We start from the raw sequence: 72089 nt of genomic DNA on the forward strand, positions 1-72089 counted from the left end.
CCCAGGTGCTCGTATGCCCATAATCTCTGCCCAACTGCTCAGCCTATGCTCGAGGATGGATGCATATAACCGTGCCAATGTGTGTCCTACCATGATAGTACGGTAATTCCCCGGCACTGTGGGGTCACCTGTCTTGAAGATAGGTACAATAGTAGATAATCTCCAAGACTCAGGGAGACCCTCACACATGACACGGTTGAATAGCCGTGCAAGCATCTCTGCCAACAAATCCCCAGCATGTATAATGTGCTCTGCTACCAAACCCTCATGATCCTGTGCCCGTCTGGTCTTCATCCTGTCAATGGCCTCCTTTACCATCTCAGTGGTAAAGAAGGTGCTCGTAGCCGGACATGGCTGTGGTGGGTCTGGTAATGGTGGTTGTCCAGGTACAGTGTATAAAGATGTTGCATACTGTCCCCATATCTCTATAGAAGTAATCACTGGTGGGGGAGACTTCTCATGGAATAGACGCCAAGCCTCTCCTGAATCTCTACTAAGGAAGAGCTGATATAAATCTTGCTCCATCTGGACCAAGAAAGCTCGCTTCTTCCGCCGCACTAGTCGTCGTGTAGCAATGCGAGACTATCTATAGGTGATCACTCCCAATGTAAGGTCCCGCTGTATCTGAGCTCTCCTCTGTCGACACTCCTCATCATACCAGTTGTTCTGAGGCATGTGCCCAGAACGACGTCTCTGCTCAGGCTGAGTGTGTGGATATGCCTTTGTCGCTGCCCCATGTAATGTCACTGTCAGCATAGATGTGATCTCCTCCACTGTGTATACTGGCTCTGATGTGCATAAAAGCCTACGTATCTCCTCTACATAGACTGAGTCAGTCTCTGGTGTAAAAGTATAGCGTATATGTCCACCACCCCGTGAGGCCTGAGATGTATTGTACTCAAAGGAGACTGATAATGTTAAAAGCGCATGATCTACTGCTATCCCAACTGGCCTGGGCCCCACTGTGAAATCCTGAATGTGAGAGATAAAGCTCGGATGTGTCAGAACATAGTCTACAGTGCTGGACCCATGTCTATGTGGAAAACAAGTAAAACCTGTAGACAATGGGAAAGTCGTTAAGCCATTCAGTATGGCTAAACTGTGAGTAGTCGTCATCTCTCTCAGGTATCTCCCATACTCTGTATGCTCTCTGTCGTGTGAGCATCTCTCAAGTCCCAATTCCTCTGGCTCTAGCTCTCTAAGCATCTCCTCTGATGTGTCATAGAAGACTGTCTGTGAGCTGCCTGTACGGGCATTGAAATCCCCCAGGAGTATGATGTCTCCATCTCTGGAGAACTCCCAGATATCATCATCAAGTACAGAGTAAGGAGACTGTCCTCTGGGTGAAGCATATACTGAAGTGCTGGGAGGAAAATAGCATATGGCGATGTACAAGAAACGTCCAATCTCTGCCCTCAGCCTCACCCACAAGTATCTGGCCTGATCATCTCTCCGAACTATGTGCAATAGTGGTTGGAGCTCCTCTCTGAAAAGAACTGCTACACCACCTGATCCTCTAGTCCCATGTGCAGTTCTGGTGCATGTCCTACAAGCTGTCTCCCATCTGTATCCTGATATGTGCGGCATCAACTGTCCTGGAGCCTGATGAGTCTCTGAGTAGAAAACAATGTCTCTGTCTCTGAAGCTATCCTCAAAGGCCCCCACATCAAGTCTATACGAACCATTACAGTTCCAAACTGCCATCCTGAGAGTGGTCCCATAGGTCTCGCACCGTCATGTAGAGCGGTGCTCTGTAATCACTACTCGTCCATTTCTGTAGAAAGCTAACTTCCCCTTCTCCCTTGCTGCTATAATCTCTGGCATGACCTCTCTCATATGTGCAAGCTGTGAGAGCGTAAGATCATCTCCTAAAAAGATACCTGTTTTCTTGAGGGTTGGCCTCTTCTTTAAAAAGTCTTTCTTTTCTTCCATGGAGGGAAAGCGCAAAATGAGAGCCCGTCCTTTTGAACTCTCCCCATTACCTTCACTCTTCTTGCCCACTCTCCAAGCTTGTGTGTGCGAGGGCTTCTCCACCCCCATCATGGACATGAGGCTCTTCACCTCTTGGTCCACCTTATCTGAATCTTTTAGGCCGGTCACTCTCACGTGTAGAGCGCGTACCCTTCTTCGTTGTTCCTCTTCTAGTGTTTTGTTGATGATGTCGGGTGTAGTTGGAATTTCCTTGCCCTTTCCCTTCTTGACAACTTCAATCCATTTTTCAGCCTCGTCCATTTTCTTTTGTGTTTTGGAGAGAACCTCTACCCATGAGGTCTTCATTTCTCCTTCCTCCTTTATTTCTTTGACTTGTGCTCGTATACTATTCAGCTCGTCAATCATTGATGGCTGAATTTCCCCATCTTCAAGGCGTCTTCCCTCTTTGGTTACGTCGAGTTCCTCCCGAAGGGCTGAGATGCTACTTTTTAAAGCTTGAATTTCATCCCGAAACTCCTTGCGTTCTAGTTCCCTCGCCTGTTCCTCCCTCTTTTTCCATTCGAGAATTAAATTCTTCTCTTTCTTCCACTCATCCATGTGGGCTTTGCATTCTTTCAACTCCTTTTCAATGGCTGTCATCCTCTTGCTTGTGACCATGTAGTGTGCCACCATTTGTCTTGCCTTATTTGTTTCACTTTCTGAGAGAGAGAGAGAGAGAGAGAGGCAGGCCCGCAAGGGCCTAGCGTACGCGTAGGCATACGTGGAACCTACAACCACTATTGCTCTTGCCTAGCCCTCTTCTTTTTTGTTTGATTTTGTTTTGGTTGTTTTATGTCTATTTTCTGTTTTTGATGCCTGCTCTTGTTGTTTTGTTTGTTTGTTGTTTTTGTTACCTGTTCTTGTTGCATGTGGGGAGGTGTGTGTGTGTGAATGCTTGTGTGTTTTGGTGCATGTTTTTGTCGTTTTTCCACTGTTTTAGGGTTTGAGCATAGCATTAGGGTTGAGGTTTCCCTTGGGGTGGTGGGCCTCCATGTCAGATTTGGCCGTTCGTTCCTCCACAGCCCGGATGTGTTCCTTGGGGTGGACTGAAACCGGCCCGTAGGGCGGTAGGCGTTGGCTTTCACCCGAAATTCTTTACTTTATACACACACACAGAGCACTTTGCAAAGAAAACCTGTGACGGGAGTTAACACTTGAATACACACACGGCTCGGAAGCTAGAATGCTCCGAGCAGACGCCGACAACCTGTAGGCCCCAAAATTGGCGCCCCTTTCGGTATTTCTTTATTCTTTAGGAGGGTAAATTACAAGGTAAGGTCCTCGGAATCCTTCACGTGTATCCACCTAGATACCCTTTGATTTGGCCAAATTTCGGCAGCATAACAACCCCAAAACTTGCGCGAAACCAATTCCTCTGCTGGAACTCGCTTGCACTGGCGTATACCCTCTGATTCCTGTCCAAAAACAGTAAATTCAGCACGCTGTATTTACTGGTTTTTGCCCTGTTTTCAGTCCCAAACAGTCCCCTAACTGTCCTTTGCCAATGGGGCACGATTCCCAATGATCCTGGCGTCCGTACGGCTGAAAAACAGTGAAATTACAGCGCATACACAGCGCTGATTTTGCACCTGTACGGTGAGGTTACGACCCTCACCAATGCCTGCTTTGGAGCAGCAGTTAGCTACCCCTGTTCCTGCTCAAGGAGGCTCTTGCCTCAGCACAAAAGCATGAACCCACACAACTGTACATCAGTCAAATGAGTAGCCCTCTTGTGGGGCATCACATAACTGCACGTAGGGGAGAGAGAGAGCAGTGTGTAGTGTGCAGGGCATCACTCCTAGCACCACACTGTACATGAGAGGGAAAGGAAGCACTCCATAGCTCTTAACCTGTGACAGGTTGCAAATGAAGCCTCTCCCTTCTCTAAATTCAGCGCCAATTCTTCTGCAAGAGGAAAGTGCATGAAAAGTTGACACTTGGCGCATTTACAAGCATTTGCCCGTTTCGGGCTTGCGCTTAAAAATATCCTGACTGGTTGCCCAGTTGACTTCGCGGCAGAGTTGTAAAATGTTCCCCTAGTCATACCGGAGGTAATGACGCGAACACATTTCACGGCCCAAAATAGCAGTTCCCTAAATTTTAGGAGATGCTTCCGTTGGGCTCCCACTGGTCTTCTGACCATCTATCCTCATTGGGACCGCATCCAAAATTGCAATGTGGCCCAACTGTCGGATACTTTTTGTTGGTAGTCCCACCTTGACTTTACGCCTTAATTGAGTTCACTTCCTAGTATCCACCAACTTGCTAAGTGCGACGGGGGGACCTATATGATCTTGCTCTGAGCCTAGACATCCTCTTACCATACGAATTCTAGTGCCGACCACTTCCTGTCTGCGGGTGAATCTACCGTTCACATTGGCCATACAATGTCCGACCGTTTGCTACTTCAAAAAGAGGGTCTTAAACAAATAAAATAAACCCCATTGGAAAGAAACCAACAACCAAGGTTAGCAGTTGCCACATCTCTGTGACATGGTTAATAACTGCCACGTCCTCGTGACATACCCCCCTCTTGAAATCGCAAACGTCCTCGATTGCATACCATAAATACACGCCACTGATGATCTTGTGCTATTAACACTCTTTTATCATCGCATGTATCCGCAAGAAAGGTCGTAACATACATAGATACAAATGACTTAATGAGGCCTTCATACTTTTGCCATTTCCATCTATGGCACTGAATTCATATGTACATTTGATGTACTAGCTCTATCATTACCCCTCCTTTGCACACGTTGGGTTGGGGCATAAGTAGGCTGTAACCCAAAGGCTTCAAGGTAAAGTTGCAATACATTTGGTGACTCTGACAGTTCATGCTCTTCCATCCACTTTGCATCCATAGGCGGATAGTTCTTGAACTTCACCAAATAACGTCTTGCAACTTGTCCTTTAACTTTTCTGTCCTTATGTGCCAAAACTTGCTCAGGTACCAGGATCTCATCAAGTTCCTCAACTTCTGGCTGATCCTCAACTGGCATATCTTCTGGCACATCACCCACGAAGGGTCTTAGAAGACTCACGTGAAACGCATTATGAATCTTCCACGCATCAGGCAATTTCAGCCTGTAAGCCACATCGCTGATCTTGTCAAGCACTTGAAAAGGCCCATAGTATCGCATGCTGAGCTTAGGAAACAGCCGTTCCTTGCCCTTCATCTTCTTTAACCTTGCCTTTTCGAACCTTAAGAGACCCAAACACTAGGTGATAGTAACAATTCACGACGGTGACGATCAGCAGCCTTTTTCTATTTATCGTCACCAGTCTTTTTCTGTTTTGCCTGAGTCTTCTCCAAGGCAACTTTAATCTTCTTATACATCTCATCCATGTTCTCAACATATCGATCTGCCTCAAAGATCTTGTCCTTTGTGTGCAAAATGGGAGGAACCTTTTTGCCGCCTTCAACAATCTCAAAAGGTGCTTTGCCAGTAGACGAATGCACCGTATTATTGTACGCATACTCAAGCATAGGCAAATACTGTTCCCACTTGCCCTTATTATCTGACACATAGCATTTCAGCAGATCTAAGACAATAGAATTGGCCTCTTCTGACTGTCCATCAGTTTGTGGATGAAACGAAGACGAGAACTTGAGCGTAGTACCCACGTTCTCAAACAATCCTCTCCAGAACAAACTGGTCATGCGAGGATCACGATCACTGATAATCGATTGTGGCATACCATGGTACTTGAACACATTGTACATGAACAAGCGTGCCATCTGATCAGATTTTATCTTCTTCCTGACAGGGATAAAATGGGCCTGCTTGCTGAACCTGCAGATAATGGTCCATATACCATCATTCCCTGTTGGCGTTCTTGGAAGATCAAAGATAAAGTCCATAGCAATGCTTTCCCATGGCTTATCCGGAATCGGCAGTGGTTGTAACAACCCTGGTGCCTTTTGCCTGTCAAACTTGACCTTTTGGCAAACTATGCAGGCTCGCACAAAGGCATCCACATCTCTCCTCAAGGTAGGCCAATAGAAGAACGTCTCTACCGCTTTAACTGTTGCATCAATGCCACGATGCCCTGCATACGGTGGGACATGACTCTCTTCCATGACCTATTGTCGCAATGGCCTAGTGACACAAAGTCTGCCATGCATCATCATAAAACCATCTCTGAGGAGGTAGTGCTCATGATGTTGCCCCTCTTGTAACTGTTCAAAGATCCTTGCAAAATCTTCATCAACAGTATACTGTTGCTTCATGTCATCTAACTCATGATGATAAGGAATTGACACAGCTGAAATTTGTGGCTTTCTTGATAACGCATCAGCCACAACATTCTTCTTGCCTTCCACATGCATAATCTGGAAGTGGAACATGGAAAGAATGTTCGCCCATCGCATATGCTTTTCGGATAACTTTGACTGTGTCAAGAAGTATCGCAAGGTCTGATGATCTGTTTGGACAACAAAATCAGCACCTAAGAGGTAGTGCTTCCAGCTAGAAAGCGCATGAATCACGGCCAAGAGCTCTTTCTCATAGACTTGCATAGTCCTCTCTAGCCCTTGCAAAATTCGGCTTTCATAGGCTACTACCCGTCCATCTTGCATTAGCATTGCTCCGATGCTACTGCCACACGCGTCACACTGGACCACAAATGACTTCCTGAGATCTGGCAAAACAATAACTGGATCTGAAGTCAACTTTTCCTTTAAGAGACTAAAAGCTGAAATCTCTTTTTGGGTCCATCTGAAAGTGACCTCTTTCTTTTGCAATGCGTGAAGAGGCGATGCTATCTCTGCAAAATTTCTGATAAACCTTCTATAGTAGGAACACAATCCCAAGAAGCTTCTGACATCGTGCACAGTCTTCAAGTCTGGCCATGTCTTGATAGCTTCGACCTTTGTGGGATCCATTCTAACACCATCCTTTGAGACTATGTGGCCCATAAAGTGGATCTCTTCGAGGGAGAATTCACTTTTCTTAGGATTGACAAGTAACCTGTGACTGCGCAGCTCTTCGAACACAATGGTCAAGTGACGCCTATGCTCCTCTTCATTCTTCGAATACACAATCATGTCATCGAAGAATGTTCCAACAAACTGTTGATGCGAGCGGAAAATCCGGTCCATCATTCTGTTGAACGTGGCAGGAGCATTTGTTAGCCCAAACGGCATCACTAGAAACTCATAAAGACCAAATGTCGTTCTAAACGCAGTCTTGTGCACATCCTCTGGGCTTATACGAATCTGATGGTACCCACTCTTCAGGTCTATCTTGCTGAAAATTGCAGCACCCTCTAAACGATCGAGAATATCATCAATGCGAGGAATAGGAAACCTATTCTTGATGGTATTCTTATTCAACGCACGGTAATCAATACACATACGCCATGAGCCATCCTTCTTCTGCACTAGGAGCACTGGGGAGCAAAAGGGTGAAGAACTAGGCTGAATCAGCCCCTTCTCTAATAACTCCTCAACCTGGCCCATAATCTCTTTCTGCTGCGCCGCACTAACCCTGTAGGGAGGTCTATTTGGTGGGCTACACCCTGGCACCAAATCTATCCGATGGTCCTCAGGTCTCTCTGGCGGCAATTGCGACGGTAATGAATCAGAAAAACAATCACTAAACTTTTGCAAAAATGCTAACCTTTCTTTATCTAACACAGATAAATTTGACTGATCACTATTTGAGACATCACGTGCAAAAATCAAGTACACAGAAAGATGATTCTTTATTACAGAAGTGATAGCAGAAGCAGATACAATAGGGACTGACTCTCCTCTAAGCTTTACGTCCAGGATATGAGTTTTGCCCCTATGCTGTACAGTGATCTTTTTGTTGTAGGCATCCAAGACTCCATGCACTCGGAACATCCACGGGATCCCCAACAAGGCGTCACAACCTTCCAGCGGCATGATGTAAAACTCTTCAGTGTCCACATACGACTGAATATGCAGACGCAGTTTTCCAATGATGGGAGTAACACACTCTGAGTGGCCAGGACATGCCAACCCTGCCTCTGCTGTGTACCCCATCTCTTCAGCTCTGATGCCCAGCTTCATAGCTAACTCTGGTGAGATAAAGTTGGCTTTGGCACTTGGATCAAAGAAGATGAGTGCCGTCTGATCCCTAACTTTACCCCATGCCCTGCATAACTCACTGGCATCTGTGCTGGGCCTGTCACCCACCATGTCTGGCACTAAACCTGCCGTGGGTTTTGGCTTCTTGCCTTTCTGGTCTTCTTTATCCTCTGAGTCAGCTGGCCTTTTCCTTTGTGGACAATTGATAGAAATATGACCAGGCTGCTCGCATATAAAGCATTTGTTCTCAGCCATTAGGACCTTCTTTTCCTCGAGCGACTTGCGCACAAAAGGCTTCCTTTTCTGTTTCTTTGCCTGCGCTCCAGAAGTTCCAGCTGAATCCTTGTCTTTGGTGACCTGTTCTGACCCCTGTGACGCATCAGGAGCCGTTCCCTCAGAGGACTGGTGGTTTTTGCGGCTGCTTCTTCATCAACTTGTTCTTCCAAGTGCGGTGTGATTGGCTGGGCCAATGTGTTCTAGCAAAGCCCGAAACGGTGGGCAGTGGGAAGAATTTCAAGTGCTCATTGCGACATCGCTGGGTACCCCCGTGGGAATGGTTCAACATATTTGTGTTGCCTGTGGTGCTTCACACGTAGGGTCCTTTGGGGCTTTGGTTGTCACTCTGCAGTTATTTTTTGATGGGGTAGGGCACTTTTCCCCTCCTAGTGAGCCTATTGTTGTATCTTGAGGGGTTTTTTCCCCCGTTATGCAGTCTTGTGATAGTTTGTAATTGCCTTCGAGCATTTTTGAGTAATATGAATGGGTACAAGCCCGATGGTTACTTGAGAGAGAGAGAGAGAGAGAGAGAGAGAGAGAGAGAGAGAGAGAGAGAGAGAGAGAGAGAGAGAGAGAGAGAGAGAGACGCTACGCAGCCTTATCTCTGCACGTTGTTTGTCATCCTCAGCTACTGTGGAGTGTAGCCGTCGCCGTGACCTACGTGGCCTGTAGAGTGCCTCCTGTTGTGCTACTGCGAACAAGCTGCTGCTGCGAACGAGCTCAACAAAACCCTGCTGCTGCAGCTGTTTCTTCATCCGATGCCCCCCCCCCCCCCCCCCCCCCCCCCCCCCCCCCGCGGCTCCAGCCTCCTCATCCCTCCCGCTTCTTGCCCCCACCCTCCCTCTGTCCGCCCTCCCGCTTCTTGCCCTTAGCATCCCTCTGTCCGCCCTCAGCTTCCCCAGCTCTCCGCATTCCGACCCCCCCCCCGCTCCAGCCTCCTCTTCCCTCCCGCTTCCTGCCCACACCCTCCCTCTGTCCGCCCTCCCGCCTCTTGCCCTCAGCCTCCCTCTGTCCGCCGCCTCCAGCTTCCTAGCCCTCCATATTCCGCTTGTCCCTCTTCAGCCCACCCCTTCCCGTAGGTCCCGTCACCTGTATTTTCCCCCCTTTCAACCTTACCTTACGCCTTATCCTCTCACCGGCAACCCCTTATCCTCTCACCCGCAACCCCTCTTCTCTCTCCTTTGTCGCCTCTTCCTTTCCCGTAGCCCTAGCTCGCAGCGGAGGAGAAAGGGAAAAAAAAAAGCAGCAGGTACAGCAGGGCGCAAGTACAGTGGTATCATGGCTCCTCTCTCTTTCACTTCGGAGGCAAAACAGGCCATTCACGAGAATATCTCTTGATTTGCTTCCAAAGCATTGATTGGCCGTTTTGTGGGCTACTGGCGTATCAGAGGATCCTTCAGAGATTGGATCGTTGCATCTATCCGGCTCCGAAGTGGTGGACGCAATGAGGACATTCTCCTTCTCGGCAGAAGCACATTTATGTTATTACTCTCATCAAAGGAGTGTGCTTCTTCAACAGTCTCCTCTCCCGTGCTCAGAGCACTTGGTATTTCTTGTTTAGTGGTATGCAGATTTTGACCTCTCTTCCTTTGAGGATAGATGCCAGGTTCCCAGGTTTCCAGTAAAACTCTCTTTCCCTAGGTTACCGCCAAAGTTTAGGGTGCCTCAGGTTCTTACACAGTTTGGTGCTTTGTTTGGCACACCTTTTCAGGGTTCTATACAACTCAGGTCTTCTACTCCCTCTTTGATGGTTGTGCTACTCAGCATTCGATGGACTTTCCTGATACTATCCGTTACGAGTGGGCAGACACAGTGCGTACATAGAGTTTAGTGGTGATGACAGGAAGTCCGAACCAATGTCTGAACTGTCATTTGATGGAGCATCTCGTGAAAGATTGTCCCACAGCTCAGACTTGGAGAAGCCAGCCTAGAGCCAAGCAACAGTAGCCACAGCTTCAGAGGCAGGGTTCAGAGAGTCAGAGACAGACACAACATGCAGGCAGTCAGGCTTCTCAGGGACAGAAGAGATCCCGGGCTTAGAGATCTTCAGGGAGGCTTCCAGTGGAGCCTCATAAGGTTTACAGAAGAAGACAGAAACCTGCAGAAGATATTCAGGCTACAGATAGACCGCCTGAGGAGGAGGTGCAGTATGTTGGGGCTAGTTTAGCTCCAATTGTTGAGGAGGTGGCAGTTGAGTCGCCATCAGGGGATTTGGGACAGCCTTCCCAGGTTTCTGATGCTCCTTCAGTTGTCCCTCTCACAGCAGATACTGGCCACGAAGTGGAAATATCTTCTTCAGTGGTCTGCTTTTCCTCCCCCTCTCAGATCCCCCTTTCTTTGTCTCTCTCGGATTTCTTCTTCGCATTAGGTCCGTGGAGATATCCAGATTCTCCTTTGAGGCCAGGTCCGCTTCACGTTGACATGGTTCTTTTGGTAGAGGGCTCTTCAGGGGATCCGGTTTTTTGGGGTACTCGTTCTCAGCCTATGGTGAGCTTCATGTTTCAGACTTTGCACGATCAGGCTTGGGATACGTAGTCAGTAGCAAATGCTTTGTATGATCAGATTATTTTTGAGGCTGAGAGATTCTTTGGTCCTCAGGTTTATCATCTTCTTTCCTCTCAGTTTGATGATGCTATAGGCAGGCTTGTGTGGTCGAACAGACAGTCTTTTTGGTCCTTGCCTATGGTTTTCTACATGGAGGCGGACAGACAGCCTCCCACTTTGATCAGGATATGGGACATCACTAGGGCAGCTATACAGTCTTACAGGTGGGATGTGTGGAGCTCTGTGAGTGGATGTTCAGGTCCGAGTGTCATGGTTTTTCAGTGATTTGGACAGTTTGAGATTACAGCACAATGTTTTCACAGAGGTGTTTTACAGGAGGTCTTAGTGGATGCTCGTATGGGATATAGGATGCTTTTACCCCATGGGTGGATTGTTGTCCGTTCTATGCCTTTTACTGTTCCTTTTGTACCATCTTTATTTGCCCCTGTGCGTAGGAGGCTTTTCCCCTTGTATATCTTGGAAAGGGGTTTTTCAGCCCCATCATCTCATGTATTATTTGGCCATTTGGTCTTATGAAGTAATGAAATGGGTCCAAGCCCAGTTGGCTTCGACATTAAAGAGAGAGAGAGAGAGAGAGAGAGAGAGAGAGAGAGAGAGAGAGAGAGAGAGAGAGAGAGAGAAATGAAATGTTATATTAACGTCTTCAAAAGGCCAAAATGACCTATGAGACCAATCAGTTACAAAATAGTGAATCTAATACCATGTCTGGGTACAAAAGAACTAGAAAAGAACTAGAAGTGGAACAAAATACTACTACTACTACTACAATCTAAAACTATGTGGGTGTAGCAGCTGATACAATAGGTACCCGGTAAACTGGATGTAACAGTGTGTGAAACAAAGATGGAAGAAATGGTGAGGATCCATCCTCATCTGCACTCTGGATGTCGAGAGAGTATGGCTCGAATCTTCTGTTGTAGTCTCCGTCGATGCTGTGTAGCTCCTCTCCTCAGTCGCGGTCGTCTGTATCTCTGTAGCTCCAATGCTCGGTCGATGAGAGTGCCAGTAGTGGTCGAATGAGTGTGGGACGAGCTCTGCAGTGGTGGCTGCTCCTCTGGCTGTCCCATATCTAGTGAAAAGAAATCTGTAATGTGTCTCTGGGACTGCCTCTCTCTAGCTCTCCCCAGTAAAGTGTCTCTATACCTGTGTAACTCAAGTAGATATAGTCCAAGACATCTCTGATCCTCATAACTCATGACCCTAGATAGAGGACCAAAACCCTCTCTGAATAAGCAGTGGAAACGCCCCCGTATCTCATAGAACACTGTGCAATGACATATGTAGTGCAACTCTGTCTCTGGCTCTCTCTGGCATAATCGGCATATCCTGCTGTTTGCTGGTATCCCTCTGAATCTACCAGTCTCAATCTCGAGCTGATGTGAGGATGTGCGTATCTGACCAATGGCACAACGCAAACCATGAGACATATGTGTGTCCATGTAGCTGGGTCGAATCACAAACCCATCTCCTGTGAGGTGGAGAAGATGCTCTCTATAGAAAGCCATCTTCGTGCTCAACTCCTGAGGCGGCTCTATCCATGTCCTCCTGGTGTCGAGCTGGATCAGGTCTTGACGAATGAGTCTAGTGATCTCCACCCGTGTAAGAGACAGCGAGGGTGCCTGAAGAGAATACTGGAAAGGGGGCAACCTGTCCATGGTGAAGCCATGCGTCTGAAACCATGAAGTCATCTGTGCATACCAGCATGAAGTGTCCCCCTGTAGAGCTAACTGTCTGGAAGACTCAAGGGCCAGTCTAGCATATCTGTCTCTAGTAGTATCCCATAGGCTGTGCACAAAGGACACTGATCTGGTAAGCGCCTCAATCTCCATGGGGGGGGGGCAGCTAGCTCTGCTCGAATGATCGCGTGAGGTACGGAGGCCTTGGCTCTAATCAATCGGGAGATCATAGATACCAAGGGCCTCTCCATACGTCTCCAACCATCCTGGCCTACAGAAGGTCCCCATACCTGTACCCCATACATCATAGCTGAGGCTACTAAAGTATCAAAGAGCCATAACTTTGTCCGAGGTTCCTGGAACTGAACCTGCGAACACATCCTCTCCAAGCCTCCCAAGGCCGCATAAGCTCTGGTCAGTCTAGTCTCTGCTGCTCTCCCCAAAGAAAACCTCGGCCCAGTGAAGACTATCCCAAGGTAAGTGTATGCATCTGTATACTCCACAATCTCTTGACCATACGTGAAGGTCGGTGCCGATCTCCTGAGAGAGAGAGAGAGAGAGAGATGGAGAGTAGAGCATTGATTTCCAAGTGTCTCATCTGAGGGTTATTCCCTGGGAGTGAGCCTTGGAAGACGTTCCTTCGATCTATAGTGCATCAGTCGGTCCCTCTTAGGGTTGGTACTTGGACTCCTTCCTATAGATTCATTTTCTCCGACGCTGCTTTACGTCCTCCTTTCTCTGAGTTTATCCGATATATACTGGGAGTATGGTAGACGCTTCGGAGAAGTTTGATTCATAGATTGCCGGTTGTTACAGAGGAGTTCCAGAGACAACCTCTTGTCTGGAACCCTAGAGTGAGAGATGCTGAGTATCGACAGTTGGGATTTCGTACACATGTGGACTAGGCAGCGTGGGATCGTGGCCCGGCCACCTCTTTACAGTCTTGGCTGGACGCCAGATTCTTGGATGCTGATTTCATTGCGATGCATTTTGTCATTCACATAGGCATGAGGGCTCGCATTTCAGAGATTGATGCTGCGATTCCCCCAAACTGGATTCGCGCTGCTACCACACAGTTGGCTGAGAGCCAGTCGTTCGAGTCAGGTTGGTGGGGTTTCTTTAGGGTCGCTCATGAGTCTCCCTCCATGGCTAGATCGGGCGATTGTTTCTTCTTGGTTCTGCAGGATTTTAGACTGGCTCATACGACATGCACCTCTTCCTTTGGTTCTGGTTCTTGGCAGCGCGTTAGTGTTGTTGGTGCCAAAGGGAGAGTGCACAAAGTTGATCCAGAGATACAGCTTACAAACATTAGCCTATGGACGCCTTGGATTGGGAGGGGAAGCCTTTGGCTCAGTTAGATTGGGACCCTGGAGAATGGTTATGGGTAGTTGTTTGTCATTCGGATCCAGCGGTTTCATTCTTTGAGTATTCGGTCCGTATTGGTAGAGCCATTTTTATTTCATCAGGAGTATATTAGGCCTACTCGTCTGCAATTTTGGCTCCACTCGGGCCTCTGTCTCATGCTTTTCTACAGCGCTTCTGGAGATTCATTTGGTCCGCCCGGATTAGTCGCAGGAATTATATACTTTATGTGGATGCTTGGGCACGGGGGATTAGCAGTTGGCACCTAGTCAGGTTGGGACATGACCCCACTTGCATGCGTTGCACAGATCAGGTGGTGGAGTCCTCTCGTCATTGTCTTTGGATGTGTACTGATGCTCAACTGATTTGGCGTGCTGTATGCGCTTTGCTTTCTCGGATTGGAGTATGTCAAGGATTTGTGACTTGGGGGGCAGTTGTGTGGCTATTGCAGTTTCAGGGTCCGCATCTCTTCTTTGAGGGTCAGGATTCTGATCCTGTTTTTAGGCTAGACATTGGCACTTACCATCGGGGCAGCCTGGACATGGTTCCTACAGCAGTCAGGGATACTCCAGATCAGCCTAGGGAGCCCATTTTCTCTACGGTTGTGTGCATCACTCTCTGGTGTATCGGGACGGCGAGATGCCTTCATGTTCTTAGCGATTAGCATTCGACAGTGGTGGCAGACACTCTGCGCCTTATCTGGTCCAAGCTGGTCCACACCTTGCGGAGTCAATGGGATGCTTCACAGGGCGACTCTAGGGCTGCAGAGCAGAGAGAGTTTGATTTATTACATACATGGGGGAGGTCAGCTCTGTTTTTCCACATCTCTAGTGGTACCATGATCTGGCACTATGCTGTTCCGCAGTGGTTCCTTCTTCACTCATTGCATCAGCCTCCTTGAGGCTCTCAATTTGTATGTAGCTGTGTTTCGTTGAGGTGCTAGGCTTTCTGCAGCCTATGGACTCACAATATGCTCTAATATAGCCCTGGTTACTCCAGAGAGAGAGAGAGAGAGAGAGAGAGAGAGAGAGAAATGAAATGAAATGATATATTCACGTCTACAAAAGGCCAAAAATGACCTATGAGACCATCACGGTTACAAAATGATGTATCTGATACACTGTCTGTAGAACTGAAAAGATGAAAAAACTATGAAAGAAAAACTAGACTGAAGGCTGTAGTGACAAGCTTGGGGGGGGGGGCATTGACTAGAGACTCTCTAGCCAGTACAACAATCCAATGATACAAACTCATGCACATGAAGAAACTGAGGATGAGGGAGCATCTGCACATCAGGGTCCCAAGATGTCCAGCATCGGCCGTTGGCGAATCTCATCAATGTCCTCCATAGTAAGCACTCTGGCTGGGCGTCTCCCATATCGTGCTAGAATGATCCTGATCCTCTGATGAATCCTCCGTCGATGCAGTGATGATCCTCGCAATCGCGGGCGTCTAGATCTCCCAAGCTCCATGGCCCTGTCAATCAGTATACCTCTAGTGCATGTAGGTCCTGGAGGCTGCTCTGGCTCCTGCTCCTCTGACTGGCGCGTCTCCACACGAAAGAAATCAGTGATCTCCCTCTGGGACTGTCTCCCCCTATCTGATCTCCTCAAGAGGCTCTCTCTGTGTCTGCGTAGCTCTAGCAAGAATAGCCCAAGGCATCTCTGATCCTGGTACCTCATAACTCGAGATAGTGGCCCAAAACCATCCCTAAAGAGGCAATGAAAACGGCCTCGTATCTCATAGTAAACTGGGCAATGGCATATATAGTGCAGCTCTGTCTCTGGCTCCAAATGGCATTACTGACATATCCTGGCCTCTGCTGGTACTCTGCTAAATCTACCCACCTCAATCTCCAGCTGATGAGGAGAGAGAGAGAGAGAGAGAGAGAGAGAGAGAGAGAGAGAGAGAGAGAGAGAGAGAGAGTGCCTTTATGGCACTGGCTAATGGCAGTTGTCCCCCTCTTCCCTGGCTATGTGTGGTGTGTGTGTGTGTGTGGTGTGGATATGTGTGTGTGTGTGGAGTGTGAGTGTGGGGTGTGTGTGTGTTGTGTGTGTGTTTTTATGTTTCTGTTTTTTCTGTGTGTTTTTGGGGATTAGGGTTTTTTGGGTGTGTGTGTTTTTGTGTTATGCTTGCTCTTGCTTTTGCACGCGAGGAGGTCTTTGTCTTGTCGTGGTGGCTGCTACACTTGTCCTGCTCCAGGCTGTTGCTCTTGCAAGCTGTACCTGCTCCTCCAGTTGGTTCTTCGGTCTTCGGATGGTCTTCCTTGGCTGCTTCTTCATCAATTTGCACTTCCTGCTGTGTGATTGGCTGGGCCAATGTGTTCAAACAAAGCCCGAAACGGTGGGCTGTGTGAAGAGTTTCAAGTGCTCCATTGCTGAATGCCCCTGCGGGAATGTTGTTAGGTAGAGCTGTGCTGCCTGTAGTAGCTTTACTCAAGAGCCCTCTAGGGCTTTGGTCGTCACTCTGCAGTTCTTTTATGTTTGATGGGGCGGGGCACTTTCCCTCTCCTTTTGTGTCTATTGTTGTATCCTAGGCAATCGATCAAGTGGTTTGAATATAGATGGGAATCTCAACAAAACAGAAACCAAAGATGTTATTGCACATTTTTATGATGTTTCCTCTCATGATCATCAAGCTTTAAAGTCTGTGCAAGAGCAAGGGTCAATTTCTCCAAAAGAAGTAGTCAAGTCTGCTTCAACTTCATTCGCTAAGCACTCTGCCATTTTGGAGGAGACATTGCTAGGTGCAAACTCTAATTTGTACTGCATACTCAGATATTGTAGTAATACTTGGGTTTGATATTGAAAGTAATGAACACTTTCTGTATTCAAAATTCTATGTCAGCTATCGTATGCGCTCGTACACTACAGATGGGGTAGATATCAATGTGAGAGATGAGTTTCCAGAAGTACTGATTGAATCTCAGGTGAAGATAGATGCTGTACTAGTATGGTAAATCTCAAAGATTGATTCATTTAAAGTAACATGATCCCATAATCCTAACCAGTGCTTCTATTCAGGAAAGTTTTTCTGGTCATACTAGCCCAATTTCAAGATGCCGTTTTTCTGCTGGGGGTGGTAATATTGCCAGCGCTTCAGTTGATGGAACTGTAAGGTAATCATTAAATTTTGTTGTTTTTAACTTGTGCATAGAGTCATTAGTTGATGTGCTAACTGGTTCTCTTTCTACAGAGTTTTGAACTCTGATTCAGGATCTTCAACCTCAAGAAATGCGACCATCTATTGTGGGAAAGAGGTCTTATCTCTAGAATGGGACTACAAATCTGACCGCTTGGTATAATAGAACTAATCAGTTTTTTTTGGTGAAGTCTACTTTATGCATCTCAAGTCATCAAATACTCGGGTTGAACTTCTTATCTGAATATTATTTCACAAGTTAGCATGATCTAGCTGCTCATAGGTACAGCTGAACAAGGTATTAAGGCCTGGAATGTGGATGCAAAACGAGTGGTTTGTGACTTCAGTACTGACACTGCATATCCACGGTAAGGTGTTGATCACCTCTTTGTGTTATATCAATGGAAAGAAAGAAAGGCCTGCCAATCCAGAAGATATGATTCATGTGCATATTGCTTACACATGCATGTCTACACAAACATATACATCACTTGACAAGATGTAAGGATGTTCAGAAGAATATTCACGTCCTGCATACGTGTGTGTGGGCTCATGTGCTGTGTGCTTGTCTATGCTTGACTTTCATACATTCTCACTGATGTATCCCAGTAAGCATATATTGTGTGTAAGGCATGTAATATGAATGGGTTAAGGGATAAGGCTAGAGCCTAGCACAAAGCCAAGAAAAGGGGTATGTACTGCATATGCATAGTTACCAATACAATTTTTAATATACATCAAATGCTTATGGTAAAATCATGTAAAAAACAAATCAATACTCCATTCGGTTAGCGTGTTTTTTGGTAATTTTCTCATGGGTCTAATAGAGGCATATTAATAGTGAGGCGCACAATCTTTGAAGAGGGCTTGTCCAAGAGTAATGTGAGTCCAAGTGGCCATGCCACAAAGATAAGCGTTGAATCATAATCCCTCCAAGCATAGTCCAAACATTGTGAGCAACACCCAAAGTTGTATCATGTGGGATCTCATCCTCATGAATATATACATAGCATGGAGGCATTGTCGTCTCAATAACCAACTGAATGATCAGGTGCCTCTCTTCAGCTCCTCGAGAGCCTATCAAGACTGCAAATTTGGCAAGATCCTAGAAGTTGCTAAGCACGTTGGTAGCCTCAATGTGGCTCAAGTGATGGGAAAGTATCAGAGGATGAAAACTTTCCATCTCCTGATCAGTTGTGTTCATCACTATGTGTTCATCCCTATTCGTTTTCTCAGCTTTTTGCGCACTTTTAGCGGTTTCAGCTATCTGTTCATGTGGTGAAGGGATAGCATTTGTTTGAGTTGGGTTTCCGGTCTCATGCTGTAGTTTTTCTCTCGGCGGTTCTAATAGAGCTTGTGCCGTCTCGATCATTTTCTGACACATCTCTAGTCTCTGCTTTTCCAGTTCTGCGTTTGGATATGTCAACCAACGTTGTTCCTGGGTTTGAGTGTTCTTTACTCTTGCTTCGTAAGCTCTAATCAGTGCCTCCAATGGTTCGTGTATCTTTCAACTAACACCGACCCGTCCGAGCTCACACTTGTTGTTTTTTGTCTTCTCCTTTTCATAGTCATCTTCTTGAATTCTGTTTTGACTCTCTAATTTTTCTAATCTCTCTCTCGATTGTCTTAACTCTTCTGCTAGGATTGCTTCCTCACGTTCTTTTCTCACTTTCATCCTTGCCTTCCTAGCTTTCCATGTATTACGTTGTCTTCTTGTCGCGCTTGGAATATCCGTTTTAGGCTCTTCACTTGATGGGGTTTCAACAGCTTTTTGCGTTTTTAATCTCGTCATGGCTTTAACATGCACAACATTATCGTGTTCGGAGCTGCTTGGTAACTGTACGATCGACTCATTATTTTTTGCATCCTTTGCTACCCTATTTGGGTTCTGTGGACAATCACAAATGAAATGATCTGTGGCACAACCGAGGCAATAAACATTGATTGGCACAACTTCTGTGTGTGGACAATCGTTTATCAAATGGTTACCACCACATTTATTACAGCTTAACCTCGTTTGTAGGGCTTCTGGCTTTTCTTGGTGGCTGTAAGCAGGTTGACACCGTGCTATACCTCTCTCTGCAATGAATCTCAACGTTTTTCCGTCCATATTATACCTATTGGTTGGGCCGTAGGCCGTAATGGTTGTTTTGGCCTTACCATTCCCTGTGCTCCATATCCCGTTTCTGCTTCTAAAGGATAGTATCTCCTACGCTCATTGTAATACACTGGGGTCATTACTAGCGGTTGCATCCTCGGTTGGCCCACCATTGTTGGGTTTCTCAATCCTATAGGTTTGACCTCTGACATAAGTTGTGGTTGTCCCCGGACGACTGGTGTTACTCTCTCAAAACCTGGGGGTACTGGGAATTTCTCGTGTGCATACCTTGGTGCTTGTATAGGTGCTAGTGGTCGTTCATAGAGCCTATCTCGCACGGACCCTATGTAGTAGCACTCCTCTGTTGTGTGATTGGTCCAATTCTGATCTTTCTCATACCACATGGGTTCCCTAAATTCTGGCTTAACAATAGGAGCAAGTCTTTGAACCAACTCCTCTATTAGCTTTTCTTGATCTAGATCAAATCCTGTGGTTGGCTTAGTCGTGGACTCTGTTGTATGTGATGAATCACTGTACTGAGAGAACGAGTAGGCCTCATGTATGTGATCTCCTAACCATAGCATTAGACCTTTTGTAGCTTCTTGTCTAAGAGTTGCTAATGGATTTATCTCCATACGATCTCCTAACGAGATGTGTTCCCTTAATCTTTGTTGGTTGTTCTGGAGATATCGGCCAGATCTCGAATACAATACTCATTCTCGAGGAGTTTGACTTTCAGTCTTGGCAGTTTGTTATTCCTAGTTTTTGTGGTCAAAAGTGATCCAAACTGAATGACACTTGGTTAATGGGATTGTTTGATCAGATGGAAGACTTCTGTCAACTTCACTAAGAAATCTGTTCCAGATTTGCCAAAAAAGACTATATATGCATATAATGTCTTTTTTCACAGATTTTGGAGATTTTTTTTCTGTTGATTCTTTGTGTCACCCTAACCCTCTACCAACTCACAAAAATCAATTTGACCACTGTTTGTGCAAGCTAAGGCCAAAGTAGGCTTTTCTTGTCAATTTCCTACTTTTGACTTTTTTTGGGGTCAAATGTGCTCTAAATGATATGAAATTTGAAACACAGGCTCTAAACAACAAGTCAAAAGGATCTGTGTTAGCAAAAATTCAAAATTTGCCCCAGATTTAGGGTTGAGACATCATACGCGTATAATGTCACTTTGCCCAATTTTGGTCAAAAGTTGATATGTAAGCTGTGCACTATGTTTGCAAGAAACTTGTCAAGTCAAAATTTGAAAATCATCCCCAGAGTTGCCAAAAGACATTATCGGAAAACAGGCTGCAAGAAACCATACGTGCAAACCAAGAAGGCCAACAAACAACTTATCCCACATCAGACCCACTTTTGGGACCATTGGTCAATGTATTGTTAGCCCAAACAGTTTTGAAGTCTCTGTACAGTTTCTATGCAAATTATGTGCAGTTTGTTGCAGAATGCAGTTTCAATTTTTCAGTTTGCAGAATGCACTTTCAATCTTTCAGTTTACAGACTACAGTTTCAGGTATTTCAGATTGCAATGCAGTTGAAGCAGTTTCAGGGTTTAAAGAGGTACAAATGCTCTCTATTCTTTTGATGGGTGATTAATGGCAAAGAAGAAGAAAAAGTGTGCTATTTGTCAAAAAGATGGGCACTGTGCAAAGCAATGTCCTTACGTGTGCAAGCCATGTCAAAAGGAAGATGTATGTGTCAAATACTGTATGCATAAACTGTGCAAGAAGTTGTATCGAATTGTCAGATCTTTTCGAGATGCATCAGATCATGAGGAACTATGTGATGCACAAGAGTATTTGAATGATTTTTCTAATCTTCTTGACAAGGCAGAAGATTGGCAAGAAGGTCGTGAAGGAAAAACAAGAAAGTCGTGTTCTAGTATGCGTAGGATATAGGTGTTACAAGAAGCAATTGAAGGCTTGACAGAGAAGTATGAAGATCAGTTTCAGGAGGAAGACAAAAGTGATGATGACTGGGGAGTTACAACACCAATGTTCCCCTTGGTTGGGAACAATCAGGTACAATCATGTTTAACTTCTCCAAATGCACTTGTTGCAAGTCTCAAATCAATGAAAGAAGCTCAAGCACAAAGCCAACCTGAAGAAGTCAAGAAGGTGATGTTGGAAAGGGCAGAAGAAAAGGAGCATCCTGAGAGCCAAAGAAGCCAAAAGGAGCACTTAGTATCCCAAAACCACACTCCAAATAAACTCAAGGGTTTGCACAATGTTGAAGTACCAACAATTTTTCAGGCACCTGTTGTTTCAAAAACTGAAGTTTCAAAGCCTGAATTTGAATTTTCAGCACCTGAAGTTTTTCAACCTGATTTTGACGTTCTTGAATATGGGATCAAAGTTGTAGATACTGAGATTATTGAAGAGAAGAAGTTGATTCAAGAAGGAGAGTTTGTTGAATGCAAGGGAGATATAGTCCAAAAGATGATGAAGGAAGACGGAGGAAGCCAGGAGCAACTCATGAGCCAAAGGAGCCAAGAGGATTGCCAGCTATCCCCAAACCTCACATCGAAGAGACTCACCTCTTTGCAGGAAGAGAACGAAAGTTTCCCGAAAGAAGAATTACTGATTGAGAAGAAGGGAATACAATTGGGAGTGAGTGAGAGAAGACACCAATATCCCATACAAACCCATATACCAACATTTGACATCAATCTTGAAGATGTTGAAATTCAGGGAGACATCAGATATCAGCGTAATGCAATGGAAGAGCTGAAGATAGATAAAGACATAATGTGTGCTAATGATGAGGATGATGTGATGAATCAGTTTTTGCTGAATCTTGATGAGGAATATGTGACAGGTGACAGTCCAGAAGATGTTTGTGTTGATGGAGAAGATTTTTTTGGAGTTTTGAAGACTGAAAGCCAATTTCCGAAAGCGGATATGAATTATTCAGGTTGTGAAGACAAGGATCTTCAATTTCAGATCTCTGAATTACCAGTTTTGATACCAAAGGTTCTTGATTTGCAAAGTTTCAGAATTCAGGTCCCTGATCCGCAGATTCTTGATTTGCAAAGAAGTTATGTACCTGAACTTGCTGAATTTCAAAGTCTTTTTCTTTCTCAAGTGAAGATGATCAATAATCTCTCATTAGAGCTTGAGAATGAGAGGCATTCAAGTATGGTTGCAGCAAATGAAGCGCTTTCCAAAATCAATCAACTTCAAGAAGAGAAGACATCATTGATGGCGGAGATTTCTCAGGTTCAAACTGAAGTTGACTTGCATATTTCTTACTGTTATGAAGTTCATGATGCTCTTAAGCAAGTTGTTTTGAACAAGGATAATCAAATTGAGGACTTGAAGCTTCAATTTACTCAAATAAAGAATGTGGAGTTTTCTTCAAATCTTGATGTTACAGAAGGTTTCTTGAATGATGATGTTTGAGCACTACAGCAGAAGATAGATTTCAGCCGCAAAGAAATCCGTCTTGTGTAGATTGGCAAGCAGGAGGTGGCCGACATCAATATCGGCATCGACATACATCACTCATTAGTCTTCAGAGCATCATCTATAGACCAGGTACACATATATATCATCAGATATATATATTGCAGTCTGCATTGTTACTTCTTGTGCTTGCCAGGTTCCAGGGGAGGTGTGGCTATACGACGGCTTGACACCACTGGCATGTATTGCAAATTGATGTACTGTGATTGTGGGTCTGCTAGTTGTGAGTCACGCTAGCAGACAGACCGCCGCAGCGGTCATAGGACAGTGATTGGTCTATTATAGGATGTATGCTAGTTCTGGGCAGTTTGCTGAGCCATCTGAGAGGGTCGTGTGTGAGGTTTTTTGAAGCCAAGCACTGGGGGCTGGGTTACCCAGTGTGAGGTGGATTAGGTTGCTGGAGTTCCCCTCTATACGCATCCTCTTCGGCGACTTTTATCCCTTAGGATGTATGACTTTGTGTAGACACTGGATTGCATCTTATGCGTCAGGCCGTTGAGGCATTGATCAGGGTTCAGTCTTGAGACATATACAGGTTCTGTCATCGCCCAGAGAGGAGACAGTGTATGCTTACAGGACAGCATATTACAGAGATTTTTTAGATTTGTCACTGGTCAGCTATTTTTGATTGTTTTTGAGCTATCTTTTGGTTTCCTGAGCTCAGTTTACAAGGGAGACTTTGTCAAAAATTTTCAAAATACTGACAGTTCCTGAGGAGAGGTGTTCAGCTTGTTGATTACAGCTTGTTTACTGTGTACAGAGGCCAGTTTACAGGGGAAACTCTGCCGGATTTTTCTCAGGAGTAAGCAGTTTGGCAGATATGGCATCTTTTCAAAGTGAGACTCTTTACAACATAAAGAAGCTGGATGGCACAAACTTTCCATTCTGGAAGAAGCAGATTTGGCAGGTTTTGGTGCAAAAAAAACAAGTGAAGCCACTGAAGGTCAAAGGGGAGAGACCAGAATTTATGGCTGAAGATGAGTGGGAAGAGCTTGACGAGTTAGCTTGTTCCACAATCATGCTGACACTGGCAGAAAATGTTTACTCCAACGTAGCAGAAGAGACTACAGCGTATGGCGTATGGCAAAAGCTATGTGGTATGTACGAGAAACAAAGTGCTGCTTCTCAGATTTACTGGCTCAAGAAATTGGTGGATTTGAAGATGAAGGAAGGGACAGCCATGTCAAATCATCTGAATGAATTTCACACAATTTTCAGCCAGTTAACAGCACAGGAGATAGTCTTTCCAGATTCAGTGAAGGCTATGTTTCTCTTAATCACTTTGCCAGACAGCTGTGATACTTTTCGTACAGCGTTAAGTAATTCTGTCGCGCCAGAAGGTCTTACAAGTGCCAATGTAAAAGGTAGCTTGCTCACAGAGGAAGTGAACAGGAAGAACATTGACAAAGGCAAAGGCAATAGTGCTTTGGTCGTTCGAGGGAGACAACAATTTAAAGAGAAGAAGGGTAAGAAGGCACAAAACCGAAGTAAGTTTCGTGATTCGAAGTCAAAAGATGACATAGAATGCTACCATTGTGGCAAGAAGGGTCACATGAAGCGAGAGTGTACGAAGTGGAAACAAAAAAAAGGAAAAACAAAGAGTTCTGAGCAAGATGAAAAGAAAAGTTCAGTAAAGATTGAAGAGGTGAATGTCACAGGATCTGGTTCAGACAGTGATTCTGGTATAGCAGCTGGTGACATCTTCCTTACAAGCAATCTTGATTCTGTTTTCTTGACTGCAGAGGATGGACATGCTATGAGTGATTGGATTATCGACTCAGGGGCATCTTTACATGTTTCTCCGCACAAAGAGTGATTTACATCATATGTGGCTACTAAAGATTATGTCAGACTTGGCAATGAGCAGGTTTGTGATATACTTGGAGTGGGAGATGTGCAGTTGAAGTTTCAGAATGGCTCTTCTTTATGGCTCAAGAATGTCAGACATGTTCCAGCAATCCGAAAGAGCTTGATTAGTACAGGGAAGTTGGATGATGCGGGTTATGTGACAGTTTTTGGGAACAGCGCTTGGAAGATCTCCAAAGGTTCGATGACTGTAGCACATGGCAGCAAGTCAGGAACTCTGTACACTTTACATGTTTCAGAGGTTAAAAACAATGTAATTAATGTGATTGAGCAGCCAAGTGTGTCACTGTGGCATCGTAGGTTGGGACATATGTCAAAAAGAGGAATGGAAATACTTTCTCATTATGGTTATTTGCCTGGCTTTTCATTTCAAGATTTCGAGTTTTGTGAGCATTGTGTTTATGGTAAGCAAACACAGGAACCGCATAGATCAAAGAGGAATCGTAGGGACGAACGGTTAGCTCTTGTACACAGTGATCTATGCGGACCAATGCTTAGTTTGTCACTAGGGGGAGCAGCGTACTTTTGTACATTCATAGATGACTATTCTCGCAAAGTATGGGTTTACTTCTTGAAGCACAAGGATGAGGTGCTCAAGGTCTTTAAGACATTCTTGCAGCTGGTGGAGAATCAGAGTGGTCAGAAGCTGAAGTGCTTGAGAACTGACAATGGTGGAGAGTACGTTTCCAAAGCTTTTCAAGACTTTTGTGAAGCAAAAGGGATTAAGCGGGAACTTACTGCACTATATAATCCTTCACAGAATGGGGTTGCAGAACGTATGAATAGGACCATACAAGAGAAGGTCAGAAGCATGTTGTCAAATGCTGAGTTGCCTAATGGATTTTGGACGGAAGTAGTGGCTACAGCAGTCCATTTGATCAACAGGTCTCCTAGTAGGGTTCTGGATAAGAGTGCAGTGGCCGAGATGCTATGGACAGGCAAGGCACCTTTGTATAAGCATCTCAGAGTCTTTGGTTGTGAAGCTTATAGCCATATTCCTAAGGAGTTCAGAAATAAGTTAGAACCAAAGAGCAAGAAGTGTATATTTCTTGGCTACGGAGAATCGGGCGAGATGGGTTACAGGCTTTGGGATCCTGAGTCCAGAAAGCTTATTCGTAGCAATGATGTGCATTTCAATGAAGCCAAGTTTCACGCTAAGCCAGAGAAGACAGAGGAGATCAGAAGAGTTGTCTTCAGGGAAGATGGACCTAGTGCTAGCACATCAAGACAGCATGGTCAGGCTTAGGAACAGCCTATAGTGGCTAGAGAGGCAGAATCAGTTGTGGTGAGATGTTCTCAGCGTGTCTCCAAACCACCTGATCGTTATGTGCCATCTCTAAATTATGTCATGCTCACAGATTGCGGAGAACCATCTTGTTACAAGGAAGCATTACAAGTGGTTGACTCGAAAAAATGGCAGTTGGCCATGCAGTCAGAGATGACAGCTCTGCATAAAAACCAGACATGGAAGTTGGTTAAATTACCATAGGGCAAAAAGGCTCTACCTTGTAAATGGGTTTACAGGTATAAGATCACCGCTCATGATAGTCAGCCAAAGTACAAAGCAAGGCTTGTTGCCAAGGGCTTTAAGCAAGAACAAGGCATTGACTTTGATGAAGTCTTCTCTCCAGTGGTCAAGATGACTACATTGAGATGCTTTCTTGCATTGGTTGCTATATTGGATTTGGTGTTGCACCAAATGGATGTCAAGACAGCGTTCTTGCATGGTGATTTAGATGTGGAAATTTACATGCAGTAGCCAGAAGGGTTTGTTGAGAAAGGCATGGAACATTTGGTATGCCAGTTGTTAAAGAGTCTTAATGGCTTAAAACAATCACCGAGGGCATGGTACCATAAGTTCCACCAGTTTATGCTTTCTCAAGGCTACAAACGTAGTGAGTTCGATCACTGTCTATATACAAAGAAGGCTAAGGATGGCAGTTGGCTGATCCTTATTTTGTATGTGGATGACATGTTGATTGCTGGCAAACACTTGGAAGAAATTTCAGCTTTGAAGTCAAAGATGGCAAAATCGTTTGACATGAAAGACATGGGTGAGGCAAGTCATATACTTGGTATGCGCATTGAGAGAGACAGATCAAAGAAGTTGATTTGGTTATCTCAAACAGAGTATATTGACAAGGTTTTGCAACGTTTCAATATGGAGAAGGGAAAGGCATTGAGTGTTCCATTGCCACCATATGTGAAACTTAGCAAACAAGATTGTCCTGTGTCTGAGGAAGAAAAGGCTGAAATGGATAAGATTCCATATGCGTCTGCAGTGGGTAGTTTGATGTATGCAATGATTGCTACACGTCCGGATATTGCATTTGCAGTGGGAGTGGTTAGCAGATATATGTCAAATCCCGGCAAGAAACATTGGGAGGCAGTGAAAGGTATCATGAGATACTTAAAACATACAAAGAGTATGCGCATATGCTATGGTAGTCAGGATTTGAGTGTCAGAGGATACACTGACTCAGATTATGCAGGAGACTTGGATAAGAGGAGATCTACATCAGGCTATGTCTTTACATTGGTTGGAGGTGCCATATCATGGCGATCTCGATTACAAGATTGTGTTACGCAGTCTACTACAGAAGCTGAGTATGTTGCAGCAAATGAGGCATGCAAAGAAGCTATTTGGCTTGGTAGATTGGTTGCAGACTTGGGAATCAAAGTAGATATGCCAGAGTTATATTGTGATAGTCAAAGTGCTATACAATTGGCAAAGAATCCAGTGTTCCATTCGAAGACTAAGCATATTGATGTCAAATATCACTTCATTAGGGAAGTACTTGAAGACAAGCAGATACAACTGCTGAAGATCCACACCAAAGACAATCCTGCTGATCTACTCACAAAGGGACTTCCAGGAGAGGGCTTTGTGCATTGTCGTGAGTTATTGCGCATTGGATAGATGGCAGCCATGTAAATCTTTGTACATTTATGTTCATAGATTTACAGTTACTTAAAGTGCCACATTGGACTTTAAGTGGGAGGTTGTTGGGATTAAAGCCCAAGTGGCCTCTTATGCGGATATAGCCGCCCGCCCGCCTAACTCATTACCTCTAACTCTTTGTATATACTAACATATACTTTGTGAATACAAAAGAATTGGGAGATAACCCTTCTAACAGTTCTCTGCGTACTGTACTGTGTAAGCTCACTGTGTGTGTGTGTGTGTGAGAGAGAGTCGACCCACGCTCCGCTCCGCGACTTCAAGAAGTAGAGGACGTCCGACGGCAACTACTAGAAGAGCAGGAAGGCCAAGAGAGAGAGAGAAAGATAAAGGCGGACAGGGACTTCAAGAAAAAGCCGGCAACTCCACCTTCCAGCCCGGAGTCTAGCCCACAGCCATCACCACCTCCTCGTAGCCCTCCACAAACTCAGTAGAAGGAGGAGCTAGACAAACCTGAAGATCAAGAAGATTCAAGGCAAGAACAGAGCGAAGAGCAAGAACAAAAAGAAGAAGCTAAGCCTAAAAGTGAGAAGCCAGAGCCAAATGAAGCAAGGTATAACACTTTTCTTGATCTACTAGTTGCGGGATATTCAAAAGAAGAGGCAGGCACAATCGCATTTGACTTGGCAAGCACAGGGCCCAAAGAGCAAATGCAGAGTCTGCGGTTAGTAGAGCTAAAAGAGATGGCTACTGATATAGTGGACCTGAACTCACCTACCAATGATTGGGATGTGGTGATGACCAAGCTAATCGGGCTGAGGGCACAATCAATGGCCTCAGAAAGTGAAATGGCTATTCTCAAAGCCACTAAAGTGCAGATCAAGTTTGAAGTCGACACTTTACAAAAACAAAGCCAAAGACATATAGAGAGAGAAGCAGAGCTGCAAGTCAGTCTGGCAAAGGCATTGCAAAGATGCCACGAGATGCAAAGAGAAAATGAGACAGTAGCTCAAAGACTGCAAGGAGCCGAAGAAAAATATAGCCAAAGAAGCTTTGGAATGGGAGCAGAGGGTTTTTAAATCAATGACCATTCAGAAGATAGACGCTAGCAACCTTCGGCGTGAATGGCTACAACCCTCTCTCCCATATCCTTTGCTAAAGTACGAAGCCGCTACAATCAACAAGAGAATCAGAGAAGAGCCAACAGTGCCACTGTACACAGCAAACATCTCCAAGCCTGAAGGGGTAAAGTTGATAGTCGACTCCCAGTCCAGGTGGAGAAAGGCATGGCTGATGAAATATCCATAGTACCTAATCCATCTGGTAGAGGCACCAAAATTCATCAGAGATAACCTAAGTTTTTTCCCTCTACCAAGGATGCGGACGTGGAAGGCCCAGGAGCTACTACAAAGAAGCCAACCTACTTGGCTAAACTATCCGAAGCTACCAGGCTTGAAGGTAGGCGAGAGAATAAGTGTTCAATACATAGTGAAAACCCTAACGGGCGCCATCAAATTGTTCACTGGCTCACATGACCTCTCTTGCATTATGATGAAGATTTGCAAAACCCTTTTGGCAGTCTTTGAGACGTTCAAACCGGGCCAGGTGGTGACATACAATATCTTCTTCTTTCAAGATACATAGAGATGTGCATACGATCTGTCTGGTCAGCCTTCCAAGGAGGTGATACATGCATTGTATCAAAGGATCATGTTTCTGCCATCCTATCACTTCCAGGCCTTTGAAGAAGCTTTCTACACCGGCTTCTTCACAATCAGCACTGACATTTTCGGCCCAACACTACTGGCTCAACATGCAAGATACGAGTCACTGCTCAAGATGCGAGAAACCCTAAAATGAAGAAGCAGCTCAACAGCCATGCCAGGGACGACATGAGCAAGGAGGGGGGGAGTGTTAGAAGTTGAACACACCCTACGGAAAATGATTGCTCGGCGGATTATTATTTTTTGTAATTATTCATTTATTGAGAAAACCCGACATTTCACCTTGTAAATTTTGGGGCTTACAGAAGTTTCCAGATTGTATCCCAGTTTTGATATTTAGATTGAGTAGATGGTTAAATTGGAACATTAAGGTTTGAGAATTGTAAGGTATTTATACCACTTTTTGACCTTAATGAAAGACCCTTTTGTCATTTTAAAAAGTTTGAAGTCTGTGAGTGAGCGTACTGTGTACGAGAGAGAGTGTGAGTTTCATCTTGACGCTACGTGCGCACCGGTGGTCGGAATCAAGTGCGAAGAAGTGCAGCGTGTTGCCCCCGACGAGAGCTACGCGCCAATACCTACATTGCGCGCGTACAGTCCGGTCTTGCGAGCTCCATCTACGACCTTTATCTGGTGATTCGGTGAGCATATGTTATCCGTTTTCACATTTCAGCATATCCACGCGTTCGTATTGAGTAGAACTACAAATTAGGCACTTTAGTTTTCTGAAACGATGATCTGTAAATTTCGACCAAACATCCTACGCGATTCTCCAACCGGGTGTTTAGGGTTGGGATTTTGGTTCATAGACCTTAGGGAGAGTGACCTATTGGTGTTAGTAGGGTCTTCTTCAAGCTCTATGGTGTTTTGAGATTGTTTGATGGGTGTTCGGATCTAGAAAGCGTTGTAGGAAAGCTCTTCTTAAGCACTCTTGAAGACTGTGGCTTAGATATTGGATAGAGACCTCTGTAGGAATTAGTTAGGAATCGGTCGAGTGTAGGTTGACACCCTATGCTTGTTTCCATGCGCGTGAGGGTCGAGCTTCGTCCTTAGTTGACAAATCTTGTTAGGTGAGTTCTCGCTGTGCTGACGTCCGTCGCGGTGTATCCGTCCAACAATCTGGTACTGCCTTATACGTCCCACATCCATGAGATTCCAAGAATCATTGTTTCATTTATGTGTTCATCTGCTAAGCATACAAACTGATGTGGGCATGAACATCCATGTACTATCACTTTTAAGTTGACTACTCCCAATGTCAGTATTGGGTTCTTGTTGCATCCTTTAATAGTCGATATTCTTGCTGTCAAAGATTGACTTGTTTCTTTCTTGTACGTGGAATAACTGACTGCATTTACTGGAGCTCCTGTATCGACCAATGCATTTGTGCTATGATTGTTCAGCTGTAATTTGATCCGAAGGTCCATTCCATCTAACCATTCATCATCTGTTAACACTGCATCCTTTTGTAATTCTCGTAATCGTTCATCTAGTTTCAGAGTGTTGATGGGAATAGGTATTTGTTGATTTTTGAGAGCAGCTTTCCTTTTGAGTACTCGAACCCGAGATTCCTCTGGACTTCATCAATAACCTGTTGTCGTTTCATCTTTCTTTGCTTTGCTGTATGCATATTTTCTAGCAATTCATTGGTTTAGTGGCAACTTGTACTTCTTTAAACGACATCCACTAATCCAATTAGCCATTGGTTCACCATCTAGGGTGGACAACTTAATTGCTCCACTTAGAGATACATCTTCAATGATAAACGGTCCGTTTCCCTTTTTCTTAAACTTGGGAATGTGTTGCTTAAGGGAATACACTAAAACTAAGTCCCCTTTTTCGAAGATTTTTGTAACTAGATGGGAATCAAAAAAATGTTTTTGTTTCCGCTTTTGTGTATAGATATGAGCTACAGCTGCTGTTAGCCTTTCCTCATCAAGCTTTTCTAAATCTTCAAGTCTCTCTGACAATTCATATCCAGTCTACTCAAGATCCTTAGCTACCCTTAGTGTATGGCATCAAGACCATAAACAAGGTTAAAGGGTGTAGCATTTAAAGCTGTCTTGAATGAAACTCTATAAGCCCATAGAGCGGCATTGAGATTCATTTCCCAATCTGTCCGTCTTGAACTAACCACTTTAGTCAATACCGAGCTAAGAATTTTATTCATATGCTCAGCTTTTTGATTTTCTTGTGGGTGATATGGAACCGATTTGTTATGGATGACCATAAATTCATTAAGAAAATACTCAATTACCTCATTGAGGAAATGAGTCCCCCTATCACTAACAATTTCTATTGGTAGTCCATATCTTGTGAACACATTCTCATACAAGAATGCGGCTGTGGTTCTGGCATCATTCTTTTGGGTTTCTTTAGTCTCTGCCCACTTGGTCAAATAGTCCGTAGCTACAATGATATCTTGAGCTTGGGTTCTATAAGCAGGTGGTTGTATTGGCCTAACAAAATCTATACCCCATTTTGCAAAAGCTCTTGTCCCCATCATTGATCTTAAGGCATGCTATCTACATGGGTTGGCATTTTACTTGTTGACATGCATCACACCTCGAACATATTCCATGGCATCTGTAAAAAGTGTTGGCCACCATATGCCTACCATTAAGATTGCTCTTGTGGTGGTTTCACTAGAAAAGTGACTTCCAGCTAATCCAACATGTGCTTGTTCTATAATGAAAATATATTCGTCTTCATTTGTACAAAGACACAAATGTTGATCCTTTCCTTTTTGATACAATTGGTTCCCAATAAGAGCATAGTCTTTTGCTTCAGTTTCAATTTCTCTTTGGCGGCATTTACTCATATCCTCAGGAAATGTTTTGCTTGATAAGTAAGTAACTAGATAGTTACTCCACTTAGGAATGAGTGATATTTGGAACAATATCATATGAGGTATGGGTTCTTGTTTCTGGTATTGAGGATGTTTTTTTACAAATGAGTGAATATCACTCCTCATAGTTGGCCAAAATACTCCAAGTCTCAAGATCCGTCGCATAGTTTGGTCTCAAACTGAAATCCTACTATGGTAATATGTGCTTGACTTAGGTATTGAGTTTTCTCTTCAAGATTAATGCATAACAGAAATATTCTATCTTGATTTCTTTTGTACAGCCTTCCAGCTAGTAATTGATACATATCCAATTGCTAAATTAATCTGGTTGTAATAGGAAGTGGTATTTGCGAATCCACTTGAGCTATGGTAATCAATGATACCATATTTTTCGACCATCGAGGTATCATTTCCACGGAGAACAGATATGCATTTGGTAGATCATCATCTACTCCCTTTGGTGATTCTCCTGAAATAATCCTTGACAAATAATCTGCTCTTTGATGAGTGGTGCCCTTTTTTTATAACTACAGTGAAATCAAATTCCAAAAGAAAAATGAACCATCTCACTATTCTTCCTGTGTTGCATGGCTTGTTGACCAAGTACAATAAGGCTTGGTGGTCCACAAAGAACACGAATTTGTTAGCTAATAGGTAATGTCTATACTTTTTTACGGCATAGACAATTCCTAATCCTTCCCTTTTGGTGGTTGTATAGTTTTTATATGCCATATTCAATTGTCTACTAGCATAAGAAATAGGAAAATCATTTTTTTCCGTCTCTTGGTTGAGCTAGGATACACCCAATGGAAAAATTGGAAGCATCTACATGTATGGAATATCTTATTCCAATCTAGTGCTTTCAATATAGAGGCTGAAGTGAGAATTTTCTTAAGCTTCATGAAGGATTCTTCACACTCATCAGTCCATTCAAAGAGTGTAATCAAGATGTACATGGGTTTTGCAACTATAGCGTACATGTAAATGAATCGTCTGTAATATCCACAATGTCCCATGAAAGATTGAACCCCTTTGACTATTGTCGGTCTAGGCAAATCAACAATAACATGAATTTTATTCATATCAGTAGCTATGCCGTTTTGAGACACTATATGTCCAAGAATTTTTCCTTGTCTACCCATAAATGTGCCACTTTTCAGGATTTAAACAAATCCTATAAAGTCTACATTTCTCGAATACCTTTTTGAGGTGTTCAAAATGATCAGCCATGATCAGCTTAGATTGATGAATGTACGCATAAATCATACATACATACTTCCAAGAAATTAAAAGCATGGCTCATCAATCTTTGAAAGGTGACAAGAGCATTAGTTAACCCAAAAGGCATAACCCGGTAGGCAAAAATACCCCATTCAGTTGCAAAAGCAATTTTATGCTGATCTTGGGGGTCAACCAAAAGTTGATTGTATCTCGAAACGACATCTAAAAATTTGAAAGCTTATTTTCCTACAACTCGTTCTAAAACATGCTCAGTGAGATTGAAAGATGAAAGTTGTCTCTGATGGTAGCTGCATTCACTTTCTTGAGATTGACACACACCCTTAATTTTCCATTTTTCTTGGGTACTACCACAATTGGAGACACCCAATTTGTGTGTTCAATTTCATAAATAAAATCGGACTCCTTTAGCTTTTCTCTCTCTTCTTTGATCTTTCTGGCAAATGTCTCATTATAAGTGTATGGCCTTTGTCTGATTGGTTTAGCATCATCTCTTATAGGTATGGTATATTGACAGATTTCTGGATCAACACCCTTGAGATCCTTATAAGACTAAGCAAAAATATATCGGTATTATTTTATTAAGATTTAAAAAATCTCTTCTTCTTCTTCTTCCGTATGGTGATTTGCAATGTAGGTAGGTCTAGGCTCTTCTATTGGTTCGGCCAGATCTATCTTTTTTGCGTTTTTAGGTCCTTTGTAGGACTCGCCCTGTTTTTGTAGTTTCCTGAAAAATTGTTCGACTATGATTTTTTGGTCCTGGAGAGTATATTTCTTGTAATGGGATGGAACACTCATTACATCTTTACCTTCCTCCTTAGTGATTTCCATTTTAGTTGTGTATATCTCCTTTACAGCTTTCTTCATCTCTTGATACTTCTTTCTCTGTTCGACTCGTATCATGGTTGAATCCTTGTCCTGGTATTTAGATTTTGCTCGAGTTTCCTTTCTCGTTTTTCTCAATGTTTTTGGTATTTCCTGCTTTTCTGTTAAAGGATATCTACCAGTGGTTTTGTTTTTGATACAATCATGTGCGTCTATCTGCATCAAAAACAGTGTTCTACTAGAGACTGATGGCATAGGTATGGATTTCAAATTTCTCGTGTCTCTTTTTCTTCTATACCATTTCTGTCGAGTCTCGGTTTCTGGTTTGGAAAGTTAGAAAACTTTTCCTTCCCTCCTTTCATGAGTAGTTTAGCTCCCACATGTTCTTTTTTCCGACCCCAAATCGTCTGAGGTAGCTAAATGTTCTTCTAACTCATCTATTGCATCATAGTAGAGGTCTGAAAAGACTTATTGAGCCTTCATCAAGTCTCTGGATTCTTGAATTTTTTCTTTGATGATGTGAAGGGTTGAGATCATTTGTATGAATGATGTCATATCGTCCTTGCTGCAAAATTGAGTAGGCATGGACATATTTGAACATACACCCATTGTTGGTAAAATTTGAGTCCACTCAAATGGCTCAAAAAAATGCTCTAGAAAGGGTTCTAGTATATAGGCTTCTTCTGTGCCGTCCCTTTTTAAGATACATTCTTCTCGTTTTAAGCTCCTGTTGTTTGAGGCTTCGCACATCCAAATAGGTGTGTCTTTGTTCAACCAAGATGGAAGCTTAGTTTCAGCCAAAGCCTGACTGAGTCAAATTCTTGTATGAACATTTTCATGATATCTGTATAAGTGTGATCTTTTAGATTAACCCTTGTTATTAATCCTACTTGCTTCAAGTACAGATAATTGTTTCTCCAATCCTGGATAAGTTATACTTGCCACATGAAAGGTCTTCTCAAGATGATTTCATAATTGAGTTTTTTTCCAAAGTCCACTATTGCAAAAGTGTGTTGATAATCAATTACACAGGAATTAACTATCACTTTTTCAAGTAGTCTTGAGGGTTTTTCGATATGTCCATCAACCAATTGCAATTTCATTTGAGTTTGTCTAATTGCCATGGTTTCTATATCATTATATCTCACTAGAAGGGTTGTGTTTCCTTCTTCCCCTTCTTAGTATTCTCTGACTTTGTTCATTGGAATGGATCTAATCTCTATGTTATCCACTTCGTGTTTCAATTTTCTCAATTTTTTTGCGATTAGCCCTGTTATCTCCACCTTCTCTAGAGTTTTTAGTAGATCATTCCATAAATATGGTCTGATTTTTAACAGTTCTCCTAAAGTAAGAGTACATTGAATGCGTGTAGACATGAATGCTGTCTACCTCTAGGATCTGTTCTGCTCTTTTTATTTGAGTGGTTTTACACACTACGGATTCATCTTCGTTATCTCCTAAGTAAGAGGGTAGTGTTTTCACAGTCATTGGTTTAGAAATTCCTAAAGCTTTAGAGCCTCAATCTCCATACAAGGATTATACATCCATGTCCATATCAGGAGGTAGATTGTCTAACCAAACTTCCTCTATAGAAGCTGACTACAGAGTTAGGCTCCCATCATTAATCTAGCTTTTTTCCATAAGTGTCATGGCCAGTCTTCTTTTACGAATGGAATTCCATCCAAGGCATCTTCACTGTCAGGCAGTACTATGAGTTCTGGCTCTTTAGTTTCAAGGTGGGGTTCTACCACCACATCGGATTTCTCTTTACTAGTTCCTACCACAAGCTCCTCAGGTTTTTTCATACTCTCGAGGTTGGGTTTTTGTTTTTCCAGCATCTCTTGAGTAATTCTTACCAAATTTTGATAAGCTTCAAGCTTAGCTGCTTCCATATCTGGAGAAGGATAGTTTTTCCATTTATTTTCTATGTTTTGGCCTGCTTTAAGTCCCGCTTGGTAAGCATTAATTGGCTCAAAAAGTTTGTCTACCAAAATTGATCCTTTAGATTTCACGATGGTTTCTTTGATTTCACTTCCAGTTTCTTTCACTTTTTCCTGGAACAGTTTCTTGGATTTCTCCTCAATTTCAGCCCTTTGTTTTTGTTTTCTCATCTCATACCTTTTGCTTCTGCTTCTCTTGGTCTTTTGAGAGGAAATTTTAGTATTATCCGAATCATTAGAGGAGTTATGTTTCTTTTTCTTATCCTGGGATCTGGTGATTACCTTGATTGGAACAATAGGTTCACTCTCAGATGAGCTACTAGGTATCACTTGGACTACATTCACTACTGTTTTATCCTTGTTTAAAGGATTTTTTGGACAATCTTCAAGGAAATATCCTCCCTTTTTGCAACATTGTATACAAAAAGATTCAACTGGCTTAATGTTCTTGTCAGGCTCTGGGTATTCATTTTTCCAGTGATTATCTGCACCACAATTATGACATTTTCCAGTTCATGGCTTAACCATGGGTCTTACCATCGGAGGTCTAACACCTTGATTAGCTACATAGTATATCGGTGCAAGCTTTGGTGTAGTATAAGTCACAAGTTCTTCCATTGGTGGGGGATGTGAATTATACCAATCTCCTTCTACCATTATCGTAGACGGACTAGGCTTAACATAGGGTGTAATAGGAACTAGTGCTTGTTCATTTATGACTCCCTCTGAATGCATGTACTTTACATGCAATGCATTATGTCCAAGATCTGGAGGTTGTTGACCCAACACAGGTTCAAGTCTTTCCATACTCATCAGTGGTCTTTGAGCTGGGGCAATATTAGGCTGATATCTATACGTGGGTTGTCCTTGTGGCCTCATAGGCATGTATTGAATATTTTCATCATACTTTAGTTAATAATAGCACTCATTGGTCTCATGGTTGGTCCATTTATCCTCGATTTCACACCAATTATGCGGCCCAACTGGTTGTCCCTGTGGAGGTGTCCCTTGACCTCATAGATGCTTTTTGCATGTTATTCATCATTTCATTAATCTTTTTGAGCATGTCTTCTATGTCTGTAAGCGGTGCTGCAGCAACCGTTCCCACTTGTGCTAGTTTGGTGGGTGTTGTTTTCTCACTCCGATTATCCTTATGGACATCTTCTTCATTGAAAATATCACAATTGTTTCCTAAGTCAATAGCATCTGACACACACTCTTCTAGGGTCATATGTTTCTTGCTATATAATATAGCATGAAGTTCTTTGCTTAGCAGTCCCTCTAGAAACAATGATACTAACCTTTCTTCTACAGGTATTTCTAGTTCTGGGCATCTTGCAATGTATTACTTCCTTCTAGCTGCACAATCTCTAACAAACTCACCTTGTTTCTGTTTGAAGCTATAAATTTGAGCTATAGTATTATGTTTGATCCCGGTTTTGGAACATGCAGCCTTCAAACCAGTCTATTGGAAATAGTGACTCATCTAGCTCTAGGCTGGCTTTAGTGTCACCCGGTTTTCTTTGTGATGAGGTAGTTTCTGGTTTTTTGACATTACTTGTAAAAGATCTCTTGTGGAGTTCATCTCTTGGAATAGTTTATGGTCCTTGGCCCAATATCCCATCTCTTATGGAGTATCCTTGGTATTTGGTTTGTTTCACCTCCTCAGGACTCATCATAGCAAAGTTGTTGTTATAAAAATCCCTACATAGGTAGGTTGGTTGAAGCTCGTAGGGCTTGTAGTTATTGCGTACGGTGCGGTCTCGCCTAACATGGTCTTGGGGCTTTCCGAGCGGGCCTTGGTGACCATGGTTGGCCGGATCGGGATTCCTCTTTTGAGCCGACGCCCACTTTGGGTATGGCAGTCCTACCGGACATCCGCTGGACGGGGGCCTTTTTCTACCAGGTGAAAATCCTGGAGTACCTGGGCAAGATTCAGTACGGTCTGTGAGTTACAAGGGTTTGTCCCTCTCTCTCAACCTTGGTCCTTAAATGCATCACTGAATTCGTTTGGTGATTTCCCAACGTTACCCTCGGGTGGCGTGACTAACAAGGGAACATGGACTGACTAACATGGCATGAAAAGACTTTTTACTCCCCCGAGGGGGAAACTTGCTTCCATTCCCCGTTGACATGCCACGATACGGCATGGAGGTGCTTTTCCCCTTGTCGGCAAGTCCACAAGGTAATTTGTCTTTGACTCGTTTGCGTGGACGCGAAGCAAAGGCAGTTCCTTGCTGGCTCTAGCCCAAAAAAGTAAAAAGTAAAAAGTAAAAAGTTGGTAGATCTACTGAACCCTTGTCTTTGATTTTGAAGATATGGATGATCTTCATGGGTGTTAATTGTCCTGATTTGGCATAAGAAGTCCATAGAAGATCTTTGACGTTTCTATCCTCCCAAAAATAGACTCCGATCCTAGGATTATCCATGCTAAGCCATTTCAAAGGCTTCAAATCAACTTGATCGTATCCCTCAAATTCTAAGGTCGGTGATCCTTCTTTTTTTGCCATATATGAAATTATGGTATTTACTTCTAGCCCCCATTTGTCTATCACATCAGGGTTTTCAACTTGTAAATATTGAGTTCTGTTTTTATCCATATATATTTTTCCTTGTTTGTTTTCCCTGATTTCCTCTTTAAACTCTATGTCATGGTCATCAATGCGAATAGCATACTCTTCATTAGGATCTAGGTAAACCTGAGCTCCATGGAGATTAGTCTTATAAAAAGAGAGTATGTGCTTATACCGCACGGTCGTTCTGGTTTTTGAATGAGTCGAATAGGAAGACATTTCAGTTGTTTATTCTGAAAAAGTGTCTGAGACTTCTTCAAAGATAGTGTCCAAGTGATCTCCTTGGTTCACACTCTCTTCGGTGGATACTCTACGATCAGTTTCTCCAAATATGCCTTGGTTTGTTAGTATACGACCAGATCTAAGGTTCATATAGACTTGTGAAGCCCTGGATAGAGTACTTACCGTCGGATTGACTTGTTGTCAACTTCTTCCACTTGACTCGATTGCAACTTCTGTCAAGCTTTCAATTCCTTGTTTGTAACCTAATTCCTGTACCAATTTTAATCAAGTAAGCTATTCTTTCACAAAGACTGTACACTTTTTGCTAACTATTGTGACTGGTCTATGTGTATCTCTCCAAATTGAGCTAAGTGAGTCAACACCTGAGACTTTCAGATTCTACTTTGCTAGCTATTTTTGCTAACTATTGTGACTGGTCTATGTGTATCTCTTCAAATTGAGCTAAGTGAGTCAGCACTTGAGACTTTAAGATTCTACTTTTGTAAAAAGTCAAAGGACTAATCTACAACCTGGAACTGAGTGAATATGTACCAATTTGGATCCGATTGGACCCAAAATTGCCTGGTGGCCTTGTATTATGTTGGTCCTACATTGTACATTGGCTCAAAAGTCAAAAAGTCCGTCTCTGTGTATCAGTAGTAAATAATCGTGATTATTTACTTTTCTCAAATTTTTAACACTTTTTGGCTTGTCTTGCTAAGTATGCAACTTGTTAAGGTCTGTGGACAAGTTGCACTAAGTTTGAACAAAATTTGTTCAAGTCATCAACTGTTTCTTGTCCGCAGACTTAGTTTCCAAGAATCTGGCTTAAGTCTCACTTTTGTGATCCAAATTTCATCAAATTTGATTTGCATGGTCTACTTGATATGCTTGACTTTGTGGTATACTCAAATATGCAAAAATGTCAAATTTAGTAGCAGATATAAATAATCGCGATTATTTACTCGTGCTATTTTTATGAAATTTTTTGCCACAATCTTGACACATATTGGTTAAGCAGCTCAACTTAAGCTCCCTAGCCAAGTTTAATCAAGTTTGGATAATTTTTGTTCAAATGGTCAACAGTTTTGTGTGTGCAAACTGACTTTGCAAATTTGGCCACAATTTTCACTTCAATGATCCAAATCTTGCCAAATTTTATTTGTGGGATTAATATAACACGCTAAAACTAGTGGTATGCTTGTTTGGTCAAAAAAATTGAGAAATGGGACAAAAGTAAATAATCGCGTTACTTCTGACAAATTTTTGAATCTTTTTGAAGAAATTTTTTCAATTTACACTCAAGTTCTCGACAGTCAGTACATATTTCAATTTTTACCAAGTTTTTGGTCAGTTTGGTAATCCAAATTCTATGGGCCTTTACAAAAGATGTTTGTACACATGCATAGAGTCTCTTGTATCAACCTTGGTCACTTTTGAGCTGAAAGTAAGTGATGGCGATTATTACTTTAGGTCTAAAATGAGTACTTTTTTCAACTTTGTCACAACTGGACAATCTTTTTATGATCTATCTTAAGCCTTTGAGTCAAGTCAAAACTTAATTTGGCTTAAAATGTCAAGAAAAAGTAAATAATCAGAGTTTTTGTAAACTCTTGAAAATTTACCTCAAATGTGTCTTTAAGCTTACCCACTGGTTCATACAACTTTTAAAGCATAATCTCCAGCCAGATTCAATGGTTGACAGTCTTTTGGTGCTGTTTCAAGCCGTAGATCTGAAATTTTGCAACTTCACATAAACAAATCACAATTGATTCTTTTGGATAGAGCATGTTCTAAGATCCCACCTCGGATTCTACTTACCCTACTCCTACGTTCTACTGTAATGGGATTGTGAAAAGTGTCTACAAACACTCATTTTATGGTTTTCTAAGCCTTGATCGTAAGACTTGTCTCGTCCATCAATCATTTTCAAAATCCTAATCTAATCCTTCAATCCTACAATCCTAAAAGATACTTAGCAAATACAACTTACTTCCAAGCTACCTCTACACAGCAAAAGACGACAATTTTAAGCTATGCGGTTTTAAAAAGAAAGTTTTGTGTCTAGGTGATCCTAAAGGAAGTTAAATGATAACTTCACAAGATGCTTATGTTTTTTCTTAGTTTAGGTCTCTTCGATCCGCGGAAGCAGTGCCAAATGTGGAACGGGTGTCTAACCTCACTCCTATCTTATTGCAGACATAGCGAGAACCACGAATATATTGTCAATCCATGGGACGAAGCTCACTTGACTAGTACATAGAGGCTACAAGAGGTTGTCAATCTCTTGGAAAACAACAAACAACTCGCATATATCTCAAGCTACACTCAAATGACAGAAATCACCAAAAGCTAATCGCTCATCATAAATAAATCACAACCGTTATAGCATCAAATGACATCCAAATGTTACGAAACTTCTAAGAAATGTTTATAAGACCTAAGCACACATGCTTATGGTCTCATATCTCACTTGAGGTCAAGTGAAAAAATCACGATTATTAACAACAATGAGTTTTTGACCTAGTCGTTTTTGACCCAAAATGTATCTAAATGCTTAGAAATGATGCCCCAATATCTCGTCTATATTTATTTTATGATTTTGAAGCTTAAATTCTTACTTATGATGAAATTAGAGGCCACAGGTCGACGATGCCAAAAGCTACGGAATACCATGAAATGCTTACATCAATGCGTAGAGCTCTTACGTGCGATTGCAACGCAACAGACGGCACTGGAATGTGACAACCGGGAAGAGAGTAGGAAGCGCAAGAACGAGAGAAGTGAGCGTCGTTAGCTCACGCTGTGTTCCTATTATCCAAAACTTATGAAAAACTTACAAAAATTGGCATTTATACCTTAGCCAAAGTTTTTGTGGTCAAAACTAATCATTTGGGAGCTCTAACTAACGACAGGTTGATACAATCTGGAAGCTTGTAGCCCCAGTTCATTAATTACACTGTTTATCTGAAAAGTAAGAGTTACAACATTCTCGATTCATCAAAATAATAAGTGTTTTTACAATAAGAGTTTCAAAAAATGTTATTCGAGTTAGTTTGATGCTAATAAGAACGTAGAGAAAGAAAGAGAGAAATAGAGAAAGAGGGAGAGAGAAAAAGAGAGAGGGAAAGAGAAAAAGAGAGAGAGAGAGAGGAAAGAGAGAGAGAGAGAGAGAGAGGAAAGAGAGATAGAGATAAATATAGATAGAGGGAAAGAGAGAGAGACAGAGATAGAGAGGAAAAAGAGAGAGAGAGAGAGAGAGAGAGAGAGAGAGAGAGGGGAGAGGGAGAGAGATAAAGATAGAGATAGATGAAGGGAAAGAGGGGAGGAGAGAAAGAGAGATAGAGATAGATAGAGGGAGAGATAGAGAGAAAGATAGTTAGAGATAGATAGAGGGAGAGAAAGAGAGAGGTAAATAGAGAAAGAGGGAGAGAGAGATAGAGAGAGAGGGAAAGATAGAGGGAGAGAGGGAAGGAGAGAAAGAGAGAGAAATAGAGAAAGAGGGAGAGAGAGATAGAGAGAGAGGAAAAGAGAGATAGAGAATGAGAGAGAGGGATAAATAGAGAAAGAGGAAAAGAGAGAGATAAAGAGAGGAAAGAGGGAGAGAGGGAGAGAGAGAGGAAAGAGGGATAGAGAATGTGAGAGAGGGAGAGGGGGAAAGAGAGAAAGAGAGGGAGAAATAGAGAAAGAGAAAGAGAGAGAGAGAGAGAGAGAGAGAGAGTGAGGGAAAGACGGAGAGAAAGAGAAAGAGAAAGAGAAAGAGAAAGAGAGAGATAGAGATAGAGAGGGAGAGGGAGAGAGAGAGAGAGAGAGATAGGGAAAGAGAAAGAGAGGGAGAGAGAGAGAGATAGGGAAAGAGAAAGAGAGGGAGAGAGAGAAATAGAGATATCCATGGGGAGAAAGAGGGAAAGAGGGAGAGAGAGGAATACACATATTCCTCGGGAGAAAGATATAAATAGAGAGAGGAAGATAAAGAAATAGGGAGATAAAGAGCAATGGTTGTAGGCGGAGCAACCATTTTGTGGTGTGCGCAATGCGAGTATGCTTCTGCTTCTGTAAAGTGCTATGAAAAAGACCTTCTTTACATGAAGCCGATGGACCCCTAAAAATTACTTTCTACTCTCTTCTCCTTAGCTTCTCTCTCTCTCTCTCTCTCTCTCTCTCTCTCTCTCTCTGTCTGTCTCTCTTCCTATCTCTTTCTCTCCACCGAATAGGCATTAGGTTTGACAACTTTTAACGGTACCGTACCTTAGAATGGAGGCAGACATGCAATGTGCAAAGTAATCCCTCGAACAAGGAGCTGTTTGTGAAGAGATGCTGCACTAGAAGCACAATAAATAAGCTCTTCATCATAGCACTCTACAGAAGCAGTGAGCACTCTCGCACTGTGCACAACACAAAACGATGGCTATATTTACAACCATAACTATTTATCTATACTCAAATGATGGCTACATTACGTAATTGTATATATATTTTTGTGTACATATATATTTGTTTATGCATGTATATACGGGAGCATAACACCAGAAGGTTAGACGCTTCCTCTTGGGTATAGTCCTTTTTTAATCATGGCGTTGCGGTCATTGATCCATTCATGCATGTATTACCGCAACGTACATTTGATTTTACCACGGTTGAGAGTATGATGATATTTAAAAAGGTGCCACTTGACCTTTGACACTACTAGCCTCTACTTAGGTCTACTAGTATGTATATGTGTTTACGTGATTGTGTACTAATATACTTGTGTACGTATTTATAGATAAGTGAGTAAGGGGGAAAGCTAAATCTTATATTTCTCTTTGTAATGTAGATGTCAAACGAGAGACCACTTGGTGGGGAGCATCCATCTGGCTCTTCTTTTGGTTAGTTCACATCTCAGGTGGGCGTCCACTCGGGGTGGACCTTGAGGCGGTGAGAACAAGCAAAAAAATAAAGATTGTTACTAGTTAACCCTAAACCATGAGTGCCATAGGTTTATTTTTGTTATTTACAGGCATGGCCATTCTACACCTACTCTACTCAGGTTCCTCCACCAATCGTAGATCCAGACCTACAGCGGGCTCTCTCTTTACAAGACCAGTATCCCCATTTGACAGAGGGATTGTTTGCAAACTATGGTCTTTCTCCGCAATCCACACCATGGCGGAGTCAGGGAGGGACTCCTTACATCCAGAGCCTCGCACCAACGGCACCTCAGTCTACGGCCCCTTCTTATCATTCTACTCCCCTTCCATCTCATGGTCCTATTCCCCTTCCATCGCAGGGTCCCACTCCCCTAGCATCATAGGGTCCTACGCCACTCCATTCCACTCTTGCTTCGCCAGAACATCATCGACAAACTTCCTCTAGCGGCGCGCGTCAACGCTCGTCTCAAGGCAGCGAGCATCGTTAGAGACAAAGCGGCGATGGATCTTGTAGCTTCGCTTGTTTTGATAGTGGTGGGGGAATGAAGTCCCCTATTTCAAAGCGTGCGGGCCTTGACGCAGAGGACGAGGATACTAGTGCACCGGTGACCAAACATGCATGGGCGCTACTACAGGGTAAAATATGGTGGGAAGGTGGACTTTGATACATCATAGGGTACAAAATTTCAATGCCATCTTAAAATTCTTATACATTCAATGTATAAGAACTGTTTTGTAAAGTTTAGAGACCAACTGCCCGATCATGCACACTACATTGACGATGCGCTGCATGCTAGATTTCCAAATGCCCTCGATCAACATTTTTCACAACAATGGTTTAGGGGTACATAAAAATATTTTTGAAAAAAAAGCAGACCACTGTACAACACGTATCAGCCAACTAGGTTAGCGATCCAGATAGGAGCTATCGTAGTGGAAACATGGCACACGTGGATTGTGAGTGCGCAATGCAAGAAAAGAGCGATCAGACTACGACGGGCTCATCCTACAGACAACAACACGAAGCTCGCGCTAGACAAAATCCCGCGCACTATGACTCAGGTGGCAAGGCAGCTTGGAAGGACAAATATGTAAGATTGATTAAATTAGAACCTAACTCGGTGATAATAAAGATTGTAGTTGATGATTTGTTATTGTTATTGCTAACTTAGAAAAATATCACTCTTAATTGACCAACCAGAGAGATGGTCAAGTATCAAGAGCGACATACATAATTTGATACTTGGCGATAGTTGTTCGAGAACAACCACATCTCTTGTGAGCAGTTCAACGCAACGGTTGGATTACTACAAGCGGTAAGTTTAAACAAGTAATTTTGTATCAATTGTTTTGAGCTGTTGATAATTGTTTAATTTGGTTTGGGTTTATGTAGAGTCAAGGTGATCAAACGTACGTGCCTCTGGAAGACGATGAGAATGAGGAGGATTAGATAGAAAAATATTTATCGAAACTTTCGTAAAGTTCCAATGTGGTACAATGTATATACAACTATTTACATTTTATTTGTAACTTTTTTAAATGGTTGATCTTCTGCACATTAAATTGTCAAGGTAAAGTAAATTCAATTTCAATTCTTTGGTTTTTTTGTGTACTCTTTCAAAAAACAATTGATGTTTCATTGTTTTATGCAGGTAAAAAATAAAGGTGCTCATTTGGGCCCACCTTTATTTTTGAACGGCTGTTTAGTGGTAATTAGCGCGGTAATATCAGCGACAACACGCACGGTAATAGAAGTGGGTATATTAGTGAATATATTATCACGATTATTGCTTCCAAACCACTATCGTGTTATGAGCCGTGGTTATTTTCGCACATGCAATTTTTTCTCTCTCCATTTTACTTCGTTTTTTTGCGGCAATGCTAACGGTTATAGACTACTCCTCTTATAGTGGAACAAGATGCCTTGTTGAATTTGCCACAGCAAAAGTACCCTTGGAATAAGGATGTGTGCATATAATGGTAGGAGTTGAAAAATGGGCTATCCCCAACAGATGGTGCTAGGTACATGTCAGAGCATTTGTCATCTGTCTCAGCTGGTTATATGCCATCCCAAGCTCCCATGTATGCTCCAGTTTCTCAATCTTAGCACTTGGAATTTTTCACTCAACAGGAAAACCATGCAACTACTATGCCGAGTCAACAATGTCTGACAACTCAAAACATGCAATAGTCTAACTAGGTGCGTTTGACGGCTAGGCAAGCAACAAAAGAGGGTAATCAATTTCAAGTATTGGCTAATAATGATCCAAGAAGCATAAATGTAAGTACTTTGATATCTAGTTAGTGAGCAGAAGGCTTGACAAATGGAAACAGTACCGACGGAAGGGCTAGACAAGAAGCTATCTTAGTTGAAGAGAGCGGCAAAAGACTGCCGGAAAATGCTGCCGAAGGAAGCATACCCCATTAATGTAGAGTTGATTACTAGTACCCACTTCAGATAGATGAGAGATTGGAAAAGCTGGCTGATCAGTATAGCTGGAAGCGGAAGAAGAAAAAAAAGAAGAGAGAGATTCATTCTATGGGAGCGGCTGAGACACTCGTCTCTATCTATGACAATAGTGTAATTATTAGAGTTAGTGCCAGCCTTCAAGGAGCAGCTAGTTAAAGAAATTAATTAGGACACCAAGCAAGTTCATGAGAATCCGACTTAGATAGATGCCATGCTAGAAGCCAACAATGCAGAGGTTGTGGCTATAGTTGTATATGATGAGTAAGTTCCCACCGTCGTCACAGTTGGAATATACAAGGAGTAGCTGTGCCATTTTTTTAAAAAAAGAATCTAGAGGAGTAGCCATGCCAAATATTTTACTGATGGTGGCTCACGAGTCAATTGTGTTACCAAAAGCATTGTGTGCATAGTTTGGAATTAAAGAGCTCAAGCCAACCCCATTTTCCATATAGATGGCCGACCAACGAAGGGTACAACCATTTTATGGGCTTGTTCAAAATCTTGTGGTTGAGATAGCTTGCGCGTCTTTTCTCGGTCATACACAGACATGGAGGGATTGAATCCTTCATTTACACAACACCAAATTGTGTCGAGAGAAGGTGCAATGCCCATTCGGCAACAACGGTACCGAATGAACTCGAACAATGGAGTTAGGGTTGAAGAAGAAATTGATAAGCTTCTTCGAGTAGGTTTAATCACACCAGTAGAAACAACAACTTGGCTATCTCCAATTGTCCTTGTGCCAAAGAAAAGGTGGATATGGGTAGACAACGAAAGCTGAATCCCATCAAAATATCGGATCCATGTTCCATCCCTAATGGATGTGCTGCTAGATGATGTAGCAGGCCATGATATGTACTCATTTCTCGATGGTATAACTAGATCAAGATGGCTCTTCACAAGAGGAAAAAGAGGGCCTTTATAACCAAGTGGGGTGCTTTAATTATATGAGGTGATGACTTTAGGGATGAAGTGTGCTAAGGCGACATTCCAAAGAGTGGCCTCGACCATATTCAAGCCTTTTCTAATAGACTTCATGAGGTTTTTTAAATATGAATTCACTCTTTTTGGAACCAGAGAGACACATATGGAGCATCGCAAGAATTGACTTATGTATTTAGCAATGTGCAACTGTTGTAAAGCAAACATTAAAGGAATTACAAGATTCTCCATCCCAGCATAACTCTAGTTTACTTCTCCTTTTGCATGGCAAAAGCTGACTCACTTACTCACAAAGTATAGTGATGTTTTCTCAAGTGATTTACCACCGGGTTTACCCCCTACACGTAATGTGCAACATGACATAGATGTCCTATCGGGCACTAAACCGGTGAGTAAACCCCCTTATCGTATGAGTTCTAGTGAGGCCAAGGAGGTTGAACGTCAGTTGACTGACTACCTTGCCTGTGGTTTCATTAGACCTAGCACTTCGCCTTAGGCATCGCCAATTCTATTGTTAAAAAAGAAAGATGGTACTATGCGCATGTGTGTAGATTATCGCGGATTAAACACCATAACTATCAAGAACAAGGTACTATACAAAGATAGATTATGTGCGGGGGGGGGGGGGGGGGGGGCAAGATACTAAACAAAGATAGATCTTCATTCAAGATACCACCAACTGCATATCCTTTTGAAAGATATCTCTAAGACTACCTTTAGAACACGGTTCGGACATTTTGAATTTTTGGTTATGCCTTTTGGTTTAACTAATGCTCCAACTATATTTATGACACTCATGGATAATGTTTTACGTCCCTATCTTGGAAAATTTGTTGTGGTTTTCCTTGATGAAATTCTTTAAGTGGGAGAGTATCTCTATGGATTTTGTAGTAGGACTCCTTAATACAAATAGTGGCCCATGATGTCATATGGGTAATTGTAAATTGTCTAACAAAGATGTGTCGATTCATTCCCACTAAGACTATGGTTAAGACACCGAGATTAGAACGACTATTTATAGAGCATATATATAGACTCTATGGTCTTCCAACTAATATCATTAGTGACATAGAATGAAAGTTTGATAATCACTTCTGGCAAGCTGTGTTCCAAAAGTTGAAAACTACACTTAATCTTAGTACGGCTCATCATCCGGAAATAGATGGTCAAACCAAAATGGTTAATCAAGTGCTAGAGGATATGCTACGAGCATACGTTAGCAAGAAGAAAACCAAGACTCCCTGCCTATATTGGAATTTTCTTATAATAGTTTAAAGCATGTGACTTCCTCATAGATCTATGCACAACCACCTGCTAGATGGCAACCGTGTAGTAGCTTGACCAATTGCAACTTTGTATCTTAATGTCGGGACTTATGTTTGCAAATTTTCTTTTGGGCAATTTTATTATTTCTCTGCAATTTTTTTTCCACTTTCATATTTTCATTTGAACATATGTTAACAACACTATCTTCATTTTTGTAAGGGTAGAGCTCCAAAAAGGTTTGAACTTTTCATAGCCATAGTTGAGCAATGCAAAACATGTTTGAGTGACGATACATAAATATTTGCAAAATAACACTTCGTAATTATAAAGCAGAGAACGATCACATTGAAACTTCCATGCTCACTACAAGAGGTTGTGTGCTCTTGTGACGCTGTTAGCGACGAAAATACACTGGGTTTTTATAACCCCCGGTGTCACTAAAACCGTCGCTACGAGAGCGTCGCTATATGCGTCGCTATAGGCGTCGCTATATTCGTCGCTATAAGCGTCGCTATATAGAGACGCTCATAGCGACGGTCATAGCGACGTTTACACAGAAGTCTATAGCGACGCTACAGAGCCATAAATAGCAACGGTTATAGTGATGCCCGAGAGAATTTTTTTTTGGTGACAGGGCATTGAATTGAATGCCCTGCCACCCATCAACCATATTGTACTTGATTCACTTTTAAAAAAAAGTGCAAGGGTAGATAATAGACCCAAAATAGTCACCCACAAGACGTATTGTTTGCAAAATTGACAAGCGTAAAATTGACAATTGTACACATCATAGGCAAAATGAATTGATTGACAAATGTAATAATGACAATTGTACAACATCATAGGCATAAAGAATTGATTGGCAAAATGAGCTGCGGTGACAAATGTAATAATATACATGGTTCAAAAAGACGTATAAAATCCGTCTCATGAAACATAAGCTATGAGAAACCCTAAACTAATGCTCTAAACTGATGTCGTCTAGTCAGACGTCTCATCGCGTCCAAGTGGCGTATCTGTCGGATTCTGCAAAAAAAGACAATAAGACAGCTTTCAGTAAGTATAAACATATAACGACATTTATAAAACAATAAAAAAAATAGAAAAGAGTAAATCCTAATACTAACCATGCCGCCGCGAGAACTGAGAATGTCCATCAGGGCGTTTAAGCCCTTCCTGCCTGCGTACTCGCGCTCGTACGGTGTGGGATCACGTCCTGTCATCGACCACTGTCAAAACATACAAAGAATTCATTATGTTAGAATTAAAAAACTCATAAACCCTAAACTATCGAACATAAAGAGCAATGCGAAAACACTTACAAAATCGGCCTCAAATGATGCCCATCCACCGCTCCCCAAGTGGTGCGAGCTCCCTGCCTCTACTCGTGCTCTGGCTGCATCCTTTTGTTGCTTCCACTTGTCGGGATTCTCGCGCGTTGCTTTCTTCGCATTCTTCCAATCTTCTTTGGCCAGCCAATCTGGCCTGTTCCACCCATGCTTGATTGCTTTTTGCACTTCGGAACGCTTGTGTTTGCAGTATTCGCGCATTCGAATCTTCATCAGGTCTTCATTGAAGCGCTGATCCCGTGTTGGAACGGAAAACTCATCATGAAGTATGCTGATGACTCTGTTTTTTAAATCACTTGGTACTTCACTCCATTTGTTTAGTATGTAGTGTCTAAACAGCTGAGAGCAAAGACCACGCATGCGCGAGATCACCTTCTTGCCGTCATCATCCATGATGATGCCACCGCTGAAGTCGACGGAGTAAGGCAAGCCCTCTGGCCGGTGACGCATGAACGTGGGTGTCCCGACAGGGGTCTCTAGCGGCGTGTCGATGGGGGTACAGACGTCAGGTGTCTCCACCGGCGTCTGGGCCCCGAAGCGAGGAGTGTCGAGTGGGGTGGCTCTTGGCGGAGTAGGTAGAGGTGTGTAGCTGCTAGGAATAGTTAGCCGTGCAAAACCTGGTGTAGATGGCGATGCTGTGGCTGGTGTAGGGGCGGGCAAATAAGGGGAGGGTAAAGAGCCTCGTCGAACACGAGGCGATGTGGAGGCATCGGTGGCGGAATCCCCACAACAACCGCCACCGCCAACACTAGAGCGCCGGTGTCTAAACGAGTGTGAAGCTCGTCTCGTCGACGCCGAAGCTTCGGAGCGCGCCGAATGCTCCGAAAGAGAGGGAGATGCGGATGGACTAGGAACGCGCGATGATGTGCCTGAGCGATGACGCTCCACGTACCACTGTCTCTGCTGCGGTGACAAAGAAGAAAGAAACTCCTCATCATCCATACCTGCATTAAACACACGAATATTTAAACTTAATATTGAATGAATAGAGTAGACAATGACGCAAAGACCATTAAATACAATGACGTAATGACGCATATAAATACAATGACGTAATGAATTGAGTGATAGAAGAGGCAAGTCGAAAACTCAGAATTTTCAATCAAAAGATGTGAGCGCGAGTAGAAAAGAGCGTTATACACCATGGAAGGTACTTAGAGAGCCAGAGCTTTTACAACACGGAGCAAAATTGTTCAAATACAATATTTGTGGCTTTAAGAGATCTCTCTCTCATCCTCGCATAACTCATCATAACTTCCTATATCTATATAGAGCTCTCCGTTTAAACACATATCCTCTGTTTCATTTTGTAGCTCCTCTGCATGCACCCCATATAGAGTAGTAGCATCTTGATGCTCGTCTGGCACCACCGCAGCGGCTTCTGATTGAGCATCTTCTCTGATCTCCTCCATTGATGCCGTTGTGATTGGCACATGGTAACCTTCATACGTCCTTGCACTACGAGGGGCTACCTCTATGACGTACCACCAGTTTGATGTAGACTTTGTAGGATGAAATATTACCTGCCAGAGCCACATAACTTACATGAGAGCTTTCAAGCACATAACTTGTAAAAGGCTCTCGTTAACTATTTACATACTTACTTGTTCACAATGCTCGGGTAGTACGAAAGTGTCTCTTAGGTCAGTCCATTTCTTAATAGAATCCACCTCAAGAAAACCAGACTCTCCTCTACGCACAGTAGCGTTGAGACCCTCCATGATTATCTTGAACCATTGCACGTCGAACAAGTCGACAAAAAATCCTCTGTAATCGATCCTCAAAATCTCTTGCAGCGTGCCGAAGTAAGTGAGTTCCGCCACCACAGGATCTACATTAGAGGAACGTCGTCGACTAGACTGTTCAAATTTTGCCATGATTCCACAATCTTGAGTAAAACGCTTTTTGTCGATTCGTTTCACCCTAAAATGTCGACCTTTTACACCATGCTGCTGTGTATGACTTATACTACAACGAACAAAGATTATGAGTGGCCGTTCAAACGTTTAGAAATAAAGTCACTAGCTAGTCGTACATTGCAAACTTACCTTGGTCGCGCAACCCCAAGTGTACACTAGCCACTCTCCAATGTACACTAGCCACTCTCCAATGTACACTAGGGACTCTGATACCAACCAACCTTCTGCCATGCTACCCTCCGGACATGCCTTTTGACGCACATATCCCTTAAGCGTTTTCATGAAACGTTTTAAGAAGAACATCCATCTGGAATGAACTGTGCCAGCTATTTCCACCTCATCAACTATGTGAACAAGAAGATGCACCTGAATGGTTAGCATGGTAGTAGGAAAATGTTTCTCAAACATGCACACAAGCTCCGCAGCATTTAGTTTGGCGAATGGTATGGAGTCTACATTGATCTCCTTTTGTGAGATCCATTGCACCAACTTTGCAAGTTTGTAGATTGTGTTACGGATGTCGAGAGACAAACATCCCTCAATGGCAACCGGTAAAATAAACTGTAAAGTATGTGCAGCAATGATATTAAAGTCCACATTTTATGCAATGATATTAAAGTGCACTATGAACGTACCTGACACATTTTATGCCAATCGTGTGACTTCAAACCGGTAAGCTTTCCTTCTTTAGTAAAACACGTTCGGAGCGAGTGCATTACGCCAGTGGGGGTCCGCAAAGATCGAATGGTCTCTTTTACTTTGCGTTCTTGGGCTCCTGTGAAAATACATGGTGCTTTAGGGAGTTTTATCGATCCATCAGACGCTGTTTGCAGCCAATATTGCTCCATACGATCCACATTTCTAAGGTCAACTCTGGCTCCCAAAGTATCTTTCTTGCCGGTCAGATGGTCCCATAGTAGATTACCCACATTCTTGAATATGTGCATTGGATCGAGCAAGTGATTGATCATGAGTCGGGGCCAGTATGGTAACTCGTACCATAGAGATAGTCTCTTCATCCCTAGAGGCAATCCGTCATCGCACATCTCCTTCTGCTCTAACCATGCTTGTGCAGACATCCTTGGTGGCTCTCTTCCCAAAAAGCCGTCGCGTAACACATGATTCTCTGGAAGATACGCTTGATGACCTTGGTAGATTTGCTTCTTCAATGAGGGCGCCCTACGTGCATTCAGTCTAGGTCCACATGTGACACATGCTTTGTATCCGCTTGTTTGAAGCCCTGCATGTATACACATGATAATAGATCAACTATGGGAAAAAACAAGATTTACAGTGTCTGAGTGAGGAGTGTCAATAGATCACCTGAGCATTCTGTTAGCCCGGGATAGTCATGCATGGTCCACATTAGAATGCCTCTGATCAAAGCATTCCGTCGTCCTGTGTGTCGGCTCATATCCACCACCTCTATGCCAATCCACAATTGTTGTAGCTCTTCCAATAGTGGACGAAGATACACATCCATATTCCCCACTTTATATCGCCCTGGCACAATCAAGCTTAGCCATAGGTGCCCCTTCTTCATAGTCAACCACGGGGGAATGTTGTAGTTGAGGATGACAACGGGCCATACACTGTAAGATGTTGATCTTTGACCAAATGGATTTACGCCATCCATAGCCAGGCCTAAGCGCAAATTTCGAGCTTCCCTGGCAAAATCCGACCATGTTCCATCTATATGTTTCCAGGCTGCGCAATCTGCAGGAATTCGCAGCACACCATCTGAAGATTTATTCTCCTCATGCCATGATGCTAGGGCGGCCATGGACTTACATTCGAAGAAATGCTTGATGCGAGGAAGTAGAGGAAAACGTCGCAAAACCTTTTGTGGAATTTTTGTCCCGTGGAGATCTACTCGATATTTTTCGGAATCACATTTCGGACACTTCTCCATGTCTATGTATTCCCCTCTGAAAAGAATGCAGTCATTAGGACAAGCGTGGATAGAATTGTAATCCATCCCTAAGTATCGCAAAATCTTTCTTGCTTCATCTCGGGAATCTGGCATCACATTGTCAGCTGGTAGTATGTGCTCTTTAAGCAATCTACACAACATAAAAATACGATACAATCGTGTAAAAATCTATCAGATCATTATACATTTAGAGTTTTATTAAAGTAAACTAATTGTAATAGATCACCTAAAAAGCGCTGTGACGCTAGTGTCACTCCATCCAAACTTTGCCTGCATGTTGAGAAGAACCAGGAGTGCTTTCAATCTAGACATACGTGCTCCATTATATAATGGCGTATCGGCTTCACTTTTCATATCATCATAGATAAGCCTTTCTGAATCCATGATTGTCTCGATCATTTCATCAATCTCGGGCTCAAACATTGCCTCGTTGGGAATGTGCTCTGCATGATCATCCCCCGAGCTGTCAGAGGCTACATCTTGTGGCCTCACATATGCTGCTTGACCAAAGCGCCTGCGAACACGTCTATTGGGTTGCAAGATTGCTGCTTGTTGGCCAGCGTCAGAGTCCGACGAGTTATAATTGGCAACAACTCGATCTATAATAGATGGATCGAACTCGCCAAATTCACGAACGTGTTGCAAAGAAACGCGTCTTGTCCGTCGCACAGCATGCTTGCATTGATTACAAGGACATAAGACCCTCGTTGAGAGATAGGTGTTTCGGTTGGACGGTCCCACATCCTCGTCACTACTCATAATGAGGATAAAAATCTTATAACCTGAACCACAAATTTAATATTCTATTGGCATTCTTCGTGTTATCTCTCTCTCTCTCTCTCTCTCTCTCTCTCTCTCTGTCTCTCTCTCTCTCTTTACCTCACATTCTCTAGTCATGTCCAATCCCCGCACACCTCGGTCTAGAGGTGCACAGAGATCAGAACCACCGGGTTATAATCTCGTCTTTATTGGTCAATACCTATATTTGTGGGTACAAGAAATCTACAAACCCACGTCTACATGATACTGCATGTAGTGGACAAAACCCCTTTGCCTCTTCTCTAGCTGTAGCACTTCACAACATCTTAACATCTTTTCACAATAGATCTTTTCACTGTTCGTCTAACTCTAAACCCTAAACCGTAAGTAATTCTTGCGTGGAATCGATCTAACGTAAATAAGCGTAAATCTAAATAAACGTAAATCTAACTAAAAATAAACCTAAATCTAATTTAACGTAAGTCTACATCTAACCTAATCTTTAACGTCTTTTGGGATAGTTTCCTACGACGTTAAAACTCTCTTCTTCTTCTTGTGTGTGTGTGTGTGTGTGTGTGTGTGGGGGGGGGGGGGGGGGGAGGGGTAAACCTAAATAAACCTAAATAAACCTAAGTCTAATCTAATATAACATAAATCTAAATCTAACGTAAATTATGTTATATTAAAAACAAAGAACTAAACTAACAGGGATTATAAGAACCTTAAAACTGATTTAACACATAATTTTTCACATAACTCGGCAAGAGTTGGCATTCTCATCACTAAAGATGTGAGAGTTAACTTCCGGCGGTGACGCTGCCTCATCTCCATCCACATCTGACGACAGCAATTGGCCCTTTAGACCGTTCTTGCTCTTGTTACTAACTTTGAAGTTGCTGTTGAATGACTAGAGGTTGTCTAGATGGTCATTGTGTCGGGGATGTAGTGACTCTTGCCGCCCTGAAGATCCACCTTCTTCCCTATCTTCTGAAGACATTTCACCAGTACTTTTGGATCGACGGAGCCCACCATGAGTGAAGGCAGCAATACCCTATATTCCATTGAGGGCTTTCTTCACCCGCTTCATGCAGGCATCGCAGTCTATGGAGACCTAAATCTAATCTAATATAACGTAAATCTAAATCTAGCGTAAATAAACGTAAATCTAATTAAAAATAAACCTAAATCTAATCTAATTTAAGTTAAATAAATCTAAATCTAATTTAACGTAAGTCTACATCTAACCTAATCTTTAACGTCTTTTAAGATAGTTTCCTACGACGTTATAACTCTCTTCTTCTTGTGTGTGTGTACGCATGTGTGGATGTGTGTGCCAATAAAAAGAGATAAATGGTATAACCTTTCTATCACCCATGCCAAGTATGATAGATTGGTTATGCCATTCCCTTTTGAATAATAGGTCTTGAGTTCAACTCCTCGTCGGCTAGATCTTTAGGTCTTTTAATTTTAATTAGTTTCCTACGACGTTAAATTAGTTTCTCTCTCTTTCTCTCTCAATGTGTGTGTGTTTTTTTGTTTATGTATGTTTTCTCTCTTTTTTCCTCTCTCAATGTGTGCGTTTTTTGTTTATGCATGTTCTCTCTCTCTTTTCCTCTCTCAATGTGTGCGTTTTTTGTTTATGCATGCTCTGTCTCTCTTTTCCTTTCTCAATGTGTGTGTGCATTCTTTGTTTATGTATGTGTGTGTGCGTTTTTGTTTATATTTGTACTCTTCTCTCTCTCTCTCTCTCTCTCTCTCTCTCTCTCTCTCTCTCAAAAACACTACGTGTGTGTGTGTGTGTGTGAGAGAGAGAGAGAGAGAGGGAGAGAGAAAGAGGGGAAGGGAACATGAGAGTGAGGAGAGGGAAGGAGCATACCTGGCTCTCCTTCCTCTCCTCGTGTGTGTGCGTGTGGAGAAGAAAGAGAGAGAGAGAGAGGGAGAGCGTTACCTGCTCTTGCTTGAGGGCGCCGAAAAACTCAGATATGAGATCTGAGTTTTTGGGCGCTCTCTGTTATTTTTTTAGCCGAGCCGGCGTCGCTATGAGCGTCGAAAATTTACTCATAGCGACGCCGGGAATTTTTTTTTGAAGCGTCGCTAATATGAATAGCCTCTTGTAGTGGCTGTCATAGGAATGGCACATGCCCACATATTATAAGTAATTGGGAGGGACCATGCAAACTCTCCCATATAAGGAAGCTCGCATGTTTTTTTTTTTAATAACATAAAATAGATCAACAAACAAAAATTACCCAATTACATGGACCCAATGATTGCGCATGCGAGAGAGAGAGAGAGAGAGAGAGAGAGAGAGAGAGAGAGAGAGAGAGAGAGAGAGGCCGCTGGAGGCAGCCGGCCATACTAGTTGCACCAAAGTAGGCACAAGATCTCTCTCTCTCTCTCTCTCTCTCTCTCTTTCATTCATATATGTTTTTTCCCAAAAACATTCTTTGGATGTTGAAATTCTAGTACCATAAGGCCAAAATCACATCCTTAAACAATTGACAACAGCCACAATGTGGAATGAAATTGAGTCACAAATATCCGAAGATCAAAGAAGCAATTTCATAATAAGATTGCTACTCATGGCCCATTGAAACCACAACTCGTGCATGCTGATACATTTGTCAAAATGTATGGCAATTGTGTTGTACTTTTGAAAGCACAAAAAAGTTGTGACAACTTAGCTTTCTATCCAACACTTGCTCCTATGTAGTGCAATGATTTCACCATATGGCTTCTTGCTTGGACATACTCATGAGCAGTGTTTATCGAAAGCTTTTTTAAGAACCAATGGAAAAAAGGAGAGCTTTGAAAATTTGCCGGGTTTTAAAGAAATTTAGCCGGTTTTTATTGGTTTTTCCACTGAAATCCACAAAATTCGGCCGGTTTCCTTCAAGGCGGCCCTCGAAACTAACCGGGAAATTTTAATTTTTGTCCTTTAAAAATACACTAAAGGCTGGTTTTCAGTGAACACTGCTCATGACTCATGAGTCATTCTAATGTGTAGACCAAGTGTTCTATAAATTCAAAAAACACACAAAGTTTTTGACAGCATTCCTACCTTGGATGTCATTCCTTAGAATGCATTGAATGCAATACATACCTAATAAAGGTTCAGTCCATGCAATGCTTATAAATTTGTTGTGTGCACTCCATCGTATGTCTTCTAATTTTTTGTCCTTTTTGCTAGTTCATGTAGCAAACACAAAGCCAATCAAGTTCTTCTAAATTTTTGCAATGTTTTAGAAAAGACTATAAACACACCCGTAAGTCACAAATTAAAACAAGGGAAAACTACCAAAATACCCCCCTAATTTGTGGAAATTCCCAAAATACCCCTCAAATTTCAAAAATTCCCAAAATACCCTTGTATCTGTTTTGGTTGGATTGTTCAAGATTTTTTAATCTTTATTCCTTTTTTATAATTGAGATCCATTTTTGCATGCTTAACATGTAATTTGCCACAAATTACCTCTCAAAGAAGGCAATTATGTCTAAAGATAATGAACCAATTCATCTCCAAAGCTTACATAATCGACTCAAATTCTAGATTTAGCATCTTATATTGATAAGCAATGAGTCTTCTTATGAAAAAGCTACAAATTTTTTAATCTTTGGAGAAATTTAATTTCACAACCAAGGAATTTTGAAAAATTTGAAGGGCATTTTGGGAATTCATGACAAAATACTGGGGGGTGTTTTGAGAATTTTTGAAATTTGAGGGGTATTTTGGGAATTTCCACAAATTAGAGGGGTATTTTGGTAACTTTTTCTTAAAACAATTGCTAGCGACGGAAGTTGTAGTCATCTAACCTTTCTTTGCTATTTGAAGCTTTTAAGGTAAGAGTGGATACGCACGGGTGGGGTAGAATTTCAACCTACTATCGTCAACAAACTATGTCCACGAGTCTCAACTTTGCAAAAATCGATAGAGTTGACAAATGTGTCTTCTACCTTCGCTCCTCTAAAGAATTTACCGTTTCACGTTCGTTACAGATAACAACATCAAAAAAAATTTGTTGACAAGAGTTCCGGGTTGTTCCCCTACCCATACAGATGTGCTCTAATACATTTTTTTTGTCGTGTGCATAAATATAAGCTTCTAAAGTGAGATGGAAATATACAATTTGTCATGTGCAATTATATCATCTAGTAAAAAATCCTTATACATTAAAATAAATATTCCTGTTTGAATAATCACATTCGAAAGTAATAGAGCACAAAAGTTTCCCTAGAATGAAATTATGCATACCCATGAAAAAGTGGGAAATCTTGCGTAAATGGTAGACTCTATAACTTTAAAACAAAGGGTATATTACAAGTACCTAGGATTCAGAAAGCATATAGATAAATCATTGAATTAGAAATTCATTTTAATAGAGTCGAACGAAGTTGGCATGTGCAAGATAAACTAGAAATTAGTCCGATATTTGAAATAGTTAATCCCTGCTTTCGTGTGGATCGGAGTTGTGTATATCGATGTCTTCCCAATCTCCACTACCTAAAAAAAGGCAAGTATTTTAGCAAACTAGTCCATGAAGATTACTTGCACACAAGATAAATGATAGATGGACTGGATATAAACCATCCAAGGCTTAATGCTCAAGAAGATTTAGAAATATTCTCATGTAGGAAAACGGAGTCTTTTTCAGTGTCTTTCATACCATGCATAACATCATGAGCTTATGCTTGAGAGGCACCGCATACCTAGCTAGGTACGATTGGGGGCAGTGGACCGCCGGCCCCCCCCAATCGTACCTAGTTAGGTATGCGGTGCCTCGCTCACAGAAACTCATGATGTTGAGGTAAGTCACAATGTGGGAATTATTGTGGGAATTTGTCTAAAACTTCTTGTGATATGTGATACACAAGATTTTCGAGACACGGCTTTCAAAGTGGAAATATTAAAGGGCATCTCAGATCCATCTCATGACCTCGATTCCTACGATTGAAAGGATGCCCTAGAAATGTGATTCCTATTCTAGAAAATTGCTGCAAAGATAAAGCGATTAAATACACGGAAAATACTACCCGTTTCCTTCTCTACCTCTTCCTAAGACTCAAAAAGGAGTCCTATTTTTCAAGGCCATATTGAAAATATCTCTCTCTTGCAAAGAGAGAGAGAGAGAGATGGAGTTATAACCTTTTCTGAGAGTGAGTGCAAGGATTGAGCCGCTTTCAACCTGCAAGGGACAAGATTTCCATCAGCGTTCCGCGTGTGTGTGTGTGTGTGTGTGTGTATATATATATATATATATAGATATATATATATATATATATATATATAGAGAGAGAGAGAGAGAGAGAGAGAGAGAGAAGCGAGCACCTACCTGCTGTTGGGCGAGGGTGTGGGAGTCGTCGAGGATGCGACGTGATGGCAGCAGAATGAGGCGCTGCTGGCGAGCGGGGTGGCAGCTCAGCGCCTGCAGCTTGGCCTTCACCTCCCCGCCGCTGTCGCCGCTGCTGCAGTGCACGAAGTAGGTCGTCCGCTGCCTCTTCACTCGCAAGTACATTACCTCCTACACCACCGTCAACGACAATAATATAGTCATTCAAAATGTGTAACTTCTCTCTCTCTCTCTCTCTCTCTCTCTCTCTCTCTCTCTCACACACACACACACACACACACACACACACACACACACGTACGTGTGGAGTTCAAGACTGGTTGGATAGATATTTGAAGTCTCTAGAGATGTGAGTGTGTGCGCCCGTGTGAGTGCAAGTCTTAAGTTCAAGACGTGCCAAATAGATATTTGAGGTCTCTTGGGATTGTGTCTACAAGTCTCTCTTCTTCTTCTTCTTCTCTTTCTCTCTCCATAGTGGACACATGCTCTCTTTCTAACCCCTTGCCACACTACAATACATACTCATGATCTATTTCAACTCCCCTCCCCTTCCCCTTTCTCTGTCTCCAATGCATGCACCACCTTTTAAATCCAGAGCAACAAAGCAAGCAATTCATTACCATGTCCTCTATGATCCTTCTCAGGCAACGCAAGGCTTCCGCTTTCTAACACTCGCGTCTTGAAATGCAATGCAAGTTCTTCTTTTTATTGAATGGAAGGAGGTGGATACCCACACCTTTATGGCTCCCAAATAATGTGAGCTCATTCTATTCTAGACCTTCCATTTCTCTTCACTTCTCTCTATATACTATACCTTTCATCTTTCCCATAAAGTACACACACATCACAAAGATCCCCCATTCTCCTTCTTCATGTCAGCAACATGTACTCCACAATTACGAGATTGAGAATTCTATCATCACAATTTGATTTCTACTTTTGCACTAATCCTCAAAAACTCTTGTTACTCAATACAATACACATTGATGTAGCTCCTCACATCCCGGAATTTCATAAATTGAAAATGACCTTAAATCTTTTAGAGACACATTCTTAATCATAAAATTACACAAGGCTTGATTCCACGCCTATAGGAAGGGAGATCTTGTTCAGTAAGATTTTTTGTAGCCCATCATATGTGTTCCTTTATGTGCTTGTCTATTAGATTCTTGGTGCTCAAGCTTCCTTTGCACTTTGTGTTACATTGATGCGGCCATCTTTTTTCATTGCAATGATGAGAAGAGATGTTTTGCTTTTAAGGTAGGCTCTATATATACCTCTAATTGTAGGAACAATTTCCTTTGCTGTGCACAATATATACGCTTTAAGGATCATGCTTTCAAGTATTTCACAATGTGTTCCACACTTTTTGGAGAGTATTACGATGATTGGAATCCAAGGTCTTATAGTCGTTTACTAGTTATGGGGGATCAAATTATTTCTTTACAAACCAATTAGTTTAGCGTTATGCCACCTTCACAAGATGGAGATGGGTCTAGATTCTAATGAATCTAAGTTGAATAGTACACTATGAGCACCCGGGGAGTCCACTATGTAAAATTTGCGTATAGCACGTGCGAACAAGAGATATTTAAATAATCTCTTATCTGTATATTTTCAAGTATTATATGTATCTCTTACGTATGCATTTTTATAAAAAAAACTAGCCCTTATGTATGAAAGTTTTCACTTTTTTATTTAAAAAACCCTTTATGTAAGTACATTTTTTTTGGGGGTAAATGTACCTAATTATAAATCCTTTATTTTGTTCGCATGTGCTGCCTTACATATTTCTTAGTGGATGTCTCGAGTATGAGCATAAACTGATGTGACATATGAACACAATTTTTCAATTAGTGCTCGAAGGTTCATCGTTCAGTACTCTCTATATAACGTGCATTCGTGGGGTATTAAAACAACTCTTCTTTTAACATGTCTAAATGAATAAAATGATCCTTTGTTTTAGAAATTTTTTTCAAAATTGAATATAAAACCCCTTTATTTTAATGTATCTATGCTAAATTGCCTAAAATTTTTACATTTTAAAACTCCTCGTTTCGAACTCACGTTATACATTAACATGATCACATAGTGCACCTCCTCGAAAATTAGTGCAAACATCAATTCACTACATTTTTGTCTTATTTTTTAAATATCAAGCTCTACTAGTTCATATAGTTATAATGGTGCCTCAATTGATCGACGAGAGGCATGCACACATAAGCTCCTCACAATACACAAATATCTAAGGACAAATTCCTAAATAGTATCAACATTGATATAGTAATCTAACCTTCGTTTAGAGTATTGAACAATCAAATTTGTAGAGTAGACGTCTTTCACAAAAAAAACCCTTCTACCATCCATATTCTTCCTACAGAAGAGATACAAATGGACACAATATCTTCGAGTGAAAGAAAATGATCCTCCAACAAGATAAAGATTCTATACACTTATGATACAACATAATATTCTCCCATGTTTAACCCTTGGCACCAGTGTTCGGAAAAAATCATTTTCACAAACATACAAAAATCCCTCCAAGACAAAGACAAATCTGAACAAAAATTTTACAATACTAACCAGTATTTTTGTAAAATTACACTATTTTCCATGTATTTTAAACGGAATTTTCTCCTTCTTGCCCTCCCCTCAACCGGCTACTTTGATTTTGCAACCGGCTCAAGGCTAAGCTGAGGCACACTTTTCCCGAACAGTGCTTGGCACACTCACCACCACGGTACTATAAAAAAATACCACTAGGACCGTGATAAACATCTAGTTGTATCACTAGATCCAATGGAATCCTTTCCTTTAGTGCTTGCACCTCTGGATAAAGTTGTGCATCAGTTTTTTTTTTTAAAACTCCTTCATGTTTTTTCAAGTCAAGTTAATTTGCATTGATAATGTGTCAATTTACTCCTCCCAATTTGTGACTCTAATGAGGACACCTTCATTGCGTTTTTTAATTCTACCTATGCATTTATCATCCCTTCGACATTTGTACACCTTTGCACAACTTTCTTTGTGTAGAAAATGTGTTAAAACCCCAACCATTTGCTAAGCTTTCTACAGCTTCTTTTTATTTTCTTCAAAATATCTCTGACAAGTCCTATCAAAGAAAGCCAATTGTGGCTATATGAGATGCTGGTGGGAAAAATATTCTAATGGCATTAAAAAATCCTTAAAGGAAAACCCTTTAAAGAAATATGCCCAAAAAATAGCATGAGTTGATCAAAGAATAGTAAGAAGGTAAATTAAAGAGTAAAATTTTCTTTCCATGGACATCCCTAAGGAGTAATTTGTTAAAAATTTTCTCGGTTTATTATACTAAAAAGAGGTCAAATCAAATCTCACGAAACTCAATTTTTAAAAAAAATTCCATTATAGGTATATAGTGGATTTGTTGAGCATGTTTGATAGCTAGGTAAACACAAATAGTATTTAATACTCTTCCAAATTTTTCGTTTTCAACAAAAAGATTTTGTTTTGGACTTTTTAAGTCAAAAATGAGGAGATGAACTTGGAAATACCATTCTCTTTTTTATGAGCTCAATAACTTGGAGAGAATCTCCATGAATAACAAGATAAAGAGGTCTATTAGGAGGAGCATTCATGATAGATGAGTATGCTACGTACTGACCCTGACTTTAGAGATATAATGTCAGCCCTTGCTTTGGGGAAGAAAGAGGAACCATTCACCTTGCAGGATGGTTATCTTCTCCACGGAAATAGGATATGTGTTACGCATTCCCTTCGTGAGAAAGTTATGTATAAATCCCATGCTCCTCCCTATGCGAGGCATAGAGGTATTCAATTTACTCTTCGAGGAGTAGAGACGTATTTCTATTGGCCTACCATCAAAATGGACATACAAGAGTATGTTTCAAAATGTGTAGTATGCTAAAAGACCAAATATGATAGAGGGAAGCAACCTGGATTACTCCAGCCATTGCCTATCCTAAATTCCGCATGGGAGAGTATATCCATGTATTTTATCTTTGGATAGATTGCCCAAGTCTATCCATGGGACTTGGGATAGAGTTAAAAAAAACAATAATATATGGGAAAGACGTGTGATTCATTTCATCATTAGAGCATGAGTTTAGTATTAGATTCCACGATACTAGGAGAGCAGTCTTTGAAAACAACCATATACAAAAAAAGAGAATAATTTGTTGAGTTTTATATAGATACATGTGATATCACTGGAATGGTATTTCATTTCCCTCAATACTAAGACTTATAGCTCTACCACTATGTTGAATATTTTATGACTGTATTAAGAATCTTGAGTTGATCAGCTATGCAATGAAACCATGTTTCTCCTAGAATAACATCCTTATGAAGCAACATAGATATAAAGAATTCTTCTTGGTCTATGTAGCCCTTAACGTGGAGCCTTAGCTTCCCGATTAATGGTGTAACTCCCAATTCTTCAACTTTTATGCCCAACTTTTGAGTTAACTTGACCAAAATCAAGTTATGAGAAGAGCTAGGATCAAAGAGATTGAAAACATTTTGATCGCTAACCCTATCTCATGAATAAATTAGTTGAGGAGCTTCTTGACTCACATTTATGGAGCAAAAGACATGCATGGGTAACATGAGGACAGTCATTCTTACAATTCCTTGTGGGACATGATGATAGGCGTCTCCTTGATCTCCACACTTAAAACACCGATTCTCCTTCTTATATATCTGCAAGGGTGCACTATTGAGAGCCCCCATATATAACGTATTTTTGGGAGGTATTTTAAACCCCCTTCTTTTAACATGTTTGAATGAATCTAATGACCCCTTATTTTAGTAATTTTGTTCAAAATGGAATATAAAACCCACTTTTGTTAATATATCTCTATTAATTTGCTTGAAATAACTTGCATTAAAAACTCCCTCTTGCTGAACTCATGTGGTACATTAACATGATTGCATAATGCACCCCTCGAGTATTTCTCAAGGTCTCCAAAAAAGACTTGTTTTGCCCCTAATACACCCTTCTCTTTCTTTGTCTTATTGCCCTTAAAATCTTGAAAATGCATTCATTGTAGAGATCCTTCTCACTCTTCTCACATGTCTTATCTGTATAAGTCATCTTGTTGGGAGAGAATATCTTGGTAGCAACCATGGAGTGGTGGATGACTTATGAGATCATATTATGCTTCTACGCATTAACATATATGAGCATATTCATGGAAAGCTCTAAAAAATATTGTTGCTTTTTCTTTGAGGAGTCAATTCTATTGATGAAAGTGGTGTTGAGATGATGATCCCAAAACTTTTCCACATACTTTTGAATGGATTCCCCCTTCTCAAGCTTAAGACTGCACCAAGCCGTAAGCACATTGTCTTTGGATTTCTCTGTCAAGAATTTCCACATCATAGTAATTCTACATTCCTTCGAATTAGTTGGATTATTCCCTTGGGTTTGCATTCTTTCCCACCATTGACAAGATGTACATAGCTACATTGGATTGCTCAATGCAACTCTCACCTCCAAAGGTGTTATCAAAATGTTGGAGGAACTTGAGCACCTTATCTGTATGGCCATAAGTACCATCAAAGGAAAGGAATAGTCTCAAGAAATTTTCAAAATACAAGAGTGGACATGGTATCCACAACACATTGAGAGGAGGCTGATTGCAAGTTAACAATCCCTTCATTACATCCTTCAATAGCCAATGGTGGTGTTATTGTTGATTCACCATTCTATTTTGGTGGTCTAGAGATGTCCTTGAGTTCAATGCATTGAATAACATTACATTGATGTGTGACATACCATCATGGATTAAATCTCATATTCCATAGTTTTCTATTCTTTCCAAATTCTATAAGCATAATGCAAAGGAGCCAATTGTAGCATTGGGATTTGAAGGCAATAGGCCATCAAGCGAGAAATGAGCATACATCCCATGACCATGTCCATGTGTTATCATACCTGTTAATGATACTTGCAGCAGTTGATATGCATTCACATAGTCTTTTGAGTTCACCTTCAATCTAGGTATTGCAAACTTTTTTTGGTCCATTTTATCATGTATAATGCATAAATACTTATCCTTTTTCAATTACGAGAACTTACGCCAGGTGTAGTACACATTCCTATAACTTTATTGTTGCATTATGTAAATTTTACGTTCATCCTTTAAACGTGCAATCAGATCATCATTTATCCAACTACACACAACACATTTGGAGAACTCACTTGTTTTTGACAAGGTCACATTAGCAAACTATGTATTCCAAATCCTATTGAATGTAGTGCTAGACATTGGGTTGAGACTCATACTCTTGAGTGTTTTATTGACATCATGTAAAATGTCTATTTGCTTGTACGTGTTTGGTATTGCAAGCAAGGTTTCCTTGGTAACATCTTCCATAATTCTACTCTTATGTGGCATTCTCTCTGAGTTTTCCTCTATAAAATAACACATCAATACCCTTCCCATTTTTGTATGGTCTCTTGATTTTCTTATGACACCATCATTACCATGCACTGAGTGTCAAAACCCATTTTCAAATTGTTCACGACAACAATAAAATAAATTTTTTGGAATTCCATGAATTTCGCACCAAGTTCTTCCAAATATCTCATTTCCATTAAAAGAAAATACATAGAAAGGGTTTTGTTCTCACTCCAAGCACTCAACATTGTATCATACACATAGTTGGTTCTATTTTGCAAAGTTTTTCCCCAACATTCATTGCGCATAGCCATGACCTTATCTGTATTGGCATACTGACAACACCTTCTAGAAGAACAGTCTATGGTTGAAACAAGATGGGCAGATGATAGGGATGCTTGATTGGATTTCTTAGAAGGTTTCACATACATTTTTGACTTCCTATCTATAAAGCAATGCTTTCATTTTTTGAAATAGGCTCTACCAAACGAGCTGATTCAATGCATGTATCTTGTAATGCATCTATAGCAGGTAAATCCTCATATCATAACAACACTTTTCCATCCATAATTTTCACTTTCTTGATAGGCCAACAAACTAGCTTGATGGTGCATACATTTGAATTTTGCAGAAATAGTAGCCTCATTAGCATAGGATGTTTCAATACCAATACCAATGTTATCTTTACCTAGCTCGCCAAAGTTTATAGAATCAAATGGACACACGTACATGACAACCCCTATGGCTACTACATGTGTTTTGGTTTTATCACCAAATTGAACCCTTTTATCCTTCCAAACCTCCCTGTAGCTCATTTCATCATATTGTGCCTCCAATGCTTCTATTCCTTTCTGCGCCTCAGACATAGAAACCCCTTCATACTGCATCTCATTCATATGTTGTAGCAACCCGATACTCCATTTCACAATATTGTGAAAATAATCGCTCACTATCAATGCATCCATTGTTGGGAGTGGAATGAGTGCTTTCTTTTCAAAACACAAATCAACTGACACCGATACATTGCCTTCCCCACATAAACATGCCAGAACAATATGCATTTGGGTTTGTTTCACATACACTCCCAATGGCAACCTTTTGTGTGGCTACAAACATGCATACTCTATCACCTTGATTAAAACCCATACTTCCAAGAAAACAAAGATTTGTTAAGCAAACCATCACAAAGTATCTTGACAATATTTACATGGAAAGTGTGTCAATACAATTGCTTTGTACTTGTACATTGATCATCTTATGGCCATAGGTTGCTTTGTTGTTTATGTCATTTTTAACAAGAAACTAAGAAAAAAAATCATGTGGCCATAGTGTGCTCTATGTAGATGCAACAAAGGACACCCATATTGCCTTAGGAGGGTAAATCCATCAAGCTTTGTAGACGAGTCATGGGGATTATATGTGCATTATATGGCCCTAGGGCCAAATGGTTCTATATGTAGGTGCGATATGTGCCGCACATTGCCCAAAAGGTAGGCAAAAAGGATGCTCTATGAATTGCACTATGTCTATGTGTGAAAGGATACCTTTAAAGCAAGCAAGCATCACAAAGGGACAACTCATGACCTTAGGGGCATAGGTTGACTTTTGTGGGTATTTTATGAAGAGTACATATAGATTCCTCAAGGTCACCTCACGACAGTGAGTACACATTTATATGTTTTTTTAATGAGTTTATATACATCCTATATGTAGATAGTATATGTAGGTATTTCATAAAGAGTAAATATAGATTCACCTCACGGTGAGTATATATGTAGGTGTTTCATGATGAGTATGTATACATCCTATGGCCTTAGGGCCATAGGGTGCTATATGTAGGTGCTTCATGATGAGTATGTATACATCCTATGGCCTTCAATTTGTAGGAGTCTTACAGGATGGCGAGCGAGTTTTCTCGAGCAACGAAAAAAATGAGCGAGTCCTTCAGTAAAGTTTTTTGTGAACTAGAGAGATTTTCAAAAGTGATAAGGGAATAGAGATGGTCCTAGAGTATAACAAAAACATAATTAAAGAGACATTGCAAATCACATTTACAAACTATAAACCAAAAGATTCTTACACACAAACCAATGTATGATAAGTGACATGACAATGCCTTTTCAAACAATATAGTACAGAAGAGCCATGAAAGTTGTTGTGATAGGGAATTGTGGGCCAATGTGAGAATGGGCCTTATCAACCCCTTTCACCAACCCTTATCACTATTGCCAATTGCATCTCTCCTTGTATGCACATTATTGTCGGTTTAATAGTCGTGCTCTCTATAAGTGAGGCAGCTCTCATCTTGGCCGAGCTCTGTAAAAGCAACTACAACCCACTACCATTTGAGATGCCATTCAAGCCATTAAATAGAGGGATTGTAATACCAATTAGACTTGTCATCAATAACAATAGCCCAAAATAGAGTGAAAATCTTTGCAGCGCTCTGAAATAGCACTTATCATCGCTAGCTAGAACTCGTCTGCATTGATGAAGACTACTTTGGAGTATGTGGTACAGTTTCTGAAAATAAAAAGAAGAGGAGAATCAACAGAGATTCTCCTGATGCAGTCTACATAAAAAGGTCAAACTTCAGCTGGATGGTCACACTGAGCGCTAGATGACGACGCATGCGCATGCGACAAGTGTGTAGTGAAGGTTAGGACTCTCTCTCTCTCTCTCTCTCTCACACACACACACACACACACACACACACACACACACACACACACACACACACACACACACACACATGAAGGCTGCATGGAAGGTCCTGTCTTTGTGATGTGATGCACAATATTGTAGCACTCTTTTTCTGTCTACAAGTTATAATTGAAGAAGCCCATTACGGACTACACCTTGGGCCTCTTGAATTATAGGTCTTGAGTTCAACTATCGTCGGATGGATCTTAAAGGTCTCTTGGGATAATTTTTTACGACATTAAAATCCTCTTCTTCTTGTTCTTATTCTCTCTCTCGTTGGATAGATCTTTAAGGTCTCTTGGGATGGTTTCCTACGATGTTAAAATTCTCTTCTTCTTCTTCTTCTTCTCTCTCTCTCTCTCTCTCTCTCCCCCCCTCGGTTTAGCCCTAGCCCATGACAAGTTGCAACCACCTTGATATCTCTTTGCATTTGACAAGCTGTAACCTAGCGCTCTCTCTCTCTCTCTCTCCCTCTCTCTCTCTCTCTCTCCCCACGAGGACAATGTGTGCCCTAAAAGATATTATGTAGGTTCAAATGCAATGATTTGATTTAAAAGAAAAACCAAAAACCTTACTGGTATATGCTGTCAAACGGCATTAGAGCTGAGTCCCACACCATATTTATGATATTAGCAACATTAACATTAAGGTGAATTTCCTATGCAATGGTCACACTTCACACGTTTTGTTTTAGCAAATTTAGGGAAACACGATCCTCGAATTTTGAAATGTCCTTAATACACACTTTTTTGTGAGTATTAACGTTGCTCTTGGAAATCTAACCAATGGGAAATCAGTACGCTTTTGGTGCTCCTCAAATGAAGGAGTAAAACAAGGTGAAGTAAAGTAAAGTAAAGCACCTTAAATAAGTGAAGAATAAACGTGCCACCCTTTGTTTTCACAGATGGTGAAGGGTAGTGGAACATAATGGAACTTTTTTTAAACTTTCAAACTACTAATTTCCTAATTCATAGTGAGATTCGGCTCTTAGTTCTGCTTACGAACAAGCAACACGTGGAGGCTAGTTGGACTTGTTGACTTCAGCAAACACTGCTAGAACGAGTCTGCGCCGACATGACAGCTTACACAGGGCTAAGACGGAGGCAACACGTGGTGGATGGAGGGGCATGACAATTGCTGTAGCGGAGGTGCTTTTGGCTACATTGAATTCTGTTGCACCTGCCCTTCGGTACACCACAGACTTGCATGCCAACGAATTACTCATGGCTCTTCGAGGATCACTATCCCACCTTCTACAGCTATGCTTGCGACGATGCTAGCAGACAAACCGGGGAGTCGAGGCTCTACGCCATGCACATGCGCAAGTTGAGGCAAGCAAGTTGTCATGGCGAGAGATGGCCTAATTGAAGTAAAAAAAGAATCCCTGAGTATTACCCTATAGATAACGTCAATGGTAGCTTGTTGGTTGTAGGAAAACCCTAATGAGAATGGCAATGGATTAGCAGAGTGCTATGCAGGATTAAGTTGCAGCATGCAAGGTCTGCATGTAGTTATTTTGATCATGGCGGCTGCGTAAGAGAGAGGCCGAGTGCATGAGATGAAAGAGAGATGGGCGGTGTAGAAGCGTTTGAAGCAGAGAAGGGTACCCAGTACCAGGAAACACACAAACACACACACATACACACACACTCTTGTGAGTACAACTTATGTACCACCCTCATTCCTCTCACGTACAATCAAGATTCGAGCTTCAACAAGTTTTTTTATAGGAAAAATTACCAAATTATCTTCTAATTTGTCCCCCTCAAATTTCAGAAATTCCCAAAATTACTCCCCTTTAGACAACGTCAATGGTAGCTTGTTGGTTGTAGGAAAACCCTAATGAGAATGGCAATGGATTAGCAGAGTGCTATGCAGGATTTAGTTGCAGCATGCAAGGTCTGCATGTAGTTATTTTGATCATGGCAGCTACGTAAGAGAGAGGCCGAGTGCATGAGATGAAAAGAGAGATGGGCGGTGTAGAAGCGTTTGAAGCAGAGAAGGGTACCTGGTACCAGAAAACACACAAACACACACACATACACACACTCTTACGAGTACAACTTATGTACCACCCTCATTCCTCTCACGTACAATCAAGATTCGAGCTTCAACAAGTTTTTTTATAGGAAAAATTACCAAATTATCTTCTAATTTGTCCCCCTCAAATTTCAAAAATTCCCAAAATTACTCCCCTTTAGACAACGTCAAGGGTAGCTTGTTGGTTGTAGGAAAACCCTGATGAGAATGGCAATGGATTAGCAGAGTGCTATGCAGGATTAAGTTGCAGCATGCAAGGTCTGCATGTAGTTATTTTGATCATGGCGGCTGCGTAAGAGAGAGGCCGAGTGCATGAGATGAAAGGAGAGATGGGTGGTGTAGAAGCGTTTGAAGCAGAGAAGGGTACCCGGTACCAGGAAACACACAAACACACACACATACACACACTCTTACGAGTACAACTTATGTACCACCCTCATTCCTCTCACGTACAATCAAGATTCGAGCTTCAACAAGTTTTTTTATAGGGAGTGCATGAGATGAAAGGAGAGATGGGTGGTGTAGAAGCGTTTGAAGCAGAGAAGGGTACCCGGTACCCCCCACCACCACCCACACACACACCACACACTCCACGAGTACAACTATTCCCCCCATGGCATTCCCGTCCCCCCCAAGATTCGAGCACAAGTTTTTTTGATACCCCCCCCCCCCAATTATCCTCCCTTTCCCCCCCCCAAATTTCAAAAATTCCCCCCCCCCCCCCCCTCCCCCCCCCCCCCCCCCCCCCCCTTCCCAAAAATAAAATAAAATTTTGTCATGCATTCTCAAAATGCCCTTCAAATTTTCCAAAATTCCCAAAATTCTTGTTGTTGTGATATTAAATTTCTCCGAAGATAAATAATTTTGTAGATTTTCATAAGAAGACTATTGTCTATCAATATAAGATGCTAAAATTAGAATTTCAATAAGGTATATAGGATTTGGATATATGGGCTTCAGGTAGTTTTCCACATCCAGCTGCGAGCAGGGAGGTTGCAACTGCAGTTTCTCGGGTTTTGCATTTGATGTGTTCCAAACGTCCATCAGAGGCCTTCGTCGTAAAAAGCATAAGAGATTCAAATTTCTCTCTCTCTCTCTCTCTCTCTCTCTCTTTCCTCTCAACATTTATTCCTCTCTCTAGTGATCTCTCTCTCTTTCTCTACATGTCATCCCTCTCTATGTCTACATTATTCTCTTTCCTATATCTCTTATATACGTTAAGAGTGTTTACTATCGCAAGAGGACTATGAAAGATCAAGCGCTACGTGAGGACCTCATCAA

General features: G+C 41.8%; 2 protein-coding genes across 2 annotated transcripts; one reads left to right on the forward strand and one right to left on the reverse strand.

The window, feature by feature from the left end:
- The first annotated feature begins 8305 nt into the window (after window positions 1-8305).
- LOC147459048 (uncharacterized) lies at window positions 8306-45223 on the forward strand. Its single transcript, XM_086510416.1, has 12 exons — window positions 8306-8672; window positions 10034-10117; window positions 10346-10792; window positions 10904-11108; window positions 13456-13650; window positions 16624-16654; window positions 16756-16837; window positions 16932-17026; window positions 17104-17206; window positions 17333-17417; window positions 44877-44991; window positions 45069-45223. The coding sequence occupies exons 1-12, from the start codon at window positions 8499-8501 to the stop codon at window positions 45127-45129; spliced, it is 1677 nt and encodes a 558-aa protein (XP_086366542.1). The 5' UTR covers window positions 8306-8498; the 3' UTR covers window positions 45130-45223.
- Window positions 45224-58644: 13421 nt separating this feature from the next.
- LOC147459049 (polyubiquitin 9-like) lies at window positions 58645-59827 on the reverse strand. The gene is made up of 3 exons (XM_086509758.1): window positions 59644-59827; window positions 59457-59496; window positions 58645-58814 (listed from the first exon to the last, which is right to left on the reverse strand). The coding sequence occupies exons 1-3, from the start codon at window positions 59824-59826 to the stop codon at window positions 58753-58755; spliced, it is 285 nt and encodes a 94-aa protein (XP_086365884.1). The 5' UTR covers window position 59827; the 3' UTR covers window positions 58645-58752.
- Window positions 59828-72089: the final 12262 nt, after the last annotated feature.

This window comes from Adiantum capillus-veneris, chromosome 4 (genome assembly GCF_014529385.1).
Source record: "Adiantum capillus-veneris isolate H3 chromosome 4, ASM1452938v2, whole genome shotgun sequence".
Lineage (NCBI taxonomy): Eukaryota > Viridiplantae > Streptophyta > Polypodiopsida > Polypodiales > Pteridaceae > Adiantum > Adiantum capillus-veneris.

Coding starts and splice junctions, on each gene's coding strand:
- LOC147459048 (XM_086510416.1), top strand. CDS start 8,499: ATGTGTTCTAGCAAAGCCCGAAACGGTGGGCAGTGGGAAGAATTTCAA. Junction 8,673..10,033: donor TGCAGTTATTTTTTGATGGG/GTAGGGCACTTT, acceptor TATACAACTCAG/GTCTTCTACTCCCTCTTTGA. Junction 13,651..16,623: donor GAGCCAGTCGTTCGAGTCAG/GTTGGTGGGGTT, acceptor TCATTCGCTAAG/CACTCTGCCATTTTGGAGGA.
- LOC147459049 (XM_086509758.1), bottom strand. CDS start 59,826: ATGTACTTGCGAGTGAAGAGGCAGCGGACGACCTACTTCGTGCACTGC. Junction 59,497..59,643: donor ACACCCTCGCCCAACAGCAG/GTAGGTGCTCGC, acceptor TGTCCCTTGCAG/GTTGAAAGCGGCTCAATCCT. Junction 58,815..59,456: donor TGCACTCACTCTCAGAAAAG/GTTATAACTCCA, acceptor GCCTTTTTTTAG/GTAGTGGAGATTGGGAAGAC.